This window comes from Sorghum bicolor, chromosome 4 (genome assembly GCF_000003195.3).
Source record: "Sorghum bicolor cultivar BTx623 chromosome 4, Sorghum_bicolor_NCBIv3, whole genome shotgun sequence".
Classification (NCBI taxonomy): Eukaryota; Viridiplantae; Streptophyta; class Magnoliopsida; order Poales; family Poaceae; genus Sorghum; species Sorghum bicolor.
The window spans coordinates 59,181,147-59,251,210 of record NC_012873.2 but is presented as its reverse complement, the minus strand read 5'-3'; the positions used below and the strand labels follow the sequence as shown (position 1 = coordinate 59,251,210).

Sequence of the window (70,064 nt, the reverse complement as noted above, 5' to 3'; positions counted from 1 at the left end):
ACAGCAACCAGCTCCACCGACGAATCTCCAAAAAAACGCGCTGAGAGAGAGCTGCCAGAGATGGAGGAGATGAAAAAAAAAATAGATCTCACCGGCTCCTTCTCCCTTCTCACGCGGGATGGACGCCGCTGCCCCTCGATCGACGCGCTGCGGCTCCTCCTCCCTCCTCACGCGCGTAGCCGGCGACGGAGGAGAAGCAAGGCGGCCAGGAACGACGGAGGGAGGCGGGGCGGCGATGAGAGGCGAGGCGGGGCGGCGATGAGGAGGTGCGGAGCGGAGGCGGCGGATGCGCGCCGTCGGTCGGCGGCACGACGGGAGGTGTGGGGCGGTGGTGGTAGTCCGAGCGGGAGCGATGGGGCGGCGGAGAAGAGAGTTCGTGGTGCGCGTGCGGGAGCCGCGCGGATGCCAGTGTCCTCTCCCGAGAGCGATAGGGTGGGCTAAGGGAAAGAACAAAATAAATAAAAGAAGGAAAAAATACAGATATTATAGACATTTTAGACTTGCTATTCCTATGTACAAGTTGTTTTTTACCAAAATAGCAATGACTCCACTTCTGAAGCTCTTTGAGAGGACAAGAGCTAGAGCTGTTTTTATCGAAACCAAAGTCCTGGGTTAGATACCTTTGCTGGAGCAGTGAAAGATTAGGGTAACATTTGGATTGTGAAAAAGGAATAGTGAGAATGAGAAATAAGAAAAGGTGGATAGTATAATACTTATTTGGATATCTGGGATAGAGTAAGAACCAGATCTAATATAAGGATACATGAGCTCATATCCCAACAATCTATAGTGGGTGGGAGAGGTTGCTTATGACCAGAAAACAATCCATGGAGAACCACATCTATAAGCTCCACTAGCTGGGAGAGATGGTTCTACGATAAGACCAATCATTCATGCGCCATTGCTAGACCACGGGGGCAGAGCCGGTGGTCCACTCACGGGTTTGGAACCAATGTCCCCACACTGATAAGATCTAAATGACAGTCGTTGTTAGACTATAAGATGGTGGGTTAGTAAATTGCTCTAGCTCTACTTCACCACAACAAGCCTCGTAACCAATGCTAGTGCTATGATCTCTAAGGCGATTTCACTCAAACAAGCAATCTAACAACTATGCTTCGGTTCCTCGATGGTTTGGTTCGGTTTGACACAAGAACCAAAGATGAACTCGAACATCAAAGTTTGCAAAAACCAAAAACCGACACCAAAACGGAAAAAACTGAAAACCAACAGTTAGGTTCGTTTTTTATTCGAAGTTCAGTACTCCTTAGGCAAGCATCGTTGTTGCTACTATGTTGAGTTGCATTAGGTGTGAGTCATCCGTTCAACCTCAATGACGATGAACTCAATTGGATTGGATCATGGGGAAAATGTTGGAGTCGGACGTTGATCTATCTCCCAAACAGGCCTCACATAGGACCGATCCCATGACAAAGCGATGCTTGGCCCAAAAGTTCCACAAGTCTGTTGCCACTGCCATGTCGACTAAGAACTAGCCTGGTGTTGCGAGCGTCCTGGCACTTGGCATCAGCAGTAAAGATCTAAGTTATCTAATGGTGTTTGGTTTCATGTAAAGTTGTTGGCCAAGTCAGCGCAAAGGCAACCCAGAACAAGCTCCATATCACTCAAGAAGCGGAGGATGATAATGGTATAGATCGTGACTATGCTAAAGCCTTTGTTTAGATGTTATCGGATTCATCTTAGTTCATATACGTTGAAGTGGAGTGTGTATAATTTAGTTCAAGTTCACTATAATCCATGTCAACATATGTAGACGATGTTTTTTAAGGTTCGATACTATGTTTTCTATTGGTTTTGGGCCACAGTTCTGGTCTACTAGTCTTGTCATGGTCCAGATAGTTTCATATTTCTATCATCGTTAATGAAAATGGGGCAACAACCCTCGATTCAAAAAAAAAAGTATAAAAAAACATGTTTAGTTGTGATTGTGGATTGTAACGGTCTAACAGCGACACAATGCACAGAGTTTAGGTAGTTTAGGTCTCTCCTTAGTCCTTACAACAAGGTCTCTTCTTAGTCCTTAGATCAGTCTCAATGTATAGTTTCATGACACAGTTACTAAGACTATAAACTAAATAACCGAGCCATAGAAGTTTCATGAGGATAAAACTTCTCTCTCATCTGATGAAACTCTTTCATTTAATGACCCTACCAAGTCAGTAATTTTGCTTATGTGGCTCCCTATTTAATGTGCATGACACTCTCATGAAACATGTATTGAGACTGGCCTTAAAGCAAACGCGGGTTATTGTTGCAGAAATACATTTCCTTAGGACTCAATTTTTAACACATCTATATATTTTAGAAACAGTATAGAAAATTTCCATCTCCATAAAACTCTCTGCTCTCATAATAAAACTCCTATAATCTCCCTTCATTAATACAATACCAGCATATTTAATGTACATAAAATTCTAATAAAACCATCTACTTTCAGCAATCGAAGTCAGTCGAAGACTGGGGCAAATGTACTTCATTTTAAGCTTTCTTCAAAATCGACGTAATATTATATATCATGGCCGACATAATATTATATATCATGGCCTCCTCACGTGTGCGAGACTAAATTCGTAGATGTTTAACAAGGAGCCAAAGTGAGACTTGAAATCAAATTATTTTTGTTTTATAAGAGAAACAAGTTTAATTCATAGCTTTGGTCCAGCAATAAAAGCAGATCGTCTTGACGCTGCCAGCTCCAAAAATCTAGCAAACACGTTTGATTCATTGCACAGTACATGTTAAACCTTAAAACAGAAAATCAATCATACCCGCACAATCTCATCGCGAAACCAAACCTGCTTTAACAGGAACTGTTGCAGCTAGTAAACAAGCAAAATAAGCATCACGAAAATACAACCGGAAAATCTCAATTCTTAAGAGCTAGATAGAGTTGATTCATTTTCAGAAAATAGTGTTCTCAGGTCTGCAAAACATGACATAGACGCTCTGAACTTGAGACGACTAACAAAAAAGCAAGAGTAATATTTAATAGGCCACACATTTCGGCGTAAGACCATCCATGAGAATGCTCTAAGCTGCGGCGCCCTTGCCCTTCTTGCGCTGAAGCTTCTTCATGTAGAACTCAAGCTCTTTACCCTCAAGAATGTACCTGTTAGAAAAAAAGAAGCATGGTAAGAAGCTGCGTGCAACATTATACTTATCCTAGAAGGATAAATTTGTGACAGCTGCTAACAAATTTAAAATGTCTAGATTCACAAGTGATTATATTATAAATAAGGTACAAACAAACATAAAGATTTAAGCTACAAAAGGCATAAAAACAGATATGCTGCTCTAGTAAATCAAAGAAAGTCATGTGAAAGTCCAATTTCTTACCCATCAGCTCGGCCACACTGTCCAGGGCGGGAGGAAATGCACGCCAGCAACCTTCCACTGCCAAATTGCTCTTCAATGTGCGCATCAAGCTCGCGTCCCTCCTGACGCTTCTCAAGCTTCCTCTTCACATGGTTGCTCTTCTTTGCTTCCTCAGCTGCTGCCTCACCCTCTTGTCCCTGGATGAATAAAACTCAAACAATAAGTGATACACCAGAGAAAACATAACAGACACTATAGATAGAAAACTAATTAACTATTGATCTCTGCTCTATGGAAATATATTAATAAAAACAATCAAATTGTACATTTTTCATACAAAAATCTAAAACACATAGTGCTAAAACAAGCAATTCAAATGTGAAACATCAATAAGAAAATAAGAGTTATCTAAGAATTTGCAAGGCACAGGAGTAATTATTATACAAGAGGTGAGTCAGTTGTCTTCAAAAAGAGAACAGAAAAAGCTGATATTTGCCAGCTACAAAACATTATGTATGAACTATGATCAAATACCTTATTAAAACCATTTAATAGTAAATTGTGAGACGCTGTGTGTAAAGAAATAATACCTCAGCAGCTTCCTTCTTTGCAGCAGGAGCCTTTTTCTTCCTACCGATGTCAACTCCATAGTGAGTGAGGTACCACTGCTTGAATGGGGCAGCATCAACTTGCACAATGGCACTCTTCACAAGGGTTTGAGTCCTCACAAGCTCGTTGTTTGATGCATTGTAGACAACATCAAGGATACGGGTCTTGCGGGTAACAGCTTCACTTCCCCATGAGTAGTTACCAGTATCCAGGCGAAGAGCCCTCCACTTCACATTACCTCCACGAACACGAACCCTCCTCACTGTCTTGTTGCTTGACAGCTTGGTGTTGGCCGGCTGGCGCCCGAGCTCATACCTTCAGAAGAATTGACAAACAGACTAAATATCTGAACAAAGTCCTCACATAGAATTGCAAGACACAGGTGAAGCCACCTCAATAAACAACTATTTTACACTGATACTTCAAATGAAGATAATGACACCAATTCAATTTACCAAAATTTGCACATCTGATTTACAATTCTGGTGTTGCCTAAACACAGTACAAACATGTTGGGATACAAATAGATATCCATGATTTTATTCGTAACAAAGATGGAAGTCCCTATCCTGAAACAGGGTTCCAAATATGATAATTCTCACCACATAACCCCTTAACAATTCTGAGAAGCTCAGTTGGTCACCTCCAAGAAAAATGAAAACTAGACGCGGAATCTACAAATAAAACTACTTATACAGTGTCAAAGACTGACATTTCACTGTAATCATCATGGTAAACGATTTAACAGACACGGATAATTTCTTAGACAATAATCCAAACAAGTAAACACATAGTTACGGGGTGTCATCTAAAAGCGCAAAGCAAAATTCACTGGAGGTCACCTAATGGCATGGAGAGAAAAAACATTCCTCGATAGAACTCAGATCAATTAATACAGCCGTAACCACTTCAAGATCAAAGATAACAACGCAGGGACCGCTGATCTAATCAAGCAGCAGTCTAAACTATAAACCGAAAGCACACATACACGAATCAAAACGAGAGAACAAAGGGAAGAGAAACAGTCATTACTTTCGCTTCTTCCTCCAGGCCTTCTGCTTTCCACCGGTGGCCCTGCGCTTGTGCATCGAGTCACGCGAGATACCTGCACGGACACATCCAAATCAACCGCCGAGGCGCCCATTAGCATGGCTCAAAACGGGGAACCACCGCGGCAGAATCGCTCAAACCGGAGAACCGGCGCCGCAACTATGCCAGAACAAGCAGAACGAGAAGCAAGGAAAGTGGGATCTCACCCATGGTGGCGGCGGTGGCTTGGCTCCGCTGCTTCTCCTCCGCCTCCTCCTGGTCCGCCTGCGCCGCCGCACTTCTGGTTGGGTATCACAAGGGAGAGAGGGAAACCCTAGGGTGTCGGTTTATATAAGGGAGGCGCCTCGGCCGAGGGTTAGGGCTTATTCACAGGCACTGGTGGGCTGATCCGACGGTTGTGATTGAGTGAGGCTGGCAGCGGCCATTTCTCAGGACGAATCAGCCCAGTTGGGCCCATCTGTCCCACTAGGACAGGCCCGAATGAGAAGCGGCCTCGTTTGTATTGTATTCCTTTTTTTTCTTACTTATCCCCGTTTGTATTCTTTTTTTTATCTCTGTTTGAATTCCTTTCGATCCTCTAAAAAAGAGTAGTAGTCCTTTTTAATGTTCTATTTTGAAATTATAAAGTAGTGCTTACTTATTAGTTACTGGTCCTATGAGAAATAAACTTTATTTATATAAAACAGACAGGATTGTGATATAATGGAGGTGAGGAAATGGTTATTACGCACACAAAAACACATTCTATTGATCATGCGCGTGAGGATTTATACAAGATACTACATGAAGTCACGTAAATCACCTAGTCAAGTCAGAGGTAATCAAGCCTACAGAATAGCTTTAGTGCTTTACACTTACATACAACGCTAAGCTAACAGCGCCTGCAGTGCGACCGTGGTTGTTGCCTGGAGGAAGGAGCCAAAGGATGGAAAAACTGTCTAGAAATTGCCTAAACTGTTGAGTAGTAAGAAAAAAATGGTGTTCTGTATCATGGCCTTGTTTAGTTCCGAAAATTTTTGAGAAATGGACATTGTAGCACTTTCGTTTGTATTTGACAAATATTGTCCAATCATGGATTAACTAGACTCAAAAGATTCGTCTCGTCCATTTCAACCAAACTGTGCAATTAGTTTTTATTTTCGTCTATATTTAATACTTCATGCATGCGTCTAAAGATTCGATGTGACGGAGAATATGAAAAATTTTGCAAAATTTTCTGGAAAGTAAACAAGGCCCATGTGTAAACCAAAAGCAGCCAACCGTAGCGACCCCAACCGGCAAAAGCTTTTGTGGACGCATATCATCATTTTTGAGGAATCGGACCTGGGTAAAATCTCCTTCACAGGCCCGAACAAAAGCCCACCACTGCATGCGTTGACCTGGCCCATGGCTGTGCCTAAGCATCTGCTGGCCTGGCCGCCGCAAGGAACGGCCCGGCACCCAGAGTCCCCAAAAGGCCAGAAGGACCGAAACGAACCACGGTCGCGGCGCGAGTCCCCGTCCGGTCCGGCCCTCGCCCGACGCCCACGCCGTCGGCGCCCTCGACGTGCCGCTGCGCTGCGCGAGCCCGAGCGGAACGCCGTCCCGTCCTCTCCACACCACACACGCGGGCGCGGGAACGTGACCCTGCCCGGCAGCGGCTCAGGCGGCGTGCCCAGTGCCCACACCACACCCGTTTGAACTGCGGCGTGTGCGTCTCAATGCATGAAATCAAGTCATGTGCTCTGACTCCGGAGGAACCTGGCCACAGGCGTCCCAGGATTGGGATTAATGCCTGTGCAGAATTTCTTGGCCAGACTTCCCAAAGTTCTTGGCGGCGTCTGGCGAGCGTACATCAACGACGACCGGCACGACGCACATGAAAGAACCTCTGCGGGCCACGCCATTACCACACACGCGGTGACACTGGCAGTCTGGCACGGTAAGCTGAACCATCTGCTGGGTCCGTCCTCCGTCTCCGTTGCAGGTTTACCCGGGGCTCCGACTTCACGGTACTCCATCGGGGGGCATCGGGGGCGTCTTACGATCGATCTCAGAATCCTGTTTTGGAGTCTCACGTACTCAGGACGGGTCTAAGATAAATATAGACGTACAAGAGGAATATAGATCGACTAAGGCCTTGTTTAGATCCAAAAACTTTTTGGATTTTTACACTGTAGTACTTTCATTTTTATTTGACAAACATTATCCAATTATAAAGCAACTAGACTTAAAAGATTCGTCTCGTGATTTACAGATAAACTGTGCAATTAGTTATCTTTTTTATTTATATTTAATGTTCCATGCATGTGTCGTAAGATTCGATGTGATGAGAAATCTTGTAAAATTTTGGGTATCTAAACAAGGCCTAACTAAAGTTCGTATATATATCCCGTACCCATCTCAATAAAATATGCATGTACGTTGCACCTGAAAAAATGAAAAAAAAAATTGACTGAAAAAAAATCAAATATTATGTGGAAACATGACGGGGAGGGTACATATATGTCAAGACAGTACAATCTCATATTACCAGTATTGAATTAATGGGTGTATCTACTAGACATTCGAGTGTTTTAAGGGAAGATGTCACTCGAGTATCACATCTCTTAAAATCACTCATTCCAACAAACAAACACAATCAAGCGTTCCGATCTCTGCCATCACTTGAGTCCTATAACCGCTCCATCACATCTAACGATACAAAAAAATATATTCAATAAATATAAAAATTGAATTATAAAATAACAAAAAATAGCAGATAACTACTATGAAGTACAAATTGATACAAATGCAAAGAAAAAGCAATAAAACATATACAAACAACAAATAAAAAATGCAAAAAAAAATAATCAGATCATTTCTATAGAAGCTAAATTGGAAAATTTCAAAGACAAACCAAATAAAACATACATAAATTCAAAAAAGCCAAAAAAAACCAGATTAATACTATGAAAGCCAAATTAAAAAATTTAAAGGAGAACCAAATAAAACATACAAAAGATCAGAAAAAAATCAAAAAAGATCATATAATAGTTCGAGTAATTCTAACTATTTCTATTTACAAATAATCAATTTACACCAGTTAAACATAGAATTTACACCAAAATAGAAGTAGTAAAATATGTTACAATACCGTGTAATCTGCTCTCGTAAAGGAAATATCATATACTCTTATGGGGCTAGGTGATTTGATGGGACAACCTGACCCTTCACCTGCAAAATAGAAAGCACTGTAGCTGCATGCACTCCACCGGCGGCGTAGTCGGCTTGGAGCAACATGCACGTGATGCGCCTGCGGTTGGGTCTTCAGTGCAGTTGCGTTGAGAGGAGAGCAGGCACCCTGGCCAAGCGTCCGCATGCAGCGTTGAGCGACCGCAACACCTGGCCCACGACCACACCACAACTGAGCATCCAATCCATTGGCAGCGTCATCCGACGGCCACCAGGAATCGAGTGACCGGAGTCCAAAAATCACTCAAGCAACGTGTAGATTTAGCGTTTATTGGCCCCTTTCATAATTGGCAAAACTTCAAAGATCAGCTAGCTCCAAATCCTCTTCTATATGGAGATTAACATCCTCATATGTTGATGCATCTGGGAGGCAAGAAATGATTAGATCTTCAAGTAGGTTTCTCCTAACTTGCAACTCTCCAAGGTGTGTCTTAGAGATGAGCTTCATCTGCTGTCTTTAAGGATGAAGAGAAGAAACTTGATAGACTTCAACCAATGGATTGCAAATCTTAATTAGCTAGTTGGTCTCAGTTGTAAAGGCCATTTTCTTTCTCAACCTTTTTGTGTCCTAAGCTGGCCTCTTACCAGCCTCCCTCCTTTCCTTTTGTTTCAATTTTTGTAATTTTTGTTTTGGAACTTTTTTCTTTTGCCTTCGTTTAATAAAACACTATAGGGGTATGCACCCCTCCAGTTTACATTAAAAAAACAAATTGAAGTACAACTTTAAATTTTTTTTCTTTTCCATTGCAAAGTATAAAAGTATTTAATCGTAAATATATCATAACTTTTTTGTGAACAATAAAAATATATCATAACTTCCTATATTGTCTCATTGTTTAATTAAAACATCGATTGATTCAGATTTTAATACAAAAGTTTTGTTTTAATCATAAAGACATCAATAATTTGGTATGATTCATGACTATAGCTAACTTCATGCCTCTAGTTGGCTGATGAACTCATTAGAGGTATGGGCAATGGCTATCGCTCGCCATATGTTAGGTGGCATCATGATCAACTGATCATGTGGTTCGCTTCTAGGAAAGCTTGTGCGACCGTGTATGATGTATTTGTGGTATGGTTGCCAATGAGTTAGAGGTTGGCATTGCACACTGTTGGCGCGTGTGGTAGCGATGCACTGGTGCGGTGTGGCTAGGAGGCTTGAGGGCTATGCAGTGTTGATGTATTTGGTCGACTACACACTCAGCTCGTTTAGCTCACGAGTGGTTCATGAGCCAGCTCTTATAGTAAACAAGCTAAGTGTTTGTCTTGACTTAAAAAATACAATGAACCGAGTCAAGAGCTCAAAGCCACGAGTTTTTCATCTAGCCCTACTTGTTTCTCACACGTGGGGAAGTATAGCAGCATTAAGCAAAAAATAGAGTTGCGGTTGCTCTCTATACAACAAAGTTAACCATCTCAATTGGCTAGTGTGTGGCAACTTTAATGCTGCAAGCCAGGGACCAGCAGAGAGCGCACGAGGATTGGGTGCGGGCGTGCGGCCATGGGAGGATCGAGGCGTTGCGATTAATCTCTTGGCCAGGGACCACGCCAGAGCATGCAAGGATTGCCAGCATGGCAAGGGGTAAACAAGTCTAAAACCACCTCTATATTAGTAGAACGTCAAGTTTTGTAAAAACTATATAGAAGTCTAAAACGTTAGATTTTTTTAGGTAGGGAGGAAGTACGTAATCTAGAACGGATCTAGAGTATAAATGGTATATTGCGATAGCTATAGCCCGGTACATACCCCTAGAAGTCCAACGTTCAACCTGCGCGAGATAGGAATAACTTGCTAACAGTGGGTGGTGACTCCGAGACGCCGGTCCTTTCGATCGGTTGACTGTTCCTTGAAGTGGAAACTTTCTGAAAGTCTGGTATATTTGAAAACGGAGCTAGTAAAAGTTTGTTATTTGGTATGGTCACTTTCACTATTTGCTTCATACTCCATATGATCATCTCCTCTGTCTCGTGGTCTTCGTTGGTTGAACCAAGAACAAGAAGCTGTTGTTTTCGGTAAAGCCTAGGTCAAGAAACAGCCTTGTGGGACACTGGTGCATATCCATCTCTCTCTAGCTCTTCCAAACATTTCACTGTTGAAGCTTCCTGTAGTCACTACATTAATTATTATCCCCCGGAAGTAACAATTGACAGTACCTCGCTCCCAACCTTATTACGAAAACAAATGCAGTCCTGCGTAATTCTCCTAGTCTCGTTACGTTCATCTCAGAGCACATATATATGCTACAGGAACGCTTTTGCCAACACTGGTTTCAGTAGACCAAAATTAAAACTCACAGATATACTAGTACATATATTCTACTGGTTTGTTCAGAACAGTTGGTTTGTCCTCATTGACCACCAGCATCGCTTTAAGACTGCACTAAAACACCAGTCAGCAGATGCACAGATCAAAGAGAACGAGTGCATGTCCTGCAACCATAAAGAACTCCGAAAGGCTAGCACTGCACATCGAGCAGCAGTCCAGGCCGGGCCCTGCATCTGCATACAGTATGCACAGCACGAGTTGCCTGATTGCTTGGCATCAGGATGCTAACCAAGGACGACGGGGCGACTCCAACCCAGTGCAAGCTCTAGCGGGCCTTGTTTTTGGGAAATTTTTCAGATTCATCGTCACATCGAATCTTTAGACACATGCATGAAGTATTAAATATAGATAAAAATAAAAACTAATTGCACAGTTTGGTCGAAATTGACGAGACGAATCTTTTGAGCCTAGTTAGTCCATAATTAGTTAATATTTGTCAAATACAAACGAAAGAGCTACAGTGTCGATTTTGTAAAATATTTTGGAACTAAACAAGGCCCTAGTCCAAACGGGCGAGACGAACGGAAATTAAAGGGAAAAAGGCGACGTGCAGTGTGCGCCCGCATCCGATGGTTGGTGAGGGATGGCGGCGACTCACCTCACGGCTATCGTGCGACCCACGCCAAGACGCGGGCAGCTGCAGCCAGCAGCTAGCGAGCGAACCATGCGAGAACAGGTGCGACGGCGACGCGGACCGGAACCGCCGGACGGACCCCGGCAGCGTACCCAACACACACTGCTTTTTTCCCTTACCTGACCTCCACACCGCACCGCACGGATGCGCGCGCGTTGTGGTTGATGCTGTTTGCCTGCACTTGGGCTGTCTTTCGGACGGGGGAATTTGTGCATGCTGCTGTGGGAAATTCTTGGGAAATCGTATCGCGGAGAGATCAGTTTTTTGTAGCTAAAGATGTGTTCATACACGATGCGTTGAGCGAGTTCAGACTGGAGACGGACAGTGTATAGTGCAGGAGCTGACTTCAGTTATTCAGTTCAAAACCAGCTGTACACTGATGCAGCATGATGACTCTTTCTCGATAAGTCAACTCAAATTTTTGTACAGGAAATAATAAACTAGACCCTTGGCTTTTGGTCAGCGTCATTGTAGGCGTCGCCTTCCACTGAACTTATTTGTGACTCTTGTGAGCTTGGTTACAAAACGTGCCCTCCTCTCACTTATATATGGTTGCATACTTGCATTGCGCATAGCTGCGGGTGACTGTCTGGTTGGGCACACAAGGATACTTGTCAAGTGCGTAACCCTATATATACGCGCTTGCGTCTTGGATCTCGTCGTAATGCACACACGCGCGCGTTTCCTAGCCATTTGGTGCCGAAATCCTCATCGTCGTCCCACTCCCATCGAGATCATGCACGTTGCTAGATATAGCTAGCTAGGAGGACCCGTACGTACGTAGTTGCTAGAGTAGCTACCTCTACAGTGTCCGGTCGCTTTTAGACGCACGCACGTCGTCGGACGTACGACGCTTTGTTAGATCGGACTCATCTTTCCTAACCCTGCTTTGCTTCTCGTTATTAAGGGCCATCGCCGTCAGGCGTTACCGTCGCTCGTCCGGCCACCTTTCGCGGTGGTGACACGCCGATCCATCATCCCTGCACGCTACGCAACCCAAATTTACGAAAAGATGCATGGTTCGGCTTCGGCCGGCCGGTTCCGACCGCTTCTCGGTTCACGTCGTCTGCACACTGATGCAGTGGTTGGCCCCGTGCTTATTCCATGGCCACAATCACAAAAGTCACCGTGACTGGCCAAACTGCTTGGAAATGTTCACAACCGATGGCTCGGCTCGGCCGGTTCCGACCCGCTTCTCTTCTCGGTTCAGCTAATCATCATTCTGCCTGTACTAGTTTCTTTCGTCTTCCAAATTTCCAGATGTGTTCCATGCAATGCAATGCATGCATGTGGCTGGACACGCGATGCTCGCTGGGCAATGGAGCCCACAGCCTAGCCCACGGCGTCGGCGTGGGATGTCATGCTGGTGTCAGCGGGACATCATCAGCCTGCCAGGGCGCCAGGCTGACCACGCCGTGGTCTCTGCAGAACTGCACATGGAAGCGGATGCGGTGGGTGGTGGCCCGGGGAGGCAGAGAGACAGGGACAGTTGGGGCTGACATGGTGGGCCTCGTTTTTTTTTAGACTTTTTCTTTTGCTCGCACACTGCACCCAGCACGCACAGCTCGCTAGTATCAGGCCTTGTTTAGTTCTCAAAAAATTTTACAAAATTTTTTAGATTCTCAGTCAAATCGAATCTTTAGACACATACATGAAGTATTAAATATAAACAAAAATAAAAACTAATTACACAGTTTGGTCGGAATTGACGAGACGAATCTTTTAGATCTTGTTAGTCCGTGATTGGACAATATTTATCAAATACAAACGAAATTGCTACAATGTCGATTTCCCAAAATTTTTTGAAAACTTAAACAAGGCCTTAGAAAGTGTTGGTATCGTAGCTTTTTTATTTTATTTAATAATTAATATTCAATTATGAACTAATTAAATTCAAAAGATTCGTATTGTAAATTAATTTTTAGCTATATTTTTAGTTTCATAAGTAATCTATATTTAGTATTCCACGTATGTGTCTAAATATTCGATACGATAAGAGTTAAAGTTTAATATTGTGCCTTAGTGTAGAATCCAAATTTTAATACTAGTGGCTTCTCTTTAATATCATCGTCGCTTTAAGCCTATGTATCTGTACAAGTACACCAACTACTCCTATCAGTCAACCTGCCTTTTTCTCATCTGATTGGTATAGGGTGACGTGTCCATCCCTTGCCTGATTGGCCGAAATGCACTAAGGCCTTGTTCACTTGTCAGTGGGGTTTCACCAGGATGTCATGCATATTTGTTAGAGCGTCATGTTAACAAAACTACACTTTTTGCATTAAACAAAGAGGAGAGAGAATGAAGTAGTTTCATCATGGTGAAACTCCGCAGGCGTTGTTTCCCACGCAGTGAAATAGGATGAAATCCCCACTGAGAGCTAAATCGTTTCACCATCTCGCATGTGATCCAATCATTTTACAGTAATTAAATGCTTTGCCCAGCCTAGAAAACGTCAAGGTGAAACTCATGCATTGTGGAGGTTGTTTTATTATTCATTTCATTGATGCCCTGTCAGCAAATTTGTTTTGCAAACAGTGCATTGAAACGAGCCACTGACACTGGCCTAAAAAAATTTACAAAAAATTTCATATTTTCTGTCACAACAAATTTGGCGGTGCATATATGAAACATTATATATATATATAAAAATAATAACTAATTGCATATTTTGTTTGTAATTTGCGAGACGAATCTTTAAGTCTAGTTAGTCTATAATTAGACAATACTTATCAAATACATACGAAAATATTACATTGTCTATTTTGCAAATTTTTTAGAACTAAACAAGGCCTAAAAAACAAGATGCTCATGATGCTCATTTCTCTCTGAAGTGTGTGGCACACGATCAAGTACGTAGGCCGCCGCAGCACATTCACGGTTAGCTGAACGGCAGCGGGAAATGGGAGGATTTTCACGTGTATTTGTTGAGAATTTGGGCCGCGTTTCGTGTGACATCACGACCCCGTGTTTAGTTTGTGAAGGTTTGTGGTAATTATTGTCTAATTATGGACTAATAACTAGGTTTAAAAGATTCGTCTCGTAAATTCTGACTAAACTGTGTAATTAATTTTTATTTTCGTCTATATTTAATACTTTATGTATGTGTCTAAAGATTTGATGTGACGAAAAATCTTGAAAAAAATTAGGTTTTGGGTTGAAGTAAAAGGACTGAGCGTGAGCGCGCGGCTGCCTGCGTACGGTCTAATTTTTTATTTTTATTTTCATTTTGAAACCATTACATTACGCAAACTCCTGTTGACAAATGGCGTTGCAAAGCAGAGCAGAGGCAGCATATAATTGGCATATCTGCTACAGTCTGGCTTGGACAGATTTGTGCCTGTGTTGACTAGCATGTGTCGTCACCGACATAAGACGTGGCGCAGTGGAGTGACTGTACATATACGTAGCCTTGGTCGCTCTCAATTTATATACTCTATCAACAATAAACCACAGCTTAAGATGGAAACACATCGGTGGAAAAACAATGGCCATGAAACCAAACTCTAAATCAGTTAGGAACAGTAATAAGATTTCTGGCAAAGATTGACAAAATCGTGTGGCTAGTATATACTGTAGTATAGTACCAAATCAGACCAGCGTATGCTGTGAATCTGTCCAAAAGAAAAGGAAAGGGAAGCTCCGGAAGCATTATTCAACCAGAGAAAAAAAATAATTTCTCCGTTCCAAATTATAAGTCATTCTAATAATCTAATAATTTTGAAGAGTCAAAGCATTTTCAAGTTTGACAAAAAATATAGAAAAAAATATAAAGATTTATGTCATAAAATAGGTACACTATAAAAATATAACTACTAAAGAATCTATGATACTTGGTTGGTACAAAAAATGTTATTATTTTGCTATATAAATTTGGTCAAACTTGAAAAACTTTGACTCTCTAAGATTATTGGAATGACTTATAATTTAGAAGGGAGCAGAAATGTGAGGAAAAAAAACAAAAACGTTTCAGTCCTCTGGAGTTGTCATTTGTCAACCTCTGGGTCTGGGTCGTCGATAGTAGTGCCTAACATGAACTACTATTCCGCAGCTAGTGCCATCCTATCTCCCATTTTGAGTTTTGAGTCCAATTTTTATTCTTTTTGCCGTGCCGCCCCACGCCCGAAGACAAATATTCCGTGTGCCCCACGCCTCCCGGACACCCCGGCGCCCGGCGCGCATCGACGATCGGCGCCGTCAGACAACACGTTGACAATGTGGAGAAAAGCATAGAAGCAGGCAGCCGGCCGCGGCCGGCATGGTCAAAGCGTCAGGTCACCGCGAGAGGCGGCAGGCAGGACGCCACCGAGATGCATGGCGCAACAGACAGCCGTGCCGAACCAGGAGATTGATGGCGTCTCTCCGTTTCGGGTTCGCGGCAGCAACGCAACGCGACGGGACCAGCGGCCAACAGCAGATTCGAAATGAAAAATGGCACATCGCCGCTGCCGCTGCCACGCCGCCGCCTTTTGTTTTTTTTTCGCTTTGAATTTCTTTTAACAGAAATAGTATCACTTTCGTTTGTATTTGACAAATATTATTCAGACGAGTACTAACTAAATTTAAAAGATTCGTCTCGTCAATTCCGACCAAACTGTACAATTAGTTTTTATTTTAATCTATATTTAATACTTTATACATGCGTCTAAAGATTTAATGTGACGAGAAATCTGAAAAATTTTACAAATTTTTTTTAGAACTAAACAAGGCCTAACGAGGGTTTTCCTTTCACACGCACAGGTATGTATGGCAAGCGCGTGCGTGCGTCCGTCCATCCGTCGATCTAGGCTGCCTCGGCCAGCCCAGCCAGGCAGCCAGTCCACACGGTGGACACCACACCACCACCAGGAAATGAGGAGAAGCTGGCGGATGCAGAATTGCAGACGCATGCATCGGCACTCCGACTTTCTGTTTTTGTCTTCTTATGTCTCGGCAGTTGGCACTTAATTGTGAGACCTCTAGCCTAAACAATTGCTTCAACCTACATAGTTTGAGATTATAGACTAAACTTTTGATTACTAAGAAAAATGAGAATGAGGTAGAAAATTCAAAGTTTCTAAGAGCTTGTGCATACATTGTCCAGTTTATTCCCTCACAGAGTTTCGAGACCCTCGTGCATATGGCCGCCCATTTTTCTTCTCTTTTTCCTCTCTCTACTTCACCTTAGCCACTTATAGTCCTCTATTATAGTTGCTCTAAGGCAATTGATAGGGCCGGTATGATATCCTCGATCAAAATATAGTGGTCAAACAACAATCCAACATGTCAATCGTGGTAGCTTCACCAAACAAGCATATGCAATTGAGCATGTACGGTCCAGCTTCGTTTTAACCAAGCTCCGCCCCCAAAGTCCAGCTGCTTTTTGGGGTGACAAGCCGTGTGAATGTGTAATCATGCTCCACAGATTGAATACTGAATTGTTCAAGATCTTCCAGTTTGTAACTTGTTAATCCAAAAGGGAAAATAATGGGTAGGTGGACCGAGGAAAAGGCTAATAAAAAATAATAAATCGATAACATAAACAAACTACCATCTTCATTGATTAATCTATACCCTCAAATACTTCTGTTACAAGTCTTCATAACAACAAGTGATCTTATATGACTAAGGTACGAGTCTGTATGATAAAACATCAACATCAACGATTTAAAATGTATGCAAGTCCATACATCAAGCTTTGACTTGATCACAAACCAGGAGAAAATGCATGTACATAGCTGAAGTTGACCTTCTATGCACCTGTTTCATGCTAAACGTGAAGGGGAACAAACAAAGGAGGAAATCCATCAATGTTTTTTTTTTCTAGATGCTAAACGCAAGATAGTTGTCACCGGTTTAAACAGTTTGCACAATAGCAGTAAATAGACAATATAGACACTATAATTCTGTACTAAATTTTAAATTATGACTTGAGACATGTACACTGTTGCACAATAAGACAAACAAGTAGACAAATATAATAACATGATAGTAGTCATCAGTGGCGGAGCTCGCAGTCAATCCAAGGGGGGGCCAATTGCTACAGTATAGCAATAGTTAGGTTGCGGTTACCACGTGGTATGGCAGCACTAGTGAGCGACCGAGCATATTAGACTATCTCCAACAATCGTCACCCAAAATACAAGACCTATTTGTCCTTTGGGTAGCGCTACAGGTAAAAGGTTCTATACCTATTTTTAGTCTTCTCCAACAAAAAGACCTAAAAGACAACACTTTCTGCAAATGGGTCTCGAGGAGAGAGGATACCCAAATTTGGGTTATGCGTCTCTTGATACCCAAAATAGGTCTTCTGTATGGGTACTCTGTTGGAGGCTATAGGTATTGCGTTGGAGACCCATTTTGAGTTTGGGTTCACAAATAGGTCTCCCGTTGGAGACAGCCTTACCATGGTGCCTTCAAGCAGTTAGATGCGGCTTGTGTTGTTTGCAATCAATAGTTCAAAATCATGAAGGCTTGTGTTTGATTCTAGCTAGATTTACGTACCATAATAAATTTGTTGCATCTTTAAACATCCAAATCATTTGAATGAGCTGAACTCTTTAGAAAATTTTCTTGGGCAAGGGGGGGCCGCTGCCCAGGTTGGCCGATGGGTAGCTCCGCCAGTGGTAGTCATGTAATTCCTACATAGTTAAATGATAAGTGTCATTACACAATAGACATTAAGTTCTAACGATATAAATATGAAATAGTTTTACCAAGTCAGTTCTCTATTGCCAAGACTGTCATATAAATGCCCAACCAATGTTTAACGTGTTTAAATCACATTTAAACACATTTCTTAAAGTATTTTTCATTGCTTTGAGACTTTGACCATTTAACTTTTTTTTAATTTACAGTTTAGGGCATAGACTACATATATACATACAATTTAGTGTTTACACATATGTAGATGATGGTTTAAATGAGTTTAGATGAACGTAGATGATGGTTTAAATGAGTTTAGATGAACGTGGGATGGCATATATCATATATGCCTAAAGATGTCCTTTAGTTCAAGTGCAAAATATCATCATCTAATGGTTTGGTTCTTGTTTTTTTCTCTCTCTATCCAACACTAATTTTCTCCCCGCTCCGCCTACCACGACAATTAACATGGGTGATACTCCTTTGCAATCATTAATTTTCACTCCATTAGCAGCAATGCAGCGTTCCTCGTGCTGAGCCTGTCATACCAACAAGGGCCATTTTGACAGTACTATGCTCCATAAAATTTAGGGAGGGCATCACCAAACACTATTGCTGCTTACTCTGCATTTGAGACACTCTTCCTGCGAGAAAATCTACTCCCCACACTCTATCATTTCTGCTCTTGTCATCTTCCACCTCTATCTTGCTGCCTTCTCTGCTCCCCTGCAAGCTCGCACATTGCCTTCCTCCCTCGCTTCACTTTTGTGCCTCCCATTGTCGATTCAACCTCCTCGTTTTCCTTGTCTTACTCCAAACCCTCACTGTTTCAGCCTCCACCACTACTCTTCTCTGCATTGTTAATCCAAAATGACACACTTCCCCATCTTTCTCCACTAAATAAATTAGCGCTGAAACCTCTCAAGCGTATGCTACATTATTTTATCTAGTGTAAGCTATATATCTTATAATTGGATGGCTGAAAAATCAAGTGTCGACATCCTTAAAAACTCAGGTGTGGTATTTTGGTTCCAAAAGGTTGCCTCATGAAAGTATAATAACAATATATATTCGCGTTACAAAAGGAAAGAACAACACTCGTCATCATCATCACGGCTACTTCAACAACGAGAGGTAGTTCATTTGTGCCATCAAGCCTCTCGAGACTACTCCACAAAAAGGAAGAAAGAAAAGTCGATCTTCCGCCAGAAAAAAAAGAGCCTCAATCAAATCTCCATGAGTAGTAGCTACCAGCTCGCTAAAATAAAGAAAAAAAACCCAACTAAGCTAAGCAGGCGCACGCAGTGGAAAATCCGTGCTGCCGATGCATCAACGTCGATCGTCACAAAAAGAGAGACAATTAAGTGGCCAAGCTAGTGCTTCGATCACGTACACACAAATTAAAAGGGCGATGAGCGATCGATGTGAGGTGGGTGCTAGCTTCTTCCATTTAATTTCTCCCCTTGCTTCACAAAACAGTTTACGAAGAAAGGAGGACGTGCCAACAGCACGAGCAGAGAAAAAAAAAGACGATCGCGCCATGAAACGTCTGGTTGTTAGCGTTGATTAGACTAGAACAAAGCATCTGCTAACAACACATGATGATACCCTAATAACAGGAATAAAGAGGGACGGAGATGATGGGTACCAAAGCACGGTCAAAATGTGGCTTAATTGGCCCTCGAGACGGGAGCAATGATTAAGCTGCTAAGTAACGCACCATACCATACCATATAACAATGCAAGGGATGGAGATGCAAGCAAGAAGCTTCCAAATTCCAACTTCCAAGGGACATATAAAATCGCATTGGTGCAAAGAGAAAATCAGCATCTGGTCCGGCCTACCAACCTGCCCTGCCCACCGATTGTGCGAGCAGCGCGGAGGGTGAATAATGTACGTGTTGTACAGTGGGAGTCGCTCGTTGTTCGTCCAATGGATGGATGGAGAAAGCGACGGAGGAAAGGGGAGGCCAGGACAGGATCAAGAAGCCGTCCAAATCGTTACAGCCGGGGAGTCACTGTCCGTCCAGGGAAAAAGGGGTCGCTGGCTATATTAGCTACGAGAGTAGTTTCATATACACGCACAAAAATAGGTAGCTGCATACTCTCGTAGTAGTATATATGGCTGCTGAGAAAGACATGAGGCTTTACCATGAAGCCAACAAACTGCCCAAAGCCTGGTCACCTCACCTGTCGTCGATCGTGCATTAGTTCTGTTTATTTATGTATCCGGAAATTGATGTGGCAAAGATCAGACAGACGACAGAAGACTGAAATGGATATACAGAAATTAGAAACCTCTCATATGCTACAGCGACATAGTCCAAAACTTTCAGGCTATGCAAGAGCTCATGGTGGTTTGATGATCGATACTGCACGCGACCTAATGCTAATAAGCACTCTATTCGTTCTAAATTATATGTCGTTTTGATTTATTTGATATATCTACTTTGTTATATCTAAATATATAATAAAGTGGATGTATAAAAAAAGTTAAAACGATTTATAGTTTAGAATGCAAGAAGTAATATATAGTACAGTCCAAAACTTGGCACTACTGGATGCATGTATGTATGTATGTATGTATATTCAACATTCATATTTTTGTCCAAAGAAAGTCAGCCATCGCCTCGCGGATAGGTTGACCAAGAGGGCAGGGCGTGTAGCCAACTCATCCTGGCCAGACATGCTCACGGTTACCGACAAAATGTGCCGGGATCATCTCAGAAGACACAAAGGTCCCAATAGCTAAACGGCAGAGCCCAACCTACAGGCTACAGCTACTGTATAGTATGTACTAGTGGTACTCTACTGCTAGACATACTATATACTATCATGCGGCAGTGTACATTCCCCCCCTGCAACCTCCACATGGAGAAAGAAGGCGCAGCTTTTGAACTAATCATCACCACTTCACCAGAACCGGGAAAAACATGTGTGTAACAGAACTGGGTGATGCAATGCAATGACCCGGTAAAATCGGAGCGCATGCATTTCCGGTGATCGCTCATCAACGGCACGCTTACTGGGGCAGTGAAACGGGTCACCGACCCGAGCAGCAGAGAGGGCCACGTGAAGTCATGCAAGCTGCCGCCGATGACTGGGCTAGCTTCCATTTGTCGCGGTCGTACGCGTGCCTCACCTTTGCGTCGTCTGTGTCTGTGCAGCTGTGCAGCTGTGCAGGTGGCCAGTCCAGCAGTACTTACGTGCCCGGCCCCAACCGATGCACTCGCTCCGCCCAATCCAAACCCACACCCCTCGCTCCGGCCGGCCGTCCGCCGGGTCAAAATCTGCCCCGCCTTGTGCTTGCTTGCGCGCGTCGCCAAGGCCAAATCCACCCCAACCCATCCATTACCTCACCAACCAAACCCGAACAAGCCCGGTCCTCGCCCTCCAAACCCACGCTGACGCCACGGCACCGCCGGAACGCGACGCTCGAATCGCCCGCTTATATTTTTCCTGGCCTCGTCTCCTCCTCGCGCGCCCGCCCGGCCCCAGCCCAGAACCCCTCCGCTGCCGAGTATTCTATTCCATCCTCCCCGGGGGGGCTGAACCAATTCAACACGCTGTGCGCTTGTGTCGGGCGGGTTCGCGGCAGCCAGGATATAAGCCGCGCGCGCGCGCCGCTGGTAACAGAGGAAGGTCGGGAGACGGAGCGCGAGGCCAGGCCAGTCAGTCCTCCGATCACGCACACACAGACGCGCGCGCGGAGCGCGGCAGGGAGGAAGACAGCCGACAGCCCACAGCAGGCAGGCAGGCAGGCGGAGGCAGGGGCACGGAGCGGCCGCGCGCCGGCCATCCACCGCCGCACATGCGAGAGGGCGCAGCGGCGCGGAGGCAGCAGCCGCGGCGCGCACATGCCAAGGCGCCGCGCGGGGACTCCCCTCGTGCAATGAGTAGCGCCGCCGCGACCGCGACGTCGTGTCACCGCCTCGGGGTCGCGCTGCCGCTCTTGCTGCTGCTTGCTGCTGCCGCGGTTCTGGGTGGAGCCGAGGGGAAGGCGCACAGCTACGAGGACGCGCTGCAGAAGAGCCTGCTCTACTTCGAGGCGCAGCGCTCGGGCCGCCTCCCGCACAGCCAGCGCGTCGCCTGGCGCCACCACTCCGGCCTCACCGACGGCCTCGAGCAAGGGGTACGTTACGGTCACGTCAATAATGACACCACCGTCCCGTCCGCCGCTGTCGTCCACGTCTCGCCGCGCGCCGGTGCACGCGCTCGAACCCGATGGGGATTTGCGACGAGTGTGTGTGTGCGTGCGCGCGTTCACACGCCGATCGGGCTACGCGTGGTCACCGGGCGGAGCGGGCGTGGCGGCACGGCGGGGACGGCACGGGATCGAGACTCGAGATGTTTCGATCTCAGCTGCTGGGGTCCGTCAACTAACATGGCTGTCTTTTTCCTCGGTGATGATGATGATGATGATCGCGGCACCGGCTCAGGTGGACTTGGTGGGGGGATACTACGACGCCGGCGACCATGTCAAGTTCGGCCTGCCCATGGCGTTCACCGTGACGATGCTGTCGTGGAGCCTGATCGAGTACGGCGGCGACGTCGCGGACGCCGGAGAGCTCGGCCACGCGCTCGAGGCCGTCAAGTGGGGCACCGACTACTTCATCAAGGCGCACACCAGGCCCGATGAGCTGTGGGCTGAGGTAAGACTCGACTACAGCTACAGTAGTTACACAACCCAACCGCGTCGATCTCTCTCGAGCCGTCGTCATCTCACCTGCCTGACCATGCCGTGCCGAGACGGCGAGACCAGTTCGCTGTGACTTGGCCTCGCGTGCGAAAGCTAGCTGTTACACACAACATGAAACGCAACGTGATGAAAGCTAGCTAAGGTAGCTAGCTAGAGACCAATTCAAATTTTCAATTATCGCTTGTAGTTTAGTGACTGGTTTCTTCATTCGCTACACTTTTTCCTAACAAACATTCCAAACCGCAATTTGTATTATACTCTGGTATGATTAATTAAGTACATAGCACACAGAAAAGATATCTGTTTCTGGTGAATAACAACAACCAGGTTAGGTGGCCCGCCCATTGAACGTACGAAGCAGTAGCAATAAGTTATGGAGTTCCACATGGCATGGCATGGCAATGGCATGGGATGGGATGGGTTCCAAAGCTAGCTAGCTGCTCGATGGATCCGAAACCAGCAAGTGTTGACAATTTCGTGCGCGCAGGTGGGCGACGGCGACACGGACCACTACTGCTGGCAGCGGCCGGAGGACATGACGACGTCGCGGCAGGCGTACAAGGTGGACCGGGACCACCCAGGCTCCGACGTCGCCGGCGAGACCGCGGCGGCCATGGCCGCCGCGTCCATCGTCTTCCGCGACTCCAACCCGCACTACGCGCACCTTCTCCTGCACCACGCCCAGCAGGTAATTAAATACAGTGGTGGTTTTTGCTATGATTCATTCGTGGGGGAAAAGAAAACATGGGCTGTGGAAATGTGGTGGACTAGCGGTAGAACGCGTCCGGTACGCGTACCCAACTTTGGACTGTTGCGAGCACCTGCAGGCTGCTGTAGCCTGTACAGTAGTCAAGATGTGCCGGACAATGGACAGCCTCTTGGCAGGGGCGTTTGGAGGTGTGTTCTTCCTTGTGTTTTGTGTGTGTGTCAGTCCTCTAGCTCCTCCGCGGCAGGCACATGCCACAAGTTGTGAACACGACGTTTTTCAGATGAGAGGTTTCTGTCGGTTCGTAGGGGATGCCATGTGGGGCCAGGGGAGCCGGCGCGCAACCTAACGCGAAAAAGAATGGAGAAAAGGGGAGCTAGCTACCATCTGGTGGACGTGGAATTGTGGAAAGCCTCGCGGTTTCCTCCATGATTAGGTCGCCAGTTCAATCGCATAATCTGCTTAGAAACTAAGAAATGTAAACGTCATCATGTGCTTGCTAATTCAGCCAGTCCTTTTTTTGGTTTCCTTTTCGTTTGTTTATTTTTAATAACAACGGAACCAGTAGTGTACGTGTTAGCACCTGCTACCAATACGTGCTTTTTCCCATGCCAATTATGAGACCAGTATTGATTGATTGAATAATCTGCACGTTACCTAAATCATTTTTGTTTTGTATCTTTGCAGCTGTTCGAGTTCGCCGACAAGTACAGGGGCAAATACGACAGCAGCATCGCGGAGGTGAAGAGCTACTACGCGTCGGTGAGCGGGTACAAGGACGAGCTCCTGTGGGCCGCCCTGTGGCTCCACCGCGCCACCGGCAGAGCTGACTACCTCGACTACGTCGTCGACAACGCCGACAGCTTCGGCGGCACCGGCTGGGCCATCAACGAGTTCAGCTGGGACGTCAAGTACGCCGGCGTCCAGATCATAGCAGCAAGGGTAAGTGATAGACAGTGTACTACGTCACGTAATAATGTCAGCACACAAAGCGACAGACAAAAGAGTAGCAATAAGCGAGACTGACACGTGCATGCACCCGTTACGTACTTGTTTCAGTTGCTGCTGAGAGGGGAGCACGCGACGCGCCACCGGAGCACGCTGGAGCGGTACAGGGCGAAGGCGGAGCGCTACGTGTGCGCGTGCCTGGGCCGGAACACGGAAGGCGGCGCGGACGCCAACGTGGAGCGCAGCCCCGGCGGGATGCTCTACATCCGGCAGTGGAACAACATGCAGTACGTGACCAGCGCCGCGTTCCTGCTCTCCGTCTACTCAGACTACCTGGCCGAGGCCGGCGCCCCGACCGTGTCGTGCGCGGGCGGCGAGACCGTGGCGGCCGAGGAGGTGTTCGCGCTCGCCAGGGCGCAGGTGGACTACGTGCTGGGCACCAACCCCAGGGGCGTCAGCTACCTCGTCGGCTACGGCTCCAAGTACCCCAACCGGGTGCACCACCGCGCCGCGTCCATCGTGCCGTACAAGCACAGCAAGGAGTTCATCGGCTGCACGCAGGGGTTTGACCACTGGTTCGGCAGGCGGAGCTCCAACCCGAACGTGCTCGTCGGCGCGATCGTCGGCGGGCCGGACCGGCAGGACAGGTTCAGGGACAACCGGGAGAACTACATGCAGACGGAGGCCTGCACGTACAACACGGCCCCGATGGTCGGCATGTTCGCCAAGCTGCACCGGATGGCGCGGCAGGAGCGGGAACACGGGTCGCCGGCGCCGGTGCCCGTGACGTCCACTGCGGCTGAGGTGTAAATAGATAGGATGTAGAGCGGGGGGCTGTACAATTTTCCCCATTCTTTGGTTCATTCTTTTTTGGGCTTTGAATTTCATTTTACACAGATCGAGGTTATTGTATACAAGAAAGAAAAAGAAAAAGGGTTGGAGGCATCGACATGTGCAAATGTAAATTCACTACCAGTACATATGAGGAAAAAAAATGACATTGTTAACTTATTGGCCATTCTTGTTTGTACGTACCTTTCCGTCGGTGATTCTTCATTCGTGCTCGTGCAGTCCAGCTTAACAAAGAGCACGTTATCTTCGCTAACCTGGCGCTCTCGAGTTTTCAATGCCAATCTGGCACCATAAGGTCACTAGATCAGCTGCAGAACATGAAACAAAGGCACAAACACATGGTCAGACCTCAAAAGAGCGGAAAATAATGCTGCTTTCACATGATTGCTATCTTTTTTTTAGAGCAGCAACATCGAATAACAAATCCTGGCCTGCCTTAGGTACAGCTTTTAATCATATAGTTTCTTTAGTCAGAAACTAGGAAACAGTGAAGCGTGAACACCAGCTCTTGCCGTCTTGCGCCCGAAGAATCGCAGTCGGTGCTACACAAAATATACATGGAACAAATTAGGAAAATTATGTCACAGCTCACATGCACCAGAGCCCAATAAGAACACGAGGGCCGTATCAAGTTATCAACAAGCATGTTTGTATTCCAGCCCAACAATGAATTGAACAGTATATATAATCATACAGCGGTATAGCATCACGAATGAACATGTGGTTTAGTCTAAAAGAATGGGAAGAAAAATGAAACATTGGGTGTAAAGAATACATTTGCCAGTTTGATGGGAAGACTTACAGCAGAATCGTACAAAACCAAAACCAACTGATCCGAACAAAATCCCACAGGATGAGGATCCAAAAGATCAATACCTCCAAAACGATCGGGAAATGACAATCATCAATGACCTATATATTTCTAATTTTCTATAAACAACTTTGGTTCTCTTGATACACACCGTCCATCCAAATCTTCTAGTAAGCTCTCTGTCCTTTGGTCCCAGATGTGTTCTTCCGCCAGTATCAGTAGCAGATGAGAGCCTGACAAGGGCATATGATGCTGATTGGTCACAGGCAATGATCAATCAATGTACTTAGTATCTCCCCCCACTTGGTGGTGCTGGTGGCAATCGGTTAGGTGTGCGTCGGCTGCCAGAGTTTGCATCCCCATTTTCGTGGCGCCGGCCTCGACTGTCAGCACTTCTTGACCTTGTCTCATGCTGTGAACTGGACCGGTCAACAGAGCCATTTGCTGCTGAGTCAAAGGCAGACTTCCAGTCCTCACCAGAGTTGCCAGGGGACCGTGGGCTACTCTCTGCAAGTAAATTTATGTCCACAAGGTTAAGTTCCACAATTTGCTACCCAAAAGAAAAAAATAACTACAATAAATGGAAAGTACAACAAACTGGTCCACATGTTTACACCAAGCAATGAAATTGCACGCAGACTATGAATTAAGCATTATACTAAATTGTTACTAGCTCATTATACTATATCAATTTCTGGACTACAATGAAAAAGGTTCTTGTTTGAAGTATAGAACTTACCAGCTCCAGAACTATCGTTCGCATATGAAGCTGCTCTATTGTCATGGATGCTGAGCTGGCGAGTGAGCTTTGACAAGAGGGATGATTGTTTTTGGTATTTTTCCCGCCTACGTTTAGCATTGTGGTCCTCTTGGAGTAGTTCTTCGATCTTTGCGTTGCTTTGTGCACTAGAAGTGAGAAAATGTAACTGACTCAGCAATGAACTATTAAAAGAAAATGCAATGACAGTGGAACAAAACATTTTCTTCTAAGTACTCTAAAATACTAGTTAACACCTTTCAACAGCCACCATACAGGAGCACGAAGTGCATAAGTAAAAGAAGGCTGCAATTTTAATAGACTTCTGCCAGAACAAAGTTTGCAAATATTCAAAAGAGCGAACACCCCATCTACAAACAGATCCAGAGGGATTATGGGTTTATGGAACAAGATTGACGTTGAACTTAGCAGATGTAGTTCAAAATATGTAGTTAAGCAGTTAAAAGTTGAATTTCAATTTGCACCACAAGTCTTAAGCAAACAAGGGTACATTGTGAGTAAAAGGAACTGGTAAACAAATGATAAAGCAAGATGAGAAATACTAGTAATATGCTATGCCTGCACCTGAGTGGTGCAAACAAGTTATAAGTGCAAGAATACTAAAGACATAAGTGTGAGAAGCAATTAAGCACATACTCCCTCTGTTCCAAATTATAAGTCGTTTTGACTTTTTTGGTACATAGAATTTGCTATGTATCTAGACATATATTATATCTCTAGATGCATAGCAAATCAATGTACCAAAACAGTCAAAGCGACTTATAATTTGAAATGGAGGGAGTATCAGTTTGCAGAACTCAAGCATGGATAAAGGCAATAATTCTATCAGTTTCCTCATTTCTTATAGAGTGTAATGTGCAAAGCACCTAACTAAAAGGATAATAAGTAAACCTTCACATAGCCAGGAAGCAAAAAAAAAAAAAAGCAGTTCCATCTAGATGGCACCTCCTTTTCTTTTTATATGGCATATAGTTTTGTAAAAAAAAAAAGCTCTGAAAATATAACGCATTCATGTAAATGTATTGATTGTTTTCAGATTTTGCCCTCTTATAGTATATTCCCTCACCTGCATTCATGGTTAATACCTCGCTTGTTGTGGGTTGATTCTCCTAAGTTTTTGTTGGTGCTCTTTGTCGTTTTGCCTGTACTAGACTAGTTTCTTTGGCCTTGTGTCTCATAGTCACAGGTCATGTTGTTTGTGGAAGGCTAATTGCTCTGGTCTAGTGCTCCCTTGGGGCAGGGGATTCTTCTCCCTCCTTTGTACTATTCTTTTTTTTCCTCTCTTAATGAAATGATGTGCAACTCTCTCACGTGTTCAAGGGGAAAAAATGGTTAATACCTCACTAAGGGCCCGTTCGTTTCTGGGCTGGAATGGCCTGGAACTGTTCCGGGCCTAGAATCATTCGATATTTTATACTGGGCTGGAAATGTTCCGGGCTGTTCCAGGCCAGGAATGGCTAACCGAACAGGCCCTAACTGTTCGCTCTCATGTTTCTAAGATAAATAGGGGCGGCATGGTCATCATCTCTTTTCTTTCTCTTGGTTCCAAGGCCTTATTAATCTTTGTGCCCATCTCAAATGTGTCTTATACTTTGAACCGAAGGGAAAAGGAGTGGGAGCTCATTCAAGAAGAATAACTATCCCTAATATTTTTTGAAGAATAACAACCAACCTTACTGAGCTGTACAGTTGGTTAAGCATATCTTCTTTTGATTTCTCCACTTGGCAAAGTACAATAGCCTGGTCATGCAAAAATCAATGCACATTATTCCATGAATCACAAGGTTGAGAGAATCGACTGAAGCTATGAGTATAAACCTTTGGAACATTTGCGGCCAAACTGTTCAAAACAGCTTCAACGTAACCACGAACTTCTTGAGACATCCATCGAAGTTCTTCTTCAGGATCAGCAGGCCTCCGGGCCATTGTATCCTTAAACAGAAAAGAGTCGTAGGATGAGCAGTAAAATAAGTGATCTTGTGTTGGATACATTTAAATGACAAACATAGCAAGGCTATAGTTTTAGCATTTAGGTAAGGTAGAAAAACAATAGATATCCTTTAGCAGATAGAAAGAAATGAGAATTGCCCAGTTAGTAGGTGCCTTGCAAAATGGCGTAGACTCCCTTGGCCACACCTCCCCTTTGTGCATGTGTCCACAAAAAATTTTTTAGCCAACCTACTTTAGTCAGTCCAACCTGACATGTTTGCTGTGGAAGTCACAAGCTGGCAGGTTCAACTGCACTCACAACAATCCACACAGGCTAGATGAAAGGAACGACCTTTGCATTGGCCAAGGTGATGATTCTGCTAAGGCTAAAAGGTTCGCAGAGAGAGAGAGAGAGAGAGAGAGAGAGAGAGAGAGAGAAGTGATAAGTCATGGCCAGAGCTTACAAGGGATCCATCTGAACGGCTTTGTCGCATAGAACCATCCTCAGTTGGACCCTTAACAGAGCCCCCTCTGCTTTGAATAACACCTTTTATCTTCTTGATCCATTCAATCTTGTCAGCCATACTCTCAGCCTTCAATATAACGGCACTGTGAGCTGCAAACATGAAATAAGCATTTACAGACCAAAAAAAACTGAAACCACCAGCCCCCCCCCCCCCCCCCCCCCCCCATCCACACCCACACACAGAAAAATGTATACAGGAACAAACCTTTTAAGACACTTTTGTAGGCAACCCTGTTAGTAATCTTAAAAACAAGACTTGGCCCTTTCTCTTGTCCATTTGCCTTCTTTGAATCCTTAGAATTCTTAGAGACCTCTTCCTCCTCTATCTCTTCCAGGTTACATTCCTAAATAACACAGCAGATAATTCTATAAAAAACAGATTATCATGTTTCACATAGCCGCGTACATGTTGTCACTCAGTTCAGATATGAATTCCAACTTTCCACAATGGGAAGACACTGTTTAATATGTAGCTGCAAGTATACTACCTCCTTTCAAAGTTATATGTAACTGCAATAAACATTTAATTTTTGCTGATAATAATATAATATACACAGCATATTAAGACTGGTTGTAGAAACTATTTTCCTCTGTCACGAAACTATTTCAGAAAATATATTTGGTACAAAATGATGGTGAAAGGTTTAAATTGGGAAAAATGTTAATCTCCAGAGGGGCATCTATCAAACAGCGATTGCATTATTCAGAATATAAGTAAGATTGACATCTAAGCACACCTCCAGGACAATGACGCCTCGAAAATGTCTCTCCTCTTGCTTCTTAGTGTATCCAAGCTGGACAGAGGAAAGGATTATAGTAAATCATGTAAGCCATCTCAAATAAAAAGATAATAAAGATCAGCCAAAAAATATCATGAAAAAATATCAAATGTGAGCATTCAGAATAATCATGGTTGCAGGAAATCATAAAGGAGATTTATTAACCTTCCCACTCTTCTCGTTTAGAACAAACCATCTTTTGCTCCAGTCATTATTTTTTGCACTTTTCTTCAAAAGGTAACCTGGTGGAAAAAGAAAAAAATATGTAATTAGTTGAAGTATGACACTGGCTCCACACAGTTGGAAAATATATAAATAAATAATATGGCTAGTAACACACTACACATAAATCTGAATGCATGCATTGTATGCAAGTAGTAAAATGTTACATAAGAGTTCTGAATAAGTAAACAATTAACCAAATATGCTAAATTCTTATAAAAAAATGTTTCATTCATTCTAATAAACCAAAATTGGCATCGCAACAAAATTTTAGAAAACCTGAAGTGTTCTGGTACAGTTACACAGAAAAAATGCACTGCCAAATTGCTATGCACCCTATAGCACATATACCTGCAGTTATTTCGCCGCCAGGCCCAGCAACCTGCAAATTTGGTCCCTCTTTTGTATCCTTTTCTTGCTGATTGGATTTATCCTTCATTGATTTCAGGTTACCACCAGCTTCATCCGAACCAGTTTGAGGGCTTGAAGCCTAATGAATGAAAAAAAATGTTAATAGCCACCAAAAAAAACTAATACTGAGTCTAGCAGTCACTTATTTAGTACAGCTCTTAACTACACAGATTTGTACATCCTGAGAAACACAGGCAGAAGTCAAACCCGGTTCATCTTGGATTGTTCTGCATCATGTCCTTTCTTAGATGATCTGTTATTTCTCAACTCATCCTCACGACGCTGTCTTTCCATTCTGCAAAACCATAGCAAGTCAAATGTACACTGAATGATGCATTCACGTGATCATATAAATTATGTAAAGGCCCCAGTTAAAAAATCATTTATCCATTTGAACTAAGTGAGCAGACATTAATTAAATGAGAAAACAGAAATGGAACCTCATAATGACATAAATAAGGTAGATCAGAATATTCGCTTAAACTTGCACTACAGCATATTTAATAAAATAGGAAGATATTTGTTCAAAGAGTATTGACCTTCTCTGTACTAATCGGATGAAGTGTTGTGGAGGAACAAAAGCTCGCTCCATATCAACAAGTGCAACCACCATCTTTTTTGCATCACTTTTGAAAGCATCTAATGCATTAGATGCAATTGTAATGACCTTAACAAAGGAATGTAATGTTCAGAAATTAGGCGTAACATGAATCATAAATACAACTAGAAAAAAGGAGGCAAAACTGGTTACAGCAAAAGAGTAAAGTCATACCTCCCGCTTGAATGGAGGGTATCTTCCTAGTCCTGGTGTAGCATTTGCAGCAGCGTTTACTATGTCTAACAAAACTCGGTGTACCTAGTGTGTTGATAGACACAATAATTAGTAGCATATCAGAAGCTACAAAATCAATTAAGTATTTGCGGAAGCGCAATAGTTTAAAAATACAAAATATATCAGTCTTAAGTTTATCTTCACCCAAATACAGAGAAAAATCAGATCTAGACAAGCAGGTAGATTTAACTGTATGTATGAATTCTATCAATTGAAACATACCTCTTCAACACAGAGTCGTGATGGCTCCTTGGCCATTTCCAGAACTCCTTTTATTAAGGATCGTAAACCCTTCTCTGGAGATATCAAATAAGGTTGATAGCCATCCGCTTCCAACACAATCTAGAATAAGAAGAGAGTTCCATTCACCATAGGCCAAAATAATTGCACAATCTATAATTAAATATAGAACAGCTTCTGATTTTACCCTCTTCACGTTGTTCAAATCAAAATGCCTGTCCAATGGAAGTTGTTTGATCCTATCTGGAAACTTTCCCTCAAAACTTGCAACTATTTTCCAACCGGAACCCTTTGAGTGGAAACAGTGCAACAATATAATGATCAGTTATTGTTGGCAAGAACTGGATTGCAAACATAGGATTGAACTGCCAGAGGGCAGCTTGGCCAAGAGAGGCCGCTTGGATTGTATTGAATTGCAAAACCAGAACTACACAGATACAAGGGTGAGGGGGCTGCTGCATATATAGCCTAGAGGGCAGACAGCACCCCAACATACCCTGACAGCTTCTAACAAACTACAGATGCTGTCCACCAGCGACTTGGTTGCCAAGGCACCATATTCAACTTGGCTGCCAAGGAACCTATTAGGTAATTAACAATTACAGCAAAGTAAATTACAGCAAAGTAAAGATAACTTAGGCTAACACTAGGCTAACCCTGTCAATTCTCCCCCTTAGCCTTGTGTGCCTTGGGGATGATCTGCCTCAAGCCAATTCTTCCCCTCATCTCCTGGAATTTAGCCTTGCCCAGAGACTTGGTCAGAATGTCAGCGAGCTGATCAGTAGTAGACACATGCTCAGCTTTGATGGTTCCATCTTCCAGGCAGCTTCTAAGAAAATGATACTTGATCCTGATGTGCTTGCTCTTCTCATGGAAGACTGGATTCTTGGCCAGAGCAAGTGCTGATTTGCTGTCCATCTTCAGTTCCACCACCTCGACACCTCTGCCAAGGAGCTCAGCCAGCAGCCGTGACAGCCACAGTGCTTGAGTAGCAGCAGTGGAAGCAGCAATGTATTCAGCTTCACAGCTTGAAAGGGCCACCACCTTCTGCTTGATGGAATGCCAGCTGACCAGGCAACTGCCGAGGAAGAAGAGTGATCCACTCGTACTCTTGCTCGTATCAACGTCGCCGGCAAGATCACTGTCGGTGTAGCCGATGAAGCGAGTGCCGCCTGGAGCCTTGGTGTAGTGGAGGCCGAAATCAAGTGTACCAGCGAGGTAGCGCAGGATTCGCTTGACTGCCCCTTGATGCTCAACTGTTGGTCGCTCCATGAACCGACTCACATAGCCGACGGCGTAGGCCAGATCAGGACGAGTGTGCACCAGGTAGCGCAGGCTTCCAATGAGGCGCCGGTAGTGAGTGGGGTCGACCTGAGCAGCTGTGCTGTTCTTGCTCAGTCGAAGGCGCTCCTCCATCGGAGTGTTGACAGGATTGCAGCCATCCATGCCCCCCAACTCAAGAATCCTCTTGGCATAGTGAGTTTGCCTCAGAGTGATCCCGGTGGCGTCCTGGTGCACCTCGACGCCGAGGTAGAAGCTGAGTGCGCCGAGGTCGCTCATGTCGAAGGTCTTCTTCATCTGAGCCTTGAACGCCTCTACTTCACCTTCTTCGGCGCCGGTGATGATCAAATCGTCGACATAGATGCCGACAAGCAGGACAGTGCGCCCACTGCCCCGCCTGTACATCGCCGCTTCGTGGGCGCTCTGCTGGAAGCCCATGGCCTTCAAGGTGCCGTCCAGCTTTGCGTTCCACGCGCGCGGAGCTTGCCGCAGGCCGTAGAGAGCCTTGTGCAGCCTGTAGACCTTCCCTTCTTCTCCGGCGACGGTGTAGCCTGGCGGCTGCTTCACATACACCTCCTCCTTGAGGTCGCCATTGAGGAAGGCGGACTTGATGTCCATGTGGTGGACACGCCACCCTTCTTGAGCCGCCAGCGCGAGGAGGACCCGAACAGACTCCATGCGTGCCACTGGAGCAAACGCATCGTCGAAGTCGATCCCTTCTTGCTGGACGAAGCCGCGCGCCACAAGCCTGGCCTTGTGCCTGATCACCGCGCCCAGTTCGTTCTTCTTGAGCTTGAACACCCACTTCAGAGAAATGGGACGATGACCGGCAGGAAGATTGACCAGCTCCCAGGTGGAGTTCTGTTCCACCGACGCAAGCTCCTGCTCCATTGCCGCTCGCCAGGCAGGGTCTTCCTTGGCCTCGGCGTAGCTGGCCGGTTCTCCGGCGTGCGTCAGGTGGAGCTCGGCGAAGAGGCGCGGGGGAGGCTCTGGTGTAGGCGTGTCGCCCAAGATGTTGCCCACCATGCGGTATCGCAGTGGCTCATCATCGTCGTGGAAGGCGTCGAGGCGGTCCTCATCTTCTTCAAGCGGAGTGGCGAACTCCATGCGGCCACCGTCCTCAGCTGGACCTGGTGAAGCCGCCGGTGTTGAAGACGAAGCAGAGCCCGACGATGGTGGCGCAGGGGAAGCAGGGCGTGGTGGCGCCGTTGGTGATGGCGACGGTGTCCGAGCAGAGGGCCCAATTGGAGTTGGCTCTCTCTGCTCGGACTCCCCCGGAGCTTGACTTGCCGACGAGGAATCTTCAGGAGCCCCTCCTTGATCTCCCGGCGTCCAGAGCTCGACGGTGAACTCGCTCCCTGCCGCTGCTGAGCATCCTGCGCCCGGAGTGGACCAATCCCAGCCGCGACCTTCATCAAAGACCACGTCACGGCTTACCTTGACCCGCTGTGTGGCCGGATCAAGGATCCGGTAAGCCTTTGCCCCTTCCGCGTAGCCGATGAAGACGCCCGGCCTCCCGCGGTCGTCGAGCTTGCGCAGCTGGCCCAGGTCCTTGACGTAGGCGACGCAGCCGAAGACCTTGAGGTGGCTGACCGACGGCGCGCGCCCGTACCAGGCCTCGTACGGGGTCTTGCCCAGCAAGCTCTTGGTCGGCGATCGGTTGAGCAGATGTACCGCCGTCACGACCGCTTCTCCCCAGTACTTGGCCGGCAACCTCCTCTGCTTCAGCAGCGCACGGGCGGTGGCAACCACAGTCTGATTGCGGCGCTCAACCACTCCGTTCTGCTGCGGCGAGTGAGGTGCGCTGAAGTGGCGTCGAACACCCTCGCCGGCGCAGTAACCCGCGAACTCGGCGACGGTGAACTCCCCGCCGTTGTCGGTGCGCAGAACCTTCAGCGCGTGTCCGCTCTCCTTCTCTGCTTCCGCCTTGATCTTCTTCACCGCATCTGCTGCAGCATCCTTGGTGGAGAGAAGGGCGACCCACATGAATCGCGAAGCGTCATCAACCATCAGGAGGAAGTACCGGCGCCCGCCAGGAGTTGCTGGCGTCACCGGGCCGCACAGATCGGCGTGGACGAGCTCCAGCGGGTCCTCGGCGCGGTACTGGGCCTTCTGTGGGAACGGCCGCCGGCGCTGCTTGGTGACGAGGCACGTGTCGCAGACCTGCTCTGCATGCTTGATGAGAGGGAGCCCACGCGCCATGGAGTGCTGGCCGAGCTGGTGCAGCGCCTCGAAGTTGAGGTGGCTGAACCGCTCGTGCCAAAGCCAGTCGGTGTCGTCCTTCCTTGCGGCGAGGCAGACCGGCAGCGCGGCGTCGAGGTGGAGAACGTAAAGGCGGCTGGGTCCGCGGTTCACCTTGACCAGGAGACGCCCGCGTGGATCCCAGATGCGCAGCACGCCATGGTTGATCTCCACCTTGGACCCTCCTTCATCCAGCTGGCCCAGGCTCATGATGGAGTTGCGCAGCGCCGGGATGAAGTAGACGCCCTGCAGCACGCGATGCTCACCATTCTTCGCCTGGAACACGATGGAGCCGACGCCTTGAATCTCCACCCTTGACGCGTCGACGAACCGCACCGTCCCGCGCACCGATGTGTCGAGGTCGGAGAACAGCTCGCGACGTCCGGTCATGTGGTGGGTGGCGCCGCTGTCGAGGTACCAGCCGTTGAGCATATCTTCGCCGCCGTTGTTGAGGAACGCGCGTGCTCTGGGCTCGTTGATGTCGACGTCGGCCTTGGAGCAGAAACCGCGGTCCGCGTCCAGCTCGATGAAGCCGTGGGCGAGGAAGAGGGCCGCGTCGCCGTCATCGGCCTGCGCGACGTGGGCTGCTCCGCCACGCTCGCGCCGAGGCTCGGGGCAGTCCTTTGCCCAGTGACCAGGGCGACGGCAGTTGAGGCAGAGGTCGTCGCGGTTGGCCTTGTGGTCGCCGCCGGCGCCTCCTGCCTTCGCACCTTGCCCACCACCATCACGTTCTCCTCCCTTGGCGGTCTTGCCCTTCTGCTTCCTTCCGCCACGCGGCCGTCGACGTGCTTCGCCGCTGGAGGAGCCCGCGCCACCCGCGTCCTTCTTCTTCTTCTGGCGCGCCAGCCACTGCTCCTCTGTGAGCATAAGCTTGCCGCCGACGGACGCGGGCTCGTGCACAGGATCGTCGTCAAGGTCGTCCACCGTCTTCAACCTCCCGATGACTTCCTCGATGGTGAGGTCCTGGAAGTCGAGCAGGGTCTCGATGGCGATCTTGAGCTGCGCGTACTTCCTGGGCGTAGCACGAAGAAGCTTCTCCACCGCTCGCTCCTCGTCCATGTTCCTCTCGCCGTGGAGGATCGTCTGCTGCTTCAGCGTGGCGAGGCGGAGAGCGAAGTCCTCGATGTGCTCCCCTGGGTGGAAGGAGAGGTTCTCCCACTCCTTGCGAAGTCGTTGTAGCGTGGCGCGGCGGACGCGGTCGACGCCGATGCGCGCTGCGGCGATGGAGTCCCAGGCGTCCTTGGCGGTGAGCTTGTCCGCGAGCGACACCTGCATCTCCTGCGGAACTCCCGCGATGATGGCCTCCAGCGCGCGCCGATCGTCGTGGTACGGGAGATCGCCATACTCGACGGCGTCCCAGAGCTGGCGGGCCTGCATCTTGAGTCGCATGAGCGTGCTCCACTCATGGTAGTTCGACTTCGTCAGCATCGGCCATGGAGTCCCCGCGCCGCCGTCCTTGTACACCGTCTGGACCACCGGAGATCCGCGACGGCCTCCGCGTCCTCGACGGCGAGCGGGCGACGGAGATTGAGCCCGGCGATGCCGCTCAGGGCTCCGCGACGGGTTCCCGCGGCGCGGATCAGGGCTCCTCCGCCCATACACGCGCGTCTCCCGGTCCACCTCCGCGCGGAGAGCCGCGGCCGTGGCGGCCGCCTCCTGAGCTGCTGCTGCTGCCTCTCGCGCCGCCTGTGCTGCCTGCGCGGCTGCGGCCTCTGCCGCTGCCAAGCGCCTGGCGCGATCACCCCCCGGGTTCACCACGGCGCCACTCTCTGCGTAGGCGCCCGCGGCGGCGGCGGCTGCAGCTTCGGCAATTCTGGCTCTCTGGCTTGAGGTAGACATGGCCCCTAGGATCTCTAAACCTCGCTCTTGATACCAATTGTTGGCAAGAACTGGATTGCAAACATAGGATTGAACTGCCAGAGGGCAGCTTGGCCAAGAGAGGCCGCTTGGATTGTATTGAATTGCAAAACCAGAACTACACAGATACAAGGGTGAGGGGGCTGCTGCATATATAGCCTAGAGGGCAGACAGCACCCCAACATACCCTGACAGCTTCTAACAAACTACAGATGCTGTCCACCAGCGACTTGGTTGCCAAGGCACCATATTCAACTTGGCTGCCAAGGAACCTATTAGGTAATTAACAATTACAGCAAAGTAAATTACAGCAAAGTAAAGATAACTTAGGCTAACACTAGGCTAACCCTGTCAGTTATTTCATTTGACAACATCTTAGATGTAACGAGAAAGCCACTAACAGGGCTCATCACTAACCTCACCAGAAGTAATATGAGCAAGAAATTTATCTTCAAATTCTCGACATAGCTCCAGAGCAACTGCTCTGGTTCCTTCAGCGCTTTGTACCATCTGTTCTCCTAGCCTTGCAAGTTCATCCTGCACTATCTGGGATTTACCTTGAAGTCTGAAATGGATGAATGCAATTTAAGCATTATGAGCAAACTCAACTGGTAGATATAATAGGTGATTTGTAAAAGTTGCACAGTTCATTGGCTCAGTGACTAATAGAAATTGCCAAATTGGAAGGTGCTTTCAGGGACAATCATCAAATTGACATTTTAGTAGCCAAGTAGAAGCTGTCGATAATTACACATGGCGTTACTCTTAGCATTTGAATGATGGTACCATAATTACAGATGCAAAAGTAGTGGCAGCATCACTAAGGTGATGCATGTAGATTTTATTTGGATTTAACCAGAAGGTCAGTACAGAGAAGAACATTTGCAATCATACAATTGCAAGATGTCCCATCAGATGAGAATTAATTCAACCCTCAAAAGCTTTGTGTTGACTGGCAGAAGAAAACGCCTAGAGAATCTAACCTAAATGCAGTTAGATATTCATCTAAAACTAGCAAAAGTGCCAACGCCATGGAGCAAATATAAACCACACATGTTTAATCTACATCAACATTATCGAGTGCCGATAAAATAAGTGGTATAGATCATTCTCCTTTCTATAAATAAATAAAGGATATCTGGAATTCTTTATATTTCAGAGACCATCATGGGGACTTGTAGCTGGTAGACATCATAGAAGAGGACGTGCTTTCGGTTTCACATTTGTTTACATGATCACATCTATATATCAATGGTTTGGCAACCATGGTCAGTAATTGACTTGAATGTCCTGAACCAATTAACTTTTTTCTTGATTTCCTTTTGGTTGTTCTTGGGCCGCACAGAGTTATGATGCCTTTAAAAGTAAAAAGCACAGGATGATCAGCATAGCATGCATACCCGGTCAACAAATTTGGCAGACGAACTTTCATCCGTTTACGTATCTGCTTAGCAATGGTATCCACGAGAGCAATTCTTCCGAGCTTACTCTGAGGTGCACCAGTTAGGATGGATTTCAGGGTCTCAGCCTCAGCTCGCCAAGCTGTTTCCAGTGAATTATCTGACCCAACTGATCCTGATTGAGCAGATGCAATTGAGACAGACTGCCCAATTAGAGCAACCCACTCAATATCAGCTGCTGCTCGTGGGGCACCCTTGTTGGACAAAATGGCCTGAACACAAGAAACTGTTTTTGCATCTGCAGCTGCTTGATCGATTTTGCTTAAGACACCTATTGTTCTAGTTCCTGCAACAGTTAAACAAGAGGAAATATCAATTGGTATTGAGGGTGTGGCATGCTATTGTGGAGGACATGACCAAATTAGAGTGGCAGACCATCTGGATCGATGTCCTTTGCTAGTCTAAGAGCTCGAGAAGATGCAACATCGGCCGCTTGCATTGCTGGTATCACAACAATCAATAATGCATCATTGTGCCCAGCATATTCACTGATCTGAAATGAGAAAAGTATTAACATTATAAAACATAACTGAGAAGACACAACAAATGTAAGTCTTGTTGAGTGTAGTGGGCCCAAGCGCGAGCATGTGTTTCCTTGAAGGGCAAACAACAAAAGACTCATAAGTGGAAAAACAAATATTACTGCTTTTGTGGACACTCAATCAACCGACTATGAGTTGAGCAGGGGCCAGCCGGCCAGCACTAAAAAATTGTATGAATTACATAAATGGGCGGTGGCCATTTTGATGCATAGGATGGGTTTTAACCTACTGGTCAAGACTCTCCCAGCGGCTAAATACATGGGTTAAAGCAAGACCAAGGTTTCTTGGGAAAAAAAAACCCTTGGTTTTGCTATGCTTACATAATAGTCTCTATAATTTCAAAGGATGACCCCCCCCCCCCCTCCCAAGTTATTCCTCTATTCCATTCAATAATATTCCAGTTATAATAGTGAATAAGTATACCATCAGTTATTCTAGCAAGTCCCAAACCTTCCTGAGTAGTTGATGACTATGACAAAAGCATTGCAAAAAGTACTCACCGTTGAATCGTCCATAACCCGTTGGTCTATGCCAGGTAAATCAATCAATTTCAGCGGAGGAGCTGGACAAGCAGACAACAAAGATAACACAATGTGAAATTATTTGCAAGAGCCCAGAAAAAACAGAACAAAGTACACAGAAGCATCTAACGCACACCATGTATTGTAATTATCAGATACTGAGCTGAGCTCATTCAGTGTAGGGTTATTACATTTCAGTAGACCAATGCACTATCCTTCAATAAAAATAGCATATCACAAAACACTCACTGATAGCATCTCCTTCAAAACCATATCATCATATCATTTCAGCATTAAATGAAACACAGAAGGTAGAAGACGTCAATGTTCTACAACTAGAAGATATAAGTATGAAAACGTTCGGGGTCCTTAGCAGCATTGCCCCTAAAGCATGCCCAATTATCCAGCTTGTTACCGAATCAGCAGCATTGCCCGATTACAAGAGAAAAGTACAATCCAACAACAAACCTGTACTTGTCCGCAACTTAAGGTAAATCTCATCGCTTCGGCTTCTCCCAGATCCACTGGATGCCCCTTTGCTAAGCCTATCCTGCAGTGAATGACGGAGTGCACCTGCAGGCCACACCGCAAACCAAAAAACCGGCCACCAAACTCAGTAAAACGACCAACCGCGCCCATTGCCAGATCTAACTATGCGAGGTGATCTCACTCACTTGCCGACACCTGCTGGGACTTGCTGTCGATCTGTAGGACGATGGACTTGGTGCTGAGCCCCGGATCCCTCGCCAGGTCGACCACTATCGGCGCCCGCGTCGCGCCGTTCTCCCCCGTGGGCTGCAACACCACAGCAACCACCACCGGAGTATCACGTAAGCGAATGCTCACAGCAGAAGAGAAGGAGCTAAGCGTGACGCACTCACCAGCACAGGGTGGCCGATGAGGCTGTTCAGCACAGCCGACTTGCCAGCTCCCTGCACGGAAAGGGGGCAGAACGGATTGAGTCAGATCGGAAGGCACTTACGACGACGTTGCGGGTTCGAGCTCGCGCGGCAGGCACTTACGACGTTGCCGAGCGCGACGGCGTTGAGAAAGGTGGAGGGGCGGCGCGAGGCGGTCTCGTCGGAGGGGTCATCGTCCGCAAGGAGCGAGGCGGCCTGCCTCATGGACTCGGAGAGCTGGACGAGCTCGTCGATTGCCTCCATGGCTGCCGCCGACGACATGGCCGCAGGGATCTAGAGAACGGTCGGGGAGATCTCGGGGGTGGTGAGCTGGGAATTGGGGAGTTGCGGGTGCGGACTGCGGAGAAATTGGAGGGGGACTCGTGCGAGACGGGCAGTCGGGCACAAGGGTAGTCGTTGCCTGACTGCTTTTCAAGTGATGGGACCAGCGACTCACCGGTGCGGTGCGGTGCCGGTGTGGGGCGCTTCGTTTGTTCGGGCACGTCGGCCGTCGGGTGCTGCCTGCGGCTGTGGATTTTAGATCTGGCTCCCCAGCCGATGAGCTTGTAAACGAAGTGGGCTCCAAGAGGCGGATGGTGTGGTAATGCGGCGGGATAGCCCGGAGGCCGTGTGTTTTGGGATTTGGGCTACAAATTGGCGATCGGATACTTTTGCATTTGCGGACGTCCATCGACCATCCTTCAAAATGGATTGAAATCCTCTGCAGAAAAGTGACTTTGAAGAACTAATCAAACAGCAACTCTAGATGCCAACGCCCTAAACCGCTAAGGGCTTCCCCAACGTACCAGGATGATGTGCTAAGGACTTCTCCAACATGTTAGGATGGCGTACTGCCCTATATTTCACCTTAGCATCAAAGTGTCATGTCATTTCCTCTAGCATAGACATTGCATTAGATTGTAGAAGAACTAAAATCCCTACATAAACAATAGAAGAGAATGCTCGAGAATGTGTTGTGATCAGTGGATAGTAACTATAGTGAGAAAGAAGAAAAGATACTACATGCACACTCCTTTTTCTCAAGAGGAGTAGGACAATAAGACAAGCTGATGTTGTGGCCTGAGAGAGAGAGTGGGAGCTCTATTTTTTTGTCAACATGGAATCTGCTTTAAGTGATTAAGTCTGAGGCTAATGGTTATGTATGCCTCCATTGTATGCGCCTTAAGAAAACAGAAACTCACTTCGTCTTAAATTATATTAAGTTACTTAAGCTTTTCTAGATACTCCCTATGTTCCAAGTTATCTGTCGTTTTCCATGCCACAAGTTTGACTTGATTTATAAAAAATACGTGCAATATCTGTATCTCTAAATAAAATTACTAAAAAGCTAGATATAAAGATCTTTCCGATCATACTAATATGTAATATTAATATTAATATTTTTTTAATACATATTTAGTTGAAGTTATTTATCACGAAGCAAAAACAACATATGTTTTAGGACAGAGGGAGTACATAACTTTTATTTAGACGAATATTGTGACTAAGTTATATATACTTTCTCTATCTTTTCTAAAATATTGGCTATCCATGGTAGGGAAATTGAAACAATTGGAAAAAAATATACCCTCCTTTCAGCACGTATTAACAATCTTCTTCTATGTTCAAGCAAAATATATAGAAGCCAAAACATTCTTTTAAGAATCTCTAAATCCCCTTTCTCGAACTACCGGATACAAGTCAAGTCATCTTGAACCCAGACGAGCATGGCTAGACCAAGGCAGAGCAGCAGTGTAGCTTCAACCAATCTCAGCAATATCTTTTAGGCTGATAATGGGCCAAGTGACATCTCACCATAGAGTCAAGAGTGAGGAAGGAAAACGCTCTCGACAGTGGTCGTTTTAATAAAACACAGAACAAACTCGTTGGATTCTGCATATAAACTCGCCAATATATTTATTGATCACATGTGAGTTGGCAACACACGAATTTGTTCAATGTGTGTTGTACCCGCTACTTCTATCGCCCTCGAACCCATGATTTGCTTGCCATGGATGCATGTATCTACGTCGTACATTGCTACTGTCCAAGAGTACCCATAATTTTTGGCAAGATTAAAAAAATCATCTCCAATAACTCTCAATACTATCTCCCAATCTTTTAACAATTGGCATAAGTGAGCCCTCCATGCGAGGTTGTGATTTGCTTGCATGCATGCATCCGCGCACAGCGTTGCTAGCAAACGGGGGATAAGAAGAGAGAACCATATGATCTCATGCATGGAAATTGGACCGAGCCTTAGTCTAATGTTAGCAACACACGCCCGTAGATATGAGTCCCCTCACCTAAGGATGGGGAGGGTGTTCCAAACGGGTACCTGCAATTCTTTCTTAGTATAACTAAATAAACCAAATAAAAATATATGATAATAAATTGTCTATTTAGTTCATTAAATTACACTAGAGAAGAACCACAGATGTCCATTTGTCATACCCTCACCTCCCTCCTCTGCCTCTCGCATCGTTGTGTTCTTCCAATCTAATGCAAGTTCAATTCCATAGGCATATTGTTGGAACGTTTATTCTCCATCTCTGACGACTTTGCATTGTACAACCGCAATTCCACAAGCAAGTTCAAACTAGTGATCAAGAAAGCAATAGTAGAGCTTGAAGGTATGAATTAGTTTATCTATTTATATTTTATTGTTATAATGAAACTATTATACACTCATCAACTCCTAAATTTCTATGTTGAGAAATTCAAGTGTCCCATTTAAGAAATTTGCATCCCCGCGAAATGAATGGGCCATCAAGAATCAATACATTAGCCCTGGTATATATCAACGAGTTTTCTATCAATGACAAATACTCATAGATGAATGAGTTAATAAGCTAACATATGGAACTTTTGGTTAACATAGGACCATCCAGTCTATTGGCTCCCGAGCAGACGTTGTCAACCACAACTTGTTACTAAAACTTGGTGTTCAGGCTTGATATTGCCTATTTAGTTCCCTACCATTCCACTTTTTTTTTTTCATTTTTGTGTGCTCCAAAGCTAGTTTACGATATCTATATAGTTTATCTATTTTCTACCATGCCTATTTAGTTTATCTATTTAGTATGAACAATGCACAGAAACTCATAAATGCACACAAATTCACTCCTAAGAATGCAAGCACTTAGACTAGGTGGTGAAATTTTGTTATAGCACATCTGAAATGCTAAATCTTGAGATTGATAAAGTCATCACAAGCGTGTCGTTATCAATGGGTACTCGTCTATCGCTGAAAGAATATCACTAGTAAATTCTAGAATAAATTTAAGAAAATACGAACTTGGATAGGCAGGTTCTACCATAAGGAACCCACCTAATTAAGCTATACTTAGTTCACCTTTGTTGTACCGATTTGCAATCCAAGATATATTAGCTCACATAAAAGTTAAAACTATGGATTTTGCAAGCCGATTGGTTTATCGCTCTTTACCTGAATTAGACGTACGTGTCTCCCTAGGTACATTTTATTAAGCTTAGGGAAAGCCCTATATAAGAGATTAAAAATAGAGATGGTTTCTCTCGAGAAGGAGAAAAAGAAAATCAATGCTAACTCCATTGTGTTTGATAGGTGTTGTCTCGTGTATGGTCATATAAAACTTTTTATGATCTTGAAAGGAGAGTCAGAGTTGGGACAAATATGTTGTTGCTAAAAACAACCATCTAAGGACACCTCTAATGGTGATGCTTTTAAGAATATTATTTCATATTTTGATAAAAGATAGAGAAAATTATCTCTCGATCAAAATCTAGTGTGGCAGAGTCGTCCAAACTATGCAGACATACATGCACTTGACATCATACTTAAATCATTTGGCTACTTTGCATGGGAATCATATAATTCTAGGAATCTCCAAGAATTATTTGATTTTTATGCACAATAGTCAAATGTCTTAAAAGACAATGACAATAATCAGTATAACTTGGACCATTATTCCACAACTAGTCTCGTGCATACATTCCAAAATTATATGAGGTTGTTATGGGGACTATTTATATTATGAGCTATGTGCTAAAAGTTAACACCATCAGAAAAAGTTGTCTTAAAGCTAATAAATATCTCATATTGTTGAGGGTGCTCTAATTAAGGATGGTAGCGGGTCGGTTTTGGTTCGGATATCAACGGGTTTCGGGTCCAGCGGTTTTGGTTTTGGTGGTAGATTTTCGTCCACGGTTTTCGGGTTTGGTTTCGGGTTTGGTTTTCCACCCAATGGATATCCGAAATAAATCATTTGGAATTAAAATTTATATTTTATAATATGATAATAATATTAATTTATTTACTTAGATTATTAAATTTATTCAAAGTTAACTCATGAAAATATTTATTATATGTTGCATCTTGTTTATACATGTGAATATGTGTCTATATATCCGCGGGTTTCGGATAACTATTCGGGTTCCGGGTATCCGTTCGGGTTTGGTTTTGGTACTGAATTTCCACCCGAATCGGTTTCGGTTTTGGATTCGGATTTCGACTTCGGGTTTCGGTTTTGGGTGCACGGAGACTCCACTAGATCCAAACCTGACCCGTTGTCATCCTTAGCTCTAATAAGGTACCCCATCAGTTCCAGATTGTAACTCATTTTAGTTTTGCATCAAATTATACTTTGTTTAACTAGGTTTATAGAAAAAATACATAAACATCTATGACATCAAACAAGATTCATTAGATACACTATGAATATATTTTGATTTTAATAGTGCATTTATTTGATATTATAAATGCTAATATATTCGTTAAAAAATTATTCAAAACTAAATATCTTTATTTAGAACAAAGTTAAATAGACTTATAATTTGAAACGAATGGAGTAAAATTTAATGTTGTAGGATAACCTTTGCACCATCGTAAGATTTATTGTGTTGATTTGTAAGTTGTAACTCAAAACATTTTTTTTCTATGCAAAAGGATTAGGAAATCTTGTGTTACTACGAGACAACCTTAAAAACAACTAATTGTTCATGTTATTTAGTAGTAACATATTTGATTCGAGGAACAATCACATCTTAAATAAGGTGGTGCATCTCCACTAGTCAAATTTGACGGTATGATTTTATTCTTTTTACATATATATAATACTTATTACTTTGCAATAATAAGATAACGAAGGAATTCTTATTTTATTGTATAAACCTAAAACATGAGGAGTGAGAAAAGTGATGGATCATCTCAGGAACAAAAACACTTTATGAGTATCAACTCAAGATTAAGTGATATCACATACGCTCTCTATCTCTTTTTATCTATCGTTCTCCCCTCTCAAGAAATCAAACATAATGATATTCTTTTTGTGGCATAGGGTGCGTATTATGGGCAAGTTGTCTAACAGGACATCAAGCAAATTGACCGAAAATAATAATATCTGATAATGAACATCTTGGCTGGTAGGTATAGTTATAGGATTGGACATGATATTGGATCGACCAAGCCTTCAAATTAAAGTTTGATTGGTCTAATTAGTTAAACTTCTAATTTAAAATTGTTTAATAATATTACTATTTCATTCCTAACAAAAACAATTACATGACAATGATGAGAAATGCGTATTAGAACCCTCCCACAACTTGTTTTGCTCCTATTTTATCATATTTTTTCTCTTTACGCATAGAGGTTTTACTTATTCCCACCTCATGTTGACAATGGTATTTGTACCGGCTTGGAGTGGTTTCTTGAACCAGTTTAGTCGCGTCTAGCTCGAACCGGCAAACACTCTGGCTCTAGTTTTTTTAGTCAAACCATTAGCTCGACCAATTCTAATAATTGTGTTGTTAGGACATCAAGAAAACATACCCTCGATAATAAGTGAATATAGCAGTCTTAACGTGACTTTGTGTTTGGCAATTACATGGAAGGCAACATGAAAATTAATGATGGAAGTTGATAGAGGGAATTAAGATGAAAATTTCGTGGAGACAAAGAAAAAGGGGAGTAGGAAGTTTATATCACCGCTTTGGTAGGTAGATTTTTGAATGTGAAATCATATAACATGATGATAGTGATGATGCACTTATCTTTTGTTAAAGAGACAACTCCTACCTCTCTTCTATTAGTGGTACTCTCTAAACTCTAGTTCTTTTCACCAAAACTCCCACTCCTACAAAACAAACACATGGTTTTTAATTTTTTATTTCACTCTAATCTTCCATTCCCTCCTTTTAATTACCTCAACCAAATATTATTTAACTCCAATCCTTCATTTTCTTTTTGTCCGCTTGGTTGAAAAGCCAAGCTGAAAAATACTATTCATGTCAGATAAAAATATTGTACCATCGCAATAAATCATTTTTTAATGTTTCCTCTTTTCAAATACCTTCGACCAAACGTGCCGTAAAATTTTTTTCCTCTAGATGGCGCGCCGTTAGGAAGGATAATGCAAAACGGTAAACTCACTTATTTGACGTATTTAGGCGATGCCGTGTTAACGTGGAAGTCTTCTTAACAAAATCCGAAACTTTATCTCGTCTCCTCTCCGCCTCTCCCCGCCTCTTCCACCCCGAACGCCGAAGCACCGCACCTCCCGCCATGCACTGCATCGCCCCCCGCCTGCTCCTCCTCCCACTCCCGACCGTCTCCCGCCACGCGCTATCGCCAACCCAGACGCTACCTCTTCCTCTCCTCCTCCCCTCCCGCGCAGTCTGTAGGCTCCACCTCGCCTCCGCGCGCTCGCCGTCCCGCGCCGCCGCTTCGGTTTCCGATGACGACGAGGATGAGGAGGTTGACGTGGATGACGACGACGACGAGATAGGCATCCGCGACGTAGACGATGAAGACTACGACGATTTCGAGGACGGGGATGAGGGAGATGAGGAGGCGGTGGACGAGGAGAGCGTTGGTGAGTACGAGGAAGAGGCGGAGCAGGACGAGGACGAGCGGGAGGATACCGCAGCGCGGAGGCGGGAGTCGGAGGAGTATAAGTCGCGGCGGGTGGTGAAGCTGGTCGCTGAGGTGCGGGAGTTCGGGGAGGACATCATCGACTACAACGAGCTCGCCGGGATCTACGACTTCCCCATCGACAAGTTTCAGGTATCGTTTAATTTTGCCCAGCTTCTATTTGTTGAACCGTGCAACTCCAATGCTGGGTCAGTAAAGTTAAATGCAGTTTTGTGGAAGATTTCTCACACGTGTAATTTGTATTTTGTAACGACAAGGTACAGGTAGTTCTTATCTGCAGCACACTTTTCTAATTTAAGCACTCAAATTTGAGTTCCAAAGAAAGAAACTCCTATATTTGGGGGGCTCTATATCTTTTCGAGCCATTGTTTGTTGGATGGGCTTGTTTTGTTAAATATTACAGTTCCCATCACCTTTCCCCGGGAAAAAAAACTTTCACTATTTTGACTGATTTCTGGTGGCATTGTTTGGGACAAGCTATTCTTTGGATGTTTTGTATAGTACTTACTAACTAAGCAGGCAACAAAAAGAATCTGGCACGCCTTCATAAAACTGTAGTAGTTTACTGATTTAAAAACTTGAATTGGTTTAACGGTTCTCATGTTAATTTGAACTAAATTTCTAAATTATAACTTAGTTATTGGGCACTGTGATTGGAAAGATAACACACACAATCCCTCTTTCAGCAATAAATTGTCTGGATGGCGGATATGTTTTTTAAGCTGCATGTAAATCTGATGATCATTCAGGAGTTATATGTTCCAAAGTTTAAGCATTAGGAGCACTACAAAAGGTCCACAAGCTATTGTACTCCCCTTTTCTTACCCTGTTTCCCATCTTCTTGTAGCGCTTGGCTATACAAGCATTTTTAAGAGGTTCATCTGTTGTAGTTTCTGCACCTACAAGTAGTGGGAAGACATTAATAGCAGAAGCTGCAGCAGTCGCAACAGTAGCTAGAGGAAGGCGTCTCTTCTACACAACACCATTAAAGGCCTTGTCAAACCAGAAGTTCCGTGATTTCCGGTAAAATGTTATTTTCTGATTCTCCTACTTTTTGCAGGTTTACTACTAAATCCATAAAAAATAAATCAGTTTATCTAGTAAATTCATTTTTGACACAATTGGTTGTACAATTATTTCAGGGATACTTTTGGTGATCATAATGTTGGCCTTCTTACAGGAGATTCTGCTATCAACAAAGATGCTCAGATCTTAATTATGACAACAGAGATTTTACGTAACATGCTGTACCAAAGGTATTTTAGAGTGATATACAATGATCAATATGGATTGTTGCAGATACTCACTCTGCATACCAGTTTAACAGTTTGCCATTTTTAATTATACAAATATTGCAGAAGCTTTTATGGCGAGAACCATTCACAGTAGATGTATACTTAACTTAAATAAAATTATTGCCAGCCTTTCCCAAATTGTACACCGCTGATTTTAAAATACATGTGATTTATTTTCTTGATAGTCCTGTTTCTTAGCTACAAGGTAGTTTCTTTGGGAGGTCAATCTTTTGCTGGTAGGTAGTTCTAGGTCGTAAGTAGTAACTGATGTTCCCTGTCCTGTTTCTGAGATGAGTCTTGACATCTCTGTTTGTACTGCAGTGTTGGCATGACAGCTTCTGAAGGTAGATTATTTCAAGTTGATGTCATTGTTTTGGACGAAGTCCATTATTTGAGTGATATCTCACGTGGCACTGTTTGGGAAGAAACTGTATGCTATTGGATTACTCTCATATTGATCACTTGTGTTCATGTTGGTCATGTGACTTAGCCACTTTTATCATGTCTTAGGTCATATATTGTCCAAAGGAAGTCCAGCTTATATGTCTGTCAGCTACTGTTGCAAATCCTGATGAATTAGCTGGCTGGATAAGTCAGGTAATGGCAGATTCATGTTTAATTATTTGTGAGCTGGTTTTCTTTACCCTCGGTTATGTTTATGCAAGAATGTGAGCTTGTCTTCCTATGTAAGCTCATACATCCTTCCTACTATAAATTCAGGTGCAAATTTTCCTACCATTGGCCTAGGATTTTCTCTTACTATAAATTACAGTGAGACTGCACAAACGCATGCTTGCGCAAATCTTTTGTTTTAAACATAATGATTTACCTTTATTTGGGCAGTATTGCAAGACATTGTTCTATTGTCTGAAGTATGGAATCATTCTTATGTATCTTTCCTTGTAGATTCATGGTAAAACAGAGCTTGTAACATCGAACAAACGTCCAGTTCCGCTTACTTGGCACTTCTCGAAGAAATACTCATTACAACCACTTCTTGATGGAAAGGGGAAAAAAATGAATAGGTACCAGACATGCAAGTCCAATAAGATAAGGGATGTGGTTTTTAGAGTGGTCCAATTTTTTTCATGGAGACATCAGAACTTTAAACTCAAAATTCGTTCTTGATATTAAGGACAAAAAATAAAAACAAGTGCATATGGATCTCATGAGTCATGACACATGGCTTTTCCTTTCACACTGGAATTCATATTTGAAAATAGGGGCCACATTACAACTTTCCTTTTCTTCTTCTATTCATACAGGAAACTGCGGATGTCTAACTTTCAAAACTTAGCATCTCCAAAGAGTGAGTTCTATTATGTCAAAGGAAAGAGGAGATTTAGAACAAATAAAATTGAGCAAGGTAATAGCAGCTCTTTTGACATATCAAAACAGGTTCAGTTATCAAAGCATGAACTCAGCAATATGCGCCGTTCCCAAGTATGGACTAAAATCCCTTTTAAGCTTTGATTACTTGCTTTCTCACATAACAGATTTGAATTGCCATTTGTTATTTTTCTTCCTAGACCAGAAGACATGTGGTCCAATTATGTGGAATGACAAATTGATGCCATTTTCTTGGTACCTTTGAATGCAGGTTCCACTAATACGTGACACTTTATCACAACTATGGGAAAATGACATGCTTCCAGCTATTTGGTTTATTTTTAGTAGAAGAGGGTGTGATGCAGCTGTTGAGTACCTTGAGGATTGCAGACTGTTACATGACTGTGAGGCTAGTGAAGTTGAACTGGAACTTAGGAGGTTCAAGATGCAATATCCTGATGCTGTTCGAGAAAGCGCTGTGAAAGGACTCTTGCGAGGAGTTGCGGCCCATCATGCTGGTTGCTTGCCACTGTGGAAATCATTCATTGAAGAATTATTTCAGCGTGGCCTTGTTAAAGTAGTTTTTGCGACGGAAACCCTTGCAGCTGGGATTAATATGCCTGCTAGGACGGCTGTGATTTCTTCTCTCAGTAAAAGAATAGATGCTGGGCGCCAGCTATTAACCCCAAATGAACTATTTCAAATGGCAGGTCGTGCTGGAAGGAGAGGGATTGATACAGTTGGGCATACTGTTCTTGTTCAGACTCCATATGAAGGGCCTGAAGAGTGCTGTGACATCATCTTTGCTGGACTTGAGCCACTTGTCTCACAATTCACTGCATCATATGGGATGGTTTTGAATCTTCTTGCCGTATGTATTTTTATTTCTTTTTATTATTATCTATTCAGTAGTTCCTGCTTTCTCCAGATCTTTATCTAATGGGTTGGAATATGCTGTCCAGGGTTCAAAAGTTACACATAATCAGAAAGAATCGGATGATGTTAATAAGGTGAAGCGCTCTGGAAGAACCTTAGAAGAAGCTCGAAAGCTCGTGGAGCAAAGCTTTGGGAATTATGTTGGGAGCAATGTAATGGTTGCTGCCAAAGAAGAGATTGAAAGAATACAGCAAGAAATACAATATCTCTCTTCAGAAATTACTGATGAATCTACTGACCGAAAATGCAGGGAAGAATTATCAGAGGAAGACTATGCTGAGATTTCCCTTCTACAGAAGAGACTAAAGGTAATATTCATTTTTTAGTTGTTTTGATCTATTAAAGTTAATAATATACTGATCCATCTAATGTTCTACACCCCTGTCCCTCAGGAAGAGAAGCAGATCAGAAATGAGCTGAAAAAAAAGATGGAACTGGAGAGAATGGCTGCATGGAAAAATCGGTTAGAAGAGTTTGAAAATGGCCATCTTCCTTTCATGTGCCTGCAATACAAAGATAAGGATTCAATTCAGCACACGATCCCTGCTGTATTTATTGGAAACCTCAACTCATTTGCTGATCAAAAGATCACGAACATGGTGAGATACTCTATTTTTTTTTAAAAAAATAAACATTGCAGAAGGAAAACCTAAGCATGCTTACTCCTTATATACATACTGCAGGTGGAAGATGATTCACTTGTTTCCGGCAAGCAGAAACTTGATAGTGGGGAACAACTCTATTGCCCATCTTACTATGTAGCTTTAAGTTCAGATAATTCGTGGTATTTGTTCACAGAAAAATGGATAAAAACTGTTTACAAGACAGGTCTACCTGCTGTCGCTTCTATTGAAGGGGGCGCGCTACCTAGAGAAACCCTGAAGCAGCTCCTCCTGCGTGAAGAGTTGATGTGGGATAAAGTTGCAAAATCAGAATATGGCTCTTTGTTAAGCATGGATGGTTCTTTAGACACATGGTCGTGGAGTCTCAATGTTCCTGTGCTTAATAGCCTTTCAGAAGACGATGAGGTTAGACTTGCTCCTTGGCTGGTCTTTGACGTAGTAGACAGCTAGACTTAACATACACTAGAATTGATGTTCCAGTATGAATGTTATTATCTTGTATCTTGTAATGGTTGCGTCCTAAGATAGGACTAGTGCACCTTACCACTGGCAGTCCTAGATTGATGCTAATATGAAAAATAATCACCAATGCCTATGCATAATCTCAGATAAGCCATGTTTTATAGGCATAGTTAAATTATTTTCCTACGAAATGATTTCCAGCTTCTGCATGCCATTCTGTCATCATACAGAATAATGGCACTTTTTTTGGGGTGGGGGTGGGGGGGGTCAACCCCTGTCCCTCTGTATATGTTGGTTAATATTATTCAAATAATCAATGTCTGAAGTTAGGAAGTCCTTTTCCAACTTACAGTTATTTTAGGTTTAACTATCCTTTGTTAAAATTTTAAACTTATTTTGATCACAGGTAGAACGATTCTCCCAGGAACATCGAGATGCTGTAGAATGCTACAAGCAACAGAGGAGGAAGGTTTCACATTTGAAGAAAACAATAAGGAGTACTAAGGGTTTCAAAGAATTCCAAAAGATCATCGACATAAGAAATTTTACAAAAGAGAAGATTGAGCGTTTGGAAGCTAGATCCCGTCGCTTGACTCGACGGATAAGACAAATTGAACCGACCGGTTGGAAAGAATTTCTCCAGGTTACCATGCATCTTTTTCTATATTCATATATTTTTTCCAATTATCTCTTCATGCATCAATTTCCTTATGTTCTTTTCTGATCTTATAGCTGAACTACATTTTAGGCATTGCAGTATGAGCTGCTGCATCCATTGAAGGCGATGTCCCCCACGCCTCGCCCTACTCCCCTCTTCCACCAATCATTCCCAATTTGGGCATTTGGGCACAATGGTGCCTTGCTCTCTTATACTCACTCATCATAAGTGGCACTTGATAATTCTTAAGATCTGATGGTTCCTACCATGTCTCTACATACATAGGTCACATATGGTGTTAGTTTGCATATTGCTTGTCTATCTGTATGTTTGCCATCAATGGACCTTTCATCAGGTATTAATTTGTGGTTTTCTGTATGAAATATTTACCAGATTAGCAAAGTCATACAAGAGGCTAGAGCATTAGATATCAATACTCAGGTAATCTATCCTTTGGGTGAGACGGCAGCGGCTATACGAGGGGAAAACGAGCTCTGGCTTGCTATGGTTCTAAGGAACAAGGTTCTCTTGGATCTAAAGCCATCTCAACTGGCAGCAGTTTGTGGAAGTTTAGTCTCGGAAGGGATCAAATTTCGTCCTTGGAAAAATAGCAGGTGCAAAACTGTACTACCTCTTTTGTTTTCGTGTTTATGTTTATAACTTGCTACATATATTTACTTGCTTAGTGTCCTGATATATATGATGTGATGTCTACATTTTTTTTTGCGACCACAGTAAGCATGTTTTTCCTTCAGAGGAAGAGAAAGTTACAACACACAGTCCTAGTAAGCCTAGTCTTACCAAGACCAGCACAATCCTATTAAGCTTGGGAAAAGAGTTTATGGCTGCCAATTTATGAGTCAGGCTGCCTCCTATACCGGATGATTTGCTGCATCTTTTTGTTTTTCCATACAAACCTACGCAATTTATTGCCTGTCTAATACTCGTATAAGCTCAGCATAATAAGCATATATACCTGAGCGCAGCGTGCCAGCCCGGGCAGGCGCCCAGGGTCGCCGGGCCTTGGGTCCGCCTATGTGACAGATATCTGTCACATTAGGCTTTCTAAAAATATGGATATATCAATGGGACAGGTATCTGTCACATTAGGCTTTCTAAAAATGTGGATCAGCACATTTTTTTTGTTTTATATATGCTTTCCACTGTAACAATTGTAGTACTTCGCCAGCAAAGATAATGACAGCTCAACCATGCTGTTGTACTCATTAGAGTGTCTATTCACAGTTGACGTACAATGCAAGCCCTATTTAGCAGTCACATCATGCCCCTACCAACATCTTTAAAAGTTTTTTCGTTTACAATTCTGTTTCCTAGTTTTTCCTTGTGAGAAAAATATAGAACAGTGTCCAAAGACGGACTAGCCATGTGGGAAATTTGATGTCAAAAAATTACAGATACCCTGTAGCTGCAGTCTTGCCCTTTTCCATCTTTATTCAAGTATAAGAATTCATTAATACATTTTTATCTGTATATATGGTTGATAGTTCTTTAAAAAAAAACGTTTGGTCTCTTCTTAATGATGTCCTGCTGACTATTTGGCTGTTTGCAGCTATGTATATGAACCTTCTTCTGTTGTTATTGGTGTTATAAGTTATTTAGAAGAGCAGAGAAATTCACTAATTGATCTCCAAGAGAGACATGGTGTTAAGGTTTGGCATATCATGCTCCGGTTTATTAGTGTCGTTTGTCCAATTGTTGTTTTCTCTCTGCTTTCTGATTTGTTTATTCCTTTGCATATAGATACCTTGCGAAATAGATGCCCAGTTTGCTGGGATGGTTGAAGCCTGGGCTTCGGGGTTGACCTGGAGGGAGATAATGATGGACTCTGCAATGGACGATGGAGATTTAGCCCGTCTACTCAGGCGCTCAATAGATTTACTAGCTCAGGTCTGTTATCAAGCGAGCAGACTCATTAACCAATGTTCCCGTGGATTATCTATTTTTGATAGCCCAATACTCTGTCATGATGCAATTACACTGCATAATATTTGGCTTAATTTTCCAGATTCCAAAACTTCCAGACATTGATCCAGTTCTCCAAAAGAATGCACAAATTGCTTGCAGCGTCATGGACCGAGTACCGATTAGTGAGCTTGCCGGTTGAAAGCCCAAAACCTGTAAGTACTACTAACAGAGGGTTTGCCCGGCTGCTTATTTTACAATTGTTATAGGTAGCGAATTCTTTGTTGTACCATGAAAAATAGTTACCAGTTGTCACAATGAAATCCAAGAGCAGTTCATCTCCCACTGGCTAAACATGCTTTTCAAGAAGATCAACAACTACAGTGATTGATTCAAGGAACCAGAATTCAGAATGATGAAAGAGACAAATGGCATCACATCTAAGGTTCATAGGATTGTTCATTCAAAAAGTTCTCACTGCCAACTCCAGAATTTCCAACCACCTGACCCAATCAATAGGATATGGAGATCAAAGCGCAGCAACAAGCTCTAGGTTTTCTCACGGCTTCTTCTAGATGCCTGAACACCAGAGATATACTCAGAATCAGAACTGCTGTGTCAATGCACACTGTAGCACTTTCGTTCGTATTTGACAAATGTTGTCCAATCATGGACTAACTAGGCTCAAAAGATTTGTCTCGTAAATTACAGACAAATTGTGCAATTAGTTATTATTTTTATATATATTTAATGCTCTATGCATGTGCCGCAAGCTTTAATGTGACGGAGAATCTGAAAAATTTTGAAAGCTTTTTGGAAACTAAACAAGGCCGAGCCACACAAAATATGAAAGAAACAGTGCTGCATCTCTTCTTTGGATGTCATTCAGTAGGCCTGTTGGCATGTGGTTGGTCTCACCTGGATCGTGCCTCTACCTTTTCTCATCATGATTGATGCAAGCTGGAAAAAAATATTTACAGTTACCTTTCTTCATTCATGGGGATTTTTTTTATAATAGTAGCCTGGAAAATTTGGAAGCAACGGAATGGACCCAATTTTTTTAAAACAGACCCGACATATCTTCTGACATGGCTGGGATCTCTTTCCTAATTGTCTCTCTATGTCCAGGTCTTCTCTCCTTTTTGTTAACTTTTTATCCTTTGTATTTGTACAATGCCTTCACATTTTCTTTATATAGCTACCGACAGTAGGGGCTTTCCCCTCAAACAAAGATATCATTTCTAAGCAATTGAGATCTTCACATCAATTTTTTTTACAAATTTCTGAATTCTATTCGGTGCTCTCGATATGGATCTTGATTGAAGAAATGGACAAAAGAACCAATGTAAAAATTGCTTTATGTACAGTCTGCAGCTATCCTATACCTCTACAACAACCAATTCAAAACAATGTAAACAATCATTTACAGCCACCCGTTCAATCTATTCCTCGTCACTACTTGAATCAGAATCTGCACTATCCTTCATGAAGTGCGCTGGTAGGTTTGGAAATCTTGGCATGACCCTCTTCCTTTTACTATCTGCCTCTTCGGGTGGTTTCTGAGTTGGTGCTGCTTGACCATCGGTCGCTTCCTTTGTCATTGACGCTGTCGCCGCTGTTGTGGCCGCAGCCGCAGCCGCCACCGTGGGGGCAGCAGCTGCGTTTGGCTGCGATGCCGATGGTGCTGGTTTCTTCTGTTGCACTTTCCTCTTGATGTCAACACATGCCTGATCAACCATACCCAGGAAGTCCCTCACTACGATGAACAGCTGGAGGGGATGTGCGTTCCGTTCCTTGGTGGCACCAGCATGGTAGTACTCTGTTGTCTTCTGGACCAGCTCAAGTACTCTTTCCTGCTCCCTTCTTAGTGCCTTCAGCTCCTGTTCTGCAGCCTTCACAAATCCTCGCAACCCCCTCGCAAATCCATCGTCAATGCAGGTCTCCAAGAGCTTCTTGATCTCATTAAGTCGGCTGTCTAGAATGGCACACTCGCTGACAACTGCATCGTAGTCGACCAGTGCGGCTCTCTTCACGTTGGCAAACTCTGTGCTGAGACCACCAACAATTGGTAGCCCCAAGTTCATGTATTCGTTCTGTCTTTCCTCCCGTGATGGCCCCTGGCTTGCAAAGCCTGCTGCTGAACTGCCTCCCTCGTGGCCAGACCTTGCGAGACTGCCTGAGCGGCGGATGCTGTGGTTACGATTGATGGCAAGCCGCTTTCCCTCGGAGCGAACAACCTCCTCAACGACGAAGTGCAGCAATGTGGTGCTCCCATCAGTGCTCTTCACGTCAGAGAGCTTGCGGAGCGCTGTAAGGTTGAAGGCCTGAGCGTTGCCACGTGCTGTTCCGGCATTCATCCTGTTTCCTGCCTTGAGCACGGCCTCGAGCAGCTTGAAGAACAGGCCCTTTGTCCTCAGCTCCTGGCTTGCCAATTCCAACGTCCGAAGCGAGTGCTTGAGCTGGGCAACCTCAGCACCATAGTTAACCTTGAAAAGCAGTGCATTGACGCGCGCAATCGGATTGGGCACATCAAGGAGGAGGCGGAGGAGGAAGGCCTCCGTTGGGGCAAGCCTGTCGGGGTTCCCAGAGAACTTCAAGATGGTGGACTCTTCCTCTTTAGAGATGTTGAGCCGCGAAAGCTTCTCCAGGACCTCAGTGCTGAGTTCTGTGTGCCCATCCCGGAGGGCGTCGATTATTTCATCCCGCCCCACCGTGAGGGACTTGAGGATGATGGAAATATTGTGCGACTTGCGCGGCTCGAGCAGGAAGATTTGCTCTGGCGTGTTTGAGCGCCCGAGGGCCGACGATCCGGCGGATTCCTTGGTGTCTGCAGATTTCGGCTTGCGGTTTGCTGCTGCAGTGCCGAATAAAGCCTCGATGATGCCTTCGTCCAAGCTGGAAAGACACCACAATTGACACAGTAAGGAACTTGATATTCGATCCATCACAATTCACGAATAAGTGGAAAAAAACATGTGTTTTCTAAGCACTATGTAATACGACTTGTAAATTCATGTGAAATTGCTTGTATCAAAATCGCGGTAACTAATAGATGACACAAGCTCAGATTCTTCAATCATGCAAAGAGATGCCGTGCCGTGACAACTGACTGGAATTGCTTTTATTATACCCTTGAATCCATGATTGCTTTCTAACAGGACATAAAGTATCTCCATCCCTATCATGGTTTGTACAACAAAACAGTAACAGTAATATCGTTGCCCATTTTGTGAGTTCCAGTTTGTAGAACAAAATAGTAAGAGTAATTGTTGTCCATTTTGTGAGTTCCATAGAATCGTTTTTATCTGAAGTAAATGGAAATATAGAAAACCAATTTCCCGCATTGACCATTGTTTCGACAAGCTTAAATTCGTACCCAAGAGGTAGATCAGAGAAGGTGGGAATCTCTGCTACTCCATGCACTGGTTGATTCTGTCAAATAAGAAATACTCATACTTGTTCAATGAAAAGCATGCTACGCCAACTCGTATACTTGTTCCACGAAATCCCGTATACCCATTCAATTGATCATTTCTTAATCAGTAAGCTCAAGCTAGACAGAGAACGCGCTTTAGATAAAAGCAAATCTGGCCATCTATCTTTGTCCCAGCCTGTATGTAAAGTACTCTAGATCCTAGAACATACTCCTACGCGCACAAAAAGGCACCACAGCACTTGGATTTGGGCATCCGATCGAAGATGCTGCGACGTCAGTCCACTAAAAAAGCGACAGCCATGGTTTGTCGATACCATCGAGGAACGTGCTCCTACCAAAATGCTAGCGAAAAGTTTTCTCCAAAATTTACTGTTTACTACCTCTGTCTTTGCAATTCTGGGGGATTCCTTCTCATGCCAACTCTAGTGGACTGCGTGATTTCTCTCTACTCTACAGAAATACTCCTAGAGCTCAATGCTGCTTATTAAAATTAGTCTAAGGTTTCACAAAACACGCAGTGTCTGATTGATTTGCATGGTGCTCCCGCCTGAACTCTGAACTTCAGGTCCACAATGGTACTTGGTACTCCGCTACTCCATCCGCCCCATGTCTCAGTACTGTGTTCCTACTGATCCTAGCATGCTCATGAAGCGCCTAGAATGAAATTCTGACACCTATCTCGATCGTATAGTGGCAGTACTATGGTAAACAGCAATGGAAATGACAAGCTGTGTTAAATTTAGAGGACTTACTTGAATGAACCGCCGGTGATCTTATCCCACACCATGGAGTGGTCGGTGGACTGCACATTCATCTTGTCCCAATGCAGCGGCTTCAGCTTCGCCTGCTGCTCGCCGGCCCCGGATGGCATGCCCGGCGCTGTCGGCGGCCTAGAGGAGGACGCCGATGCCCCACCCTTTGGAGGTGGCGGAGGCGGCCCTCCTTTCTTTCCTCCTGGCGGCGGCGGCGGCGGAGGGGATGGGCCTTTGGGCGGTGGCGGTGGGGGCGGGCCGCCCTTCGGGGGTGGCGGCGGAGGTGGGCCCTTGGCCGGTGGTGGCGGCGGTGGCGGCGATGCGGCTGCTGGTTTTGGAGGTGGCGGTGGAGGCGCCGCGACAGCGGCAGCGACCATGGGTGGCATAGGTGGCGGGCTTGCTCTCCCAGGCGGCGGCGGCAGACCTGGCGATGCGCTTGGCGAGGCGGCAGGTGCAGGCCGCGGAGGCGGGCGGGGCACCGCGCTGACAGCGACTGCCGGGGTCAGCGGCGGAGGACGCGAGGACACGGAGAAGGAGGAGCTGGAGCCGGAGCTAGGCGGGTGCAGCGACTCGTCGAAAAAGGCGGACGCGGAGTCCAGGGAGCCCACCGGGATGAGCGGCTCCTGATCTATCTTGTTCCTCCTAGACCGTCGCGGCGGCGACGACGACTGCTGGGGCTCGGGCCACATCTCCGCGCGCCAGTGCTGCTGCTCCTGCTGCTGTTGCTGCTGCCTGGGCGGAGGCGGCTGCGGCGGGCGCCTGCTCCCCGTAGGCTTCCTCCCTCTGCCGCCGCCGCCTTCGCCGTCCTTTTCGAACTCCCTCCAGTATATCGCGTCGAGGCCGTTCTCGTCAACCATACCGAAGCCGCCCCCGCCCCCGCCTCGCGGGGGCCGCCTGGGCTCCCTCTCCGGCCGCTTCCCGGCGAAGGCGCCCTCCAGCGGCTGGTTATGATTCCCATCCCCGGCCGTCAGCTCCTTCTTCCTCCCGTGGCGGAGGAAGAGGAAGAAGGCGAGGCCCGAGACCGCGAAGCTGCTGAGCGCCGTGCTCACCACCGCCACCGCGATGTCGCTGCGCTTCACGGACGACGAAGACGACGACGACGACTGCGGCGGCGGCGGCGGGGCGGTGGCGGGTGACGGTGACGGGGGTACGATCGCCGGCGGCGGCGGGGTGGTGAAGGCCGGCGTGCGGGTGGAGGGGAACGTCGTCTGGATGTTCCGCTGCGGCTGCGCGGCCGCTTGTGGGGAGAGGGCCCCGGCGACGGCGAGGAGGAGGAGGAGGAGGGGAAGCGAGCGCGGACGCGGCGCCATCGGCGTGATGAGGTGGGGTGGGGTGGGGGAGGTGGAATGGAAATTTGACGGGGGGCGGGATGTGGGACGAGGTGGGCGTGATTGACTTGCACGCGCTGCTGCTGGGTGCTGCCGCCGGCTACGTTATTGTTGGGTTGGGCTGTTGGGTTTGGGTGGCGTTGCGTGTGGTGGTCTGTTGACTTGGCCGGCCTGCGGGCCTTTTTGCGTTTGTTTTTACTCGGTCCGGCCGAGCCGGGACGCCACGACGGCCGAGAAGGCGAGAAGACGCGTCGTGTGTGGTTGGTGCCTGTGGAACGCGGGAGGAACCCGGCGCCGAGGCGGAAACCGCGCCGCCGCCGCCGCGCCGTTGCTTGCGGTTCGTCCGGTCGCCCCGGTGGGACGCGGGGTTGACAGGGAGGGGGGATCCATCCCCCATGGACCCAGGCGACGGTTCCAGATGGAACGGAGGGGTCAAAAGGGGCACGAAAGCCCGTCTCCGGATGTGGAAGTCGCGGGTCGAGGAGCGTCGCAATCGAGTGTAAAAATCCGGTAAGTCGTGCCTCCCCCGTCGCCGGCGCCGGGTGAAAGCTCCGATTTACAGCGACACCCCACTCCTGGGCTCCCGGCTTGCCTGCCTGCCTGCTTCTCGCTCACTTTGGCTTTGGCCTTGTTTAGTTCAAAAAAAATTTGCAAAATTTTTCAGATTCCCCATCACATCAAATCTTTAGATACATGCATGAAGTATTAAATATAAATATAAATAAAAACTAATTACACAGTTTGGTCGAAATTGACGAGACGAATCTTTTGAGCCTAGTTAGTACATGATTGGACAATATTTGTCAAATACAAACAAAAAAGCTACAGTGTCGATTTTGCAATATATTTTGGAACTAAACAAGACCTTTGTTTAGATGTGAAAAAATTTTAAATTTCGCCACTGTAGCACTTTCGTTTGTTTGTGGTAAATATTGTCTAATAATGTGACAGGAAATTTTGAAAACTTTTTGAATTTCGTAGTGAAGTAAACAAGACCTTTCTCGGCAAATCACCGCAAAGGTTCCTGGGATTTGTTTTTAGGTCAAGACCAACTGATTGCGCGTTCGCCCAACGGCAACTTTTGTGCTTGATGAGTGCTGGCTGCAGCAGTTCCATTCCGTGCTTTGCTGAAAACCGAACTGATGACTATAGTGGATTTGGCTCGGCCGCACATGGCCGGTGGACGTGGACGGCAGGGCGGGAGTTCCGAGCCCGCGTTGTCGGATGGATTCGGCTGCCAGCTCCAATGACCTGGTGGTGGTACATCGCCGGACGTACACAACGCCCACAGTGCTGCTGCTAGCCTGGCGCTGTTCTACGTAGTACGTTCGCAGCAAGAGGCTGCACGCGGTGACTCGCGTGGCCGTCATTCGGAGCTGCCAGCTGCGTCGTATTTTTGTCGCTTGCGTCTGCCCTCTCGCGTTCGGTGACGCGGCGGGCGCACCACAGCTGCGGCTGCACAGCCACAGCCACGCGGACCCGACTTCGTGTGAGCAATTCATCGTGCATCCCTAGAGAGTAGAGAGTTGGTGTAGATGTGGTGACGCGAGCAAAGACTGCTTCTGCTGCATCATAATAATAGACAATTAGACACGAGTTGAAAGACCGTTTCTTCGATTACTCCTCCCTCATCAGTTCGTTGGCTCCCTCGACAATCCAGCGAAACAAATTGTTTAGGTGCTGCAAAGAAAATGATATCTAGTACCTCCATCTCCAATGACTAGTTCGTTAGCTCCCTCGAAACAAATTGTTTAGGTGCTTGGTGATTGATCATATTTCTATTTGTTTTACTGAAAAGTCATGATTGAAAAGTATTGTTCGTTTATTTATTATGAGAAAAAAGCATTATTCGTTCACTGAAGTAGTACGTGCGACTGTCTTCTCCAACGTGACGCCCCCTTGCCTCATTTTCTTCCTCCCTAGCACCTCTCCTCCTCTACCTGCCTCCGTCGTACAAGTTTGGACACCCACTATCCTGCTACGACGCGATAGGATTTCACGGAAGCTCTGGCGATCCCCTCCACCCCTCCCCTTGCCGCCATGGCCATGAGCGCCCCGGCTCCACCTGGTCCGGTGGCCTTCTACGCCGCTAGAACCGCCGCCCACCCGCGTCCCCACCATATGGCCTGTTTGCCTCCCTGAGCCCCTTCTAAGCCCACCGAAGTTGGGAGAGAGAGAGAGAGAGAGAGAGAGAGAGAGAGAGAGAGAGAAGCCTGCTGCTGTTGGGGAAGATGCAACGGTTGGGCGAGAGAGCGCGATGTCGCACACCTGTGCATCGGATGGACTACACAATGTGCGTGCCGCACGACGCGAGCATGTACACTCAAAAGTTAGCATTCCCGCAAGAACTTTGATCGAATCATGACTAACCTAACCAACCGAGACATACTCAGTTTGCAACATTAGCTCTAGTTTTTTGTGGCGTTTGTTCATGCTAATAGCTAGTTTTCATCAAATCATTTTTACATCCACACAAGTCATTTCTGGATGTTACCACTAACCTTGTCTACTTCCTTCATCATAAGATGCAAGGATGGACATTCAAGATAATTCGTCCCTAGATATAAAATATTTAAGGTATATCAGGACCCTATTCATATAAATCATACCCCAGGCCAAGGTCCTTTTAAGGATAATTATAAGGTCAAAATTTTGTTTTCCAATCACGTCTTTGATATGGGGGCATTGCACATTTTTTCTAGATAGGTGGAGAGCATTGTTTAGATGTATGGAGCTAATTTAAGGGGGCTTTGCGACCAAGTGTTTTCGAACGTTTCGATAATTGCAGGTTGCCTAGGTCTTCTTAAAGGATAATCATATGATCAAAATTTTGTTTCTCGATCGATCACATCTTTGATATGGGGCATTGCACCTTTTTTCTGGATAGGTGGAGACGACTTAGAGAGCTTGTTTAGATCTATAGAGCTAATTTGTGGGAGCTTTGCGATCAAGTGGTTTCGAACTATGGAGCTAATTTGCAGGAACCTTGCGACCAAGTGGTTTCGAGCATTCCGATAATTGCAGGGAGCTAATTTGAGGGGCTTTCGTTTCAATAATCGCAATTACAAGGCTGAGTCTGAACAAAATTATTACGGCTAACAAAATTGTTTCCACTAACCAACATTAACTACAGTTACTTTTGTTACGGTAAAACAATAATTTAAAATAAATGTTCAAGTTCAAGTACAGCAAAAGAAAAAATTTCTAAATTATTTTAGTTCTCGAGGAGTCCAGCAAAAACCTTGTGCTGACCAAACTTACTGTACGGATTCTAGGTGTCTTTGACTACGATCATGGTTTGTTTCCGCTTATAATCAGTTGTTAACTCTTATGAATCTGAATAGATCTAAGCTAATTGTTCGCTATATGTCAAATAATCCCTTTAGGTTTAAAAAAAATCATTTTGTACAACGACATGATCTTCAAAGCATAAATTTGACTTCTTATTTTTATAAAAATATTAGAAAGTGATATGCGTATATTTTTATAGTAGTACATTTCAAGACAAATAAATTCATATGGTTTTCACATTTTTAAACTCAACAACTTAAAAATTATTTATTATTTATATTTCCAATATTTAACCCAAAATCTTATCCAAAATTACTTCTCTACAAATCTGGAGGGAGTAATAACTATCGTACTAGTTGGGCAAACCAGCTTAATATTAGCTATGGACTATTTTATTCGTCCCAAATTATAAGTTATTCTAACTTTCCAAGAATCTTAGAGAGTTAAAACATTCTAAGTTTGACCAAAATTATATGATAAGATAATAATGTTTATCATACCAACTAAGTATTATTAGATTCCTGATTAATTATATTTTCGTAATATGCCTATTTGAGGTTGTGAATCTATGTAATTTTGTCTATATTTTTTTTGTCAAACTCGAGATATTAACTCTCCAAGATTTTTAGAATGATATACAATTTGAAATGGGGGTACCTATTTTTCATAGTATATTCTTAGACTCTGTTTGGATCCATTAACTATTAATATTAGTTATGAGCTATTGTCTAGAGCTAACTATTAGCTACTAGCTAGTATTTGATCTTTATCTAACTAGTGAGAGTAGTAGTGAGAGTAGTTAGGTATTAGCTAACAATTAGCTAGATTATTAGTTGAGCCAGTTTAAATCTATATAAGTTAATTATTAGAAGCTACTAAGCTCTGTGGATCAAACAAGGACTTAGTGTTTGTGTCTATTAGTCATTACAACCAACTACACAAGCATCCAAATACATTTGCTAATGAGTGTCCACCAAGTGGCAACTCCAAAACTATGCTTACTACTCCAATTGAATCAGTCAAGCCTTGTCGTTGTATTTTCAGTCTGCTCTACCTTTTTACGTTGAAGAAATATTAAGTTTCAAATTGCGTACGCGTTTCCATTGTTAGTATCACGATTAGATCTTGTCCTTTGTAATTTACTACGCCATGTGGACGGATATTATGGTAGTGTCATCTTTTGTTTGTGCTTATCAACCGAATCTATCAGTTATTTAATAATGTTTTTTCTTTTATAACAAATTAGCGAACAATACTTTCTGTTAGAGCTAATCTTCAATAGTGACGGAATACCAAACCTGCGCACTCAGAAATTCAAATAAATGAAGGAAACAAAAACAAATACTCCAATTTTTCTATGTACAACCATTTCCGTCATTAAGAGCCTCGAATCTAATGTATAAACAGCTAGAGAGACAGATCATATAATTCATAGAGAAGAGGTTGTCTGCAAACTGTTTAATACTTTGTATATAGCCAAGATCATCCATGAAAATTATTTTGTAAACCATTGTATTGCTATTTAATAGAACATTGAGGAAATGCATAAATGCACGCTCATACCTTCAACGACGCCGTCGCCAAATAGAGCAGTCATCATTAATAATTCGAGTGATTTGTGAGCGAGACAGCGATCGCCGGAGTAGGTTTTGGTTCTGGCTTGTACTAAGGGCAGGGCATTGCCACTGATTTCTGGCACCAAAGTGCCGAAAAGTTGGATGGATCTTCTAGATTACACAAAATAGTCTGAACGCACGCTGGAGAATTCGGACGTTTCTGCATGGAATGGAATAGAGCGCGTGGAATAGCGAACAATCACGACTCGGGTGGGACTAGTTCTTTTCTCATACTCGAATTCATGCTTTCAGATGCAGAGGTCAAGAGAAGCGTGGACCAATCAAGATAAGCATGGGCCATTTGTCTGTTGATTCAGCATGAGCCCAGATTGGAACGGGCTATAGGCCAGACGGACTCTGGAGGAAGAACTGAAACCTGATGGGCCTAAAACATTCGGCCTAGACCAGCCCAGCCCCCTTGAAAGTACTACCAGGACTACCAAGGCACGGACAGAGAAACTTCCGTCCGTACATCCGCCGGCGAGCGATTGAAGCCATCGGCGTCCATCTCTCACCGGCTGTAGCTCCGCCGGCGTCGTAAGCATCCTTTTCTCGCTGTACGTAGCTCCGCCGGCGCGCTATTTGCTGCCGTCGGCGTCCATCTTTCCTCCTTCTGTTGGTATCCTAAATTCCATCGGAGGGAGTTTGTGCTCAGCTGCATCAAAATTGTTTGTTTTGGTGCAGAATGTTTAGTTGATGCTGTTTTTACTCATCCCTTCCAGGAATTTCTCGTAAGAGCTGTCGAGTTCCCAGCTCTAACTGAATCATCATCCAGGAATTTCTCGTAAGAGCTGTCGAGTTCCTAGCTCTATCTGAATCATCAGTAACATATTTTATCAAATCTTTCCCAATCTGATCTGATTTGTACTGCTCCATTATCCCTATCGCAATTCGGGCTGGCTAAAGGGCAAACATTGGGTTTGCTTCTCGGCCTTGGTTGTGATTTTGGGGTTTTGTGAGTGTGTCCTTCTTTGGTTGATCAGTAAGGGATGGCTGAGCTCAACAACCAATTGCAATCTAAAAGTGAAACTGATAGTGATTTGAATGTTTTACTTCAGCATTTGGAAATTCGAGAGGATGAAGAACAAGGGATTGTTCTAGAAGAAAATTTAGAGGAGTTAAAAGCAGAGGCAAAATGGACAGCATTAGCAAAGGTAAATTCCCCCAAAACTTTTAGCCACTCTGCTTTCATTGCAAACATGAAGTATGCTTGGAGTCTGGCAAAAGAGGTGAAGTTCAAAGCCATAGAGGAAAATTTGTTCCAACTCCAGTTTTCTTGTCTAGGGGACTGGCGTAAGGTGATGGATGAAGGACCGTGGATTTTTAGAGGGTATGCTGTTCTTTTGGAAGAATATGATGGTATCACAAAACCCTCTAAAATTAAATTTAAGAAAATGATTGCATGGGCACGTATCTATGATTTGCCCACTGGTTTTAGAACAACAAATATTGGTCGTCAATTAGGGAACAAAATAGGTGAATTCCTGAAGGTGGATCTGGATGACGAAACTAATGGGTGGAGAGACTTTTTACGTATCAAAGTTAAGCTAGATGTGGATAAACCCCTGACTAGAATTGTCTATATTTCTTTGGGGGCTCGAAAACGGGAAGCTTTCCGTATTAAATACAAAAAGCTTCCTAAGTTTTGCGCTGTATGTGGAATTATGGGCCATTCTGATACTGAATGTGGGGATGGAGTGCATGACAAGGTAACATTCCAATATGGGGATTGGTTAATTGCGCCTGACAGGAAAGCAACAATTAAAGGAAGTAGATCATCAGGTTCGTCAGATACAAAAGGGTCAAATCCAAAAGAAACAACCAAGGATATTCCCCTTCTAAGAAATTCTGAACATGGAAAAGATGGTACCAGTCTAAGTATTCCCCATGACTCAGCTAATTTAAAAGATGATACAAGAAGCACCTTGAAGAGGGATAGTGATCGACTCCTAAAATATGATGGATCTGAGGCTCAAAATGGTACCGTGCTTCGATGTGGTGAAAAGCAGGAAACAAATAATCTAGCCTTAGCTCTAGTCCCTACTTCTGAAATGCCGATGGCGATTGTTGGATCTCCTTTGACAACAATTGGTGTTCATGATGATTCTAAATTTGATAAAATTCTGCATAACCGTGACCAAAAGCGCCTAAGAGTAGAGGGGGTAGAAGATGAAGTAAATGACATTGAAATGAGATCGGCGGGCTCCCTTGAGGAGTACCGCCGGGAGCAATGAAAATCTTGAGCTGGAACTGTCGTGGGATTGGCAACCCTGCGATAGTAAAGGAACTTCGCGATTTAGCGAAGGATTATGCCCCTGCAGTAATTTTTATCATGGAAACTCAAATTAATAAATACCGAGTGGAAAATCTGCGTTACTCGCTGGGTTATGATGATAGTTTTGCTGTTAATAGTTCAGGGAAGAGTGGTGGTTTGGGGCTTTTTTGGAAGAATGATGTGAATGTTTCCATTAAAAAATTCTCAAAGTATCATATCGATACAATTATTGAGGAGAATGGAAAGGAGCCTTGGCGTATGTCCTTCATATATGGGGAGCCAAATAGATCTCTTAGGCACCGTACATGGGATATCATGAAGCAAATGAGGAGCGATTTTGATCTTCCTTGGCTGTGTATAGGTGATTTTAATGAAATTCTAAGGAGAGATGAACAGTTGGGTCCAAATATCAGAGAAGATTATCTTATGGAGGGTTTCAGGGAAGCTGTGGATGTATGCCAGCTTTGTGACATAGGCTACATGGGATTGGACTGGACTTTTGAAAAGAAAGTGGCTGGAGGTCATTTTGTTCGAGTTCGTCTCGATAGGGCACTTGCATCAGCTAGTTGGAGCTCTTATTTTCCTTTTGCGGTACTTCGCCACCTTACAGCAGTGAAATCTGATCATTGTCCAATTCTATTATCCCTTCAGCTAGATGAAAGAAGTAATTTTGAGTGTGGCCAAGGAAAACCTTTCAGATATGAAATTATGTGGGAAACTAATAAGGGTCTGCGCTCCCTGATTCAACACAAGTGGGAGAATAGAGAGAGTTGCAGTTCAATGCAAGATCTGAAGGAAAAATTACATAACCTTGCCAAAGAACTTAGATCTTGGGGAAATAAGAAGTTTGGTGCCATAAGGCGTGAACTACGTGACCAAAAGAAAAAACTAGAAAGGTTAAGAACTGACCCAGCCAGGAATTATATATCTGAGGAGGAACAAAAAATAATTGAGCGCATTATCACGTTGAATTACCAAGAAGAGGTTATGTGGAAACAAAGATCACGGGTTACTTGGCTTAGAGAGGGAGATAGCAATACTAAGTTCTTTCATCAAATAGCATCCAGAAGAAGAAGAAAAAATAAAATTATAAAATTGAATCGACCCGATGGCTCAGAATGCACAAATATAAATGAATTACATGGAATGGCAAGTGATTATTTTTGCAAGTTATTCAAGTCTGAAGGAACCTCTGATATGCATCTAGTTTTAAACCATGTCTGTCGAAAGGTTACGGATGACATGAATAGTTTTTTATGTGCCCCTTTTGATGAAAATAAAGTAAAAAATGCACTTTTCCAAATGTGCCCAACGAAATCACCAGGCCCTGATGGATTTCCTGCATATTTTTTTCAGCGTCACTGGGATATTTGTGGTGAGGATCTAACAAGGATGGTGCTGAGGGTTCTTAATGGAGATGATATACCCACTGAAATCAATAGCACGTTCATTGTTCTAATCCCGAAGATGCAGAATCCAATTTCTTTGAACCAATTTCGCCCTATTAGTCTTTGCAATGTGGTTTATAAAATCATATCAAAGGCTCTGGCTAATCGGCTGAAAAGGGTTCTTCCAGATATCATTTCCCAAGAGCAATCAGCTTTTGTTCCTGGTAGGATCATTACTGACAATGTCCTAGTGGCTTATGAATGTTTGCATTTTATGCGTACAAGCCGATCAAAAAATAATGCTCATTGTGCTCTAAAATTAGACATGACAAAGGCCTATGATAGAGTTGAATGGAACTATTTAGAAGCTATAATGTTAAAATTGGGTTTTGCTCGATCTTGGGTTGATAAAGTTATGAAATGTGTTACATCTGTTTCTTTTTCAGTCTTGTTCAATGGAGAGCAGCTGCAAGAATTTAAACCAACAAGAGGAATAAGACAAGGAGACCCAATTTCATCCTATTTATTCTTGTTATGTGTTGAAGGTTTTTCGAGTATGCTGAAAGGTGAAAATGGTGTACAAGGAATTCAGATTGTGCAAACAGCTCCAAAAATCAATCATCTTCTGTTTGCTGATGACAGTCTTCTATTTTTTAAGGCTACAACAAGTGAAGCAAGAATGGTGCAAGATTCCATATCAAAATATTGCAATGCCTCGGGTCAAAAGGTAAATCTAGCAAAATCTTCTATATTTTTTAGCAAGGGTTGTAGGCAAATCACCCGTAATGAAATTAAATCTATACTTCATATGGAAAATGAATCCTTAAATGAAAAGTATTTGGGTCTTCCTACTGAAGTAGGAAGATCAACAATTGGGGCTTTCCAGTATCTTAAGGATAGAGTTTGGAATAAAGTTCAAGGTTGGATAGAACAAACTTTGTCTGCTGGAGGGAAGGAAGTTTTAATCAAAGCTGTTGCCCAAGCAATTCCTACCTATACCATGGGGTGTTTCAGATTGCCAAAAGGATTATGTGCTCATTTAAATTCTCTGTTGCAAAAATTTTGGTGGGGATGTGATAGAGGCAAAAGAAAAACAAATTGGATAGCATGGGAGAAGTTGGTCCAACCTAAGTATATGGGGGGAATTGGATTTAGAGATTTAGAAATTTTCAATTTAGCCCTGTTAGCTCGGCAAGCCTGGCGCATTCTTGTTAATCCTCAATCTATATGCTCACAATTATTAAGGGCTATCTATTTCCCCTCAGGTGATCTTCTTAGTGCATATACTGGTTCCAATCCATCTAAGACATGGAGAGCTATATGTGATGGGATTGATGTGTTGAAACAAGGATTGATTAAGCGTATCGGAGATGGTGAAAGCACTCTAATTTGGGCTTCCAATTGGATACCAAGAACTGGGATGTTCAGGCCTATAGCCTCCAAAGTTCCTCAGCCTCCAACTCTAGTAAGTGAACTTATTGATCACACTTCTATGACATGGAAAGCTGATTTG

At 44.6% G+C, this 70,064-nt stretch overlaps 6 protein-coding genes across 7 annotated transcripts in view; 2 read left to right on the top strand and 4 right to left on the bottom strand.

The window, feature by feature from the left end:
- LOC8075741 overlaps positions 1-465 on the bottom strand; it is a 9,589-nt gene extending 9,124 nt beyond the window's left edge. Inside the window, exon 1 of the mRNA XM_002452541.2 lies at positions 93-465. The gene's annotated coding sequence lies outside the window, so the exon portion shown is untranslated. The remainder of the gene's footprint in view (positions 1-92) is intronic.
- LOC8068608 (40S ribosomal protein S8) lies at positions 2,800-5,340 on the bottom strand. Its single transcript, XM_002452540.2, has 5 exons — positions 5,202-5,340; positions 4,978-5,050; positions 3,927-4,260; positions 3,358-3,533; positions 2,800-3,130 (listed from the first exon to the last, which is right to left on the bottom strand). The coding sequence occupies exons 1-5, from the start codon at positions 5,203-5,205 to the stop codon at positions 3,052-3,054; spliced, it is 666 nt and encodes a 221-aa protein (XP_002452585.1). The 5' UTR covers positions 5,206-5,340; the 3' UTR covers positions 2,800-3,051.
- On the top strand, positions 21,004-25,166 carry LOC8075740 (endoglucanase 7). Its single transcript, XM_002454270.2, has 5 exons — positions 21,004-21,927; positions 22,235-22,447; positions 22,982-23,182; positions 23,888-24,142; positions 24,260-25,166. The coding sequence occupies exons 1-5, from the start codon at positions 21,019-21,021 to the stop codon at positions 24,956-24,958; spliced, it is 2,277 nt and encodes a 758-aa protein (XP_002454315.2). The 5' UTR covers positions 21,004-21,018; the 3' UTR covers positions 24,959-25,166.
- On the bottom strand, positions 25,633-40,839 carry LOC8068607 (dynamin-2A). The gene is made up of 22 exons (XM_002452539.2): positions 40,453-40,839; positions 40,312-40,362; positions 40,105-40,225; positions 39,899-40,003; positions 39,410-39,471; positions 38,743-38,860; positions 38,308-38,653; positions 37,325-37,472; positions 31,716-31,817; positions 31,511-31,630; positions 31,229-31,312; positions 30,996-31,123; positions 30,664-30,751; positions 30,397-30,535; positions 29,989-30,065; positions 29,782-29,838; positions 29,250-29,388; positions 28,983-29,134; positions 28,408-28,521; positions 28,262-28,329; positions 26,551-26,717; positions 25,633-26,318 (listed from the first exon to the last, which is right to left on the bottom strand). The coding sequence occupies exons 1-22, from the start codon at positions 40,609-40,611 to the stop codon at positions 26,098-26,100; spliced, it is 2,766 nt and encodes a 921-aa protein (XP_002452584.1). The 5' UTR covers positions 40,612-40,839; the 3' UTR covers positions 25,633-26,097.
- Positions 46,784-55,221, top strand: LOC8075739 (DExH-box ATP-dependent RNA helicase DExH15 chloroplastic). 2 transcript variants are annotated; one of them, XM_002454269.2, is made up of 16 exons: positions 46,787-47,371; positions 48,087-48,262; positions 48,382-48,495; positions 48,856-48,964; positions 49,045-49,131; positions 49,441-49,559; positions 49,800-49,977; positions 50,135-50,734; positions 50,826-51,107; positions 51,192-51,398; positions 51,483-51,827; positions 52,291-52,527; positions 52,936-53,156; positions 54,113-54,212; positions 54,304-54,450; positions 54,569-55,221. In XM_002454269.2, the coding sequence occupies exons 1-16, from the start codon at positions 46,871-46,873 to the stop codon at positions 54,665-54,667; spliced, it is 3,522 nt and encodes a 1,173-aa protein (XP_002454314.1). In that variant the 5' UTR covers positions 46,787-46,870; the 3' UTR covers positions 54,668-55,221. The 2 variants fall into 2 exon arrangements, 1 of the variants encoding a protein (XP_002454314.1); XR_002451836.1 differs by lacking the exons at positions 54,113-54,212; positions 54,304-54,450; positions 54,569-55,221 and adding an exon at positions 52,633-52,827 and having other exon boundaries at positions 46,784-47,371; positions 52,936-53,065.
- On the bottom strand, positions 55,681-60,123 carry LOC8075738 (formin-like protein 16). Its single transcript, XM_021458309.1, has 2 exons — positions 58,654-60,123; positions 55,681-57,360 (listed from the first exon to the last, which is right to left on the bottom strand). Exons 1-2 carry the CDS (start codon positions 59,961-59,963, stop codon positions 55,908-55,910), a joined length of 2,763 nt encoding a protein of 920 aa, XP_021313984.1. The 5' UTR covers positions 59,964-60,123; the 3' UTR covers positions 55,681-55,907.

What these genes read in the sequence shown, in the direction of transcription:
- LOC8068608 (XM_002452540.2), bottom strand. An exon ending in GCCTGGAGGAAGAAGCGAAA is followed by an intron (nt 4,261 to 4,977) that starts GTAATGACTGTT and finishes ATTCTTCTGAAG; the next exon opens with GTATGAGCTCGGGCGCCAGC. An exon ending in CAAAGAAGGAAGCTGCTGAG is followed by an intron (nt 3,534 to 3,926) that starts GTATTATTTCTT and finishes TTATTCATCCAG; the next exon opens with GGACAAGAGGGTGAGGCAGC.
- LOC8075738 (XM_021458309.1), bottom strand. Translation starts at nt 59,963, where the DNA reads ATGGCGCCGCGTCCGCGCTCGCTTCCCCTCCTCCTCCTCCTCCTCGCC. An exon ending in ATCACCGGCGGTTCATTCAA is followed by an intron (nt 57,361 to 58,653) that starts GTAAGTCCTCTA and finishes GTGTCTTTCCAG; the next exon opens with CTTGGACGAAGGCATCATCG.
- LOC8075740 (XM_002454270.2), top strand. Translation starts at nt 21,019, where the DNA reads ATGCACTCGCTCCGCCCAATCCAAACCCACACCCCTCGCTCCGGCCGG. An exon ending in CCGATGAGCTGTGGGCTGAG is followed by an intron (nt 22,448 to 22,981) that starts GTAAGACTCGAC and finishes TCGTGCGCGCAG; the next exon opens with GTGGGCGACGGCGACACGGA. An exon ending in TCCTGCACCACGCCCAGCAG is followed by an intron (nt 23,183 to 23,887) that starts GTAATTAAATAC and finishes GTATCTTTGCAG; the next exon opens with CTGTTCGAGTTCGCCGACAA.
- LOC8068607 (XM_002452539.2), bottom strand. Translation starts at nt 40,611, where the DNA reads ATGTCGTCGGCGGCAGCCATGGAGGCAATCGACGAGCTCGTCCAGCTC. An exon ending in CCGTCGCGCTCGGCAACGTC is followed by an intron (nt 40,363 to 40,452) that starts GTAAGTGCCTGC and finishes CTTTCCGTGCAG; the next exon opens with GGAGCTGGCAAGTCGGCTGT. An exon ending in AAAGGACATCGATCCAGATG is followed by an intron (nt 38,654 to 38,742) that starts GTCTGCCACTCT and finishes TAACTGTTGCAG; the next exon opens with GAACTAGAACAATAGGTGTC.
- LOC8075739 (XM_002454269.2), top strand. Translation starts at nt 46,871, where the DNA reads ATGCACTGCATCGCCCCCCGCCTGCTCCTCCTCCCACTCCCGACCGTC. An exon ending in CAGAAGTTCCGTGATTTCCG is followed by an intron (nt 48,263 to 48,381) that starts GTAAAATGTTAT and finishes CAATTATTTCAG; the next exon opens with GGATACTTTTGGTGATCATA. An exon ending in GCCTTTCAGAAGACGATGAG is followed by an intron (nt 51,828 to 52,290) that starts GTTAGACTTGCT and finishes TTTTGATCACAG; the next exon opens with GTAGAACGATTCTCCCAGGA.